Raw genomic sequence first — 72,089 nt, forward strand, 5'->3', positions numbered from 1 at the left:
GACAGAGCCTCACTTACTGTTCCATACCCAATATTTCCTGAAACAGAATATAACTAAGTATCTGATTTTATTATCAGACTAACAGAAACGAAAAACTTAAATTTTCAACGAAACTTAATCCAATACCGATCATATAGTCACATGCTTCCATCACATCTGGTGTGTATACATCTCTTTTGAGCTTTATAAAATTTGGAGGAAGTTCTTGATTGTCAGATGCACCACATACCTGATTTAGATTAGATTATTATTCTGCTATAATTCAAGTCCGGAAAAATATTTGCCTGCCTAAAACAGATCAAGGGGATAGTTCTGCAAACAAAAGTACCAGACAGAGCCAACCAGGCGGTAAATACTCCTCCTTTAGCGTCCAAAAAACAGAATCAGAAGAAGTTTCAACCAGTACAACATATATGTACTCCTGGATCAAACCAAAAAAATAAGAGAAAACCTATAGATTCATAGTAAACAAAAAAAGAAAACAGTACGTCAGATATGTATTGATGGTTAATACAAAAAAGAAAACTGAAAATCAAACCAAAAACCATAAAAATATCAGATCTACTAATGAAATAAACATAAACATGATTTTTTATTTAGATCTGAACTTGTTTCATTAAAATCCACCAATATATCATATACGTACCGATGATTAATACACAAAAGCAACTCAAAAGCATATAAAAAAAAACCAAAATGGAACTAAAATCAGCTGCATGTGAAAACCAAGTAATGAATCTATAAAAAGCTGAATCGAAACACTTTTTTTTCCAGTATTCCATATATACTTCTAGATCGAAGAAGAAGAATATCCAAAACTACAAAAATAACAAAATTAAAGCATAATTTTTTAGTATACCATATATGTACTGCTGATTCATAATCTAAAATTTAGCTGCATGTGAAAAACAAGTAGCGAATCTATGAAAAAATAGAATCGAAACACTTTAATTTGAGTATTCCGTATATGTACTTCTGGATCAAACAAGAAAAATCTCCAAAACTATAAAAAACAAAAACAAAATTAGAGCAGTATATTTCAGTACAACAAATATGTACTGTTGATTCATAGTCTAAAAATCAGCAGCACGTGAAAAACTAGAGAACATCATGAAATCGCACTACCAAAACTGGAAAAAGAAAGTGAAAACATCATGAAATCAATCAGATCTTCATGATTCAGTTGAGAATTAATCAAAAACAAAGAACTGGAGAAAAGATTACATAACATACCTGTAAAACCACGAAACATCTTCACAAACCCTAGGTCTAAACTTCATAAGCGGCTGCAGCAGAGAAGAGGAGAGCGAGCGAGAGAGAGAAAACGGATCTGAGAAGAAAATTGAGAAAATGTGGTATTTATAGTGAAGGCCATTTTGGACATTATTAAAATGCACGTAATAGGTTACACACGTGTGTATGACCTGGGCTTAAAAAATTTGGTTCATTTTTATGTTTTCTTTTAATTATGGACCTCCGGTTACTGGGCTTTAATGGGTGGACCTGCCACTAACTAAGAACACTGTAATAGTACCTATTGGTAATTCCTACGTAGCAGAACCTAAGAATTTACACACGTACCAAAAATTTAATCTTGGGCCTCTGCTTAGAATTTTTACTGGATGGACACCAGGCAGGCACAGCTCATGAAAAAAAACCTTGTGTTCGAGATTTATTTTAGGGTAAGTTTTTTCTATAAAGCACGACTTAGAGTTACCATAACTATAGCTTCTAGGCTGGTGATCATGAATGGCAAGAACGATTGTTCAGAAAGATCCAAAAATTATAATGGCGGCCATAACGTTCATCTTTCCCATGAAATCATAATTTACAATATACTCACCAGGATTTCCGATAAGGATTTGCATCGATTTAAGTGTGTGTGCAAACTGTGGAACACATCAATCAATGATCCTTTATTCACATCTTTAATTTCCAAATACAGAAATCTAAGAGGTTTCATCTCTCTTGAACGTGAATATCATGTTTGGCTGAGTGATTACAACACAACCACGTATAACTTTGTTTTCTTTGATTTTGATAAGAAGGAAGAGAAACTAATTCCTTTTCAACTACCAGAAGGTGATTCAGGTGGTTCTTTAGACGGTTCGGACATTCATATTCAACACTCTTTCAACGGTATGTTGCTTATATCTTTTGGATGTCAATATTTTGTTTATAACCTAGTTACTGCTAGCTGGTTATATATGGGCACAGTTGATAGAGGGGTGTGCATCTCTGTTGAGGCTTTTTTGGCTTATGACCCGATTACACCAAAATACAAAGTGGTTGCATATTCCGAAAGAAAGTTTCATATTCTTAGTGACACGGTTTGGAGTTATGTTTCAATGCCTAATTATTTAGAGGATTTCGAGATGGACACTTTTTGTAGACCTGTTTCTGTAAATCATTATTTGCACTGGATGTGCAGAAAAGCTAGTCCAAATAAATTAGAAGATGATTGTGGGAAACTAATTAGGCTTGATACCAGTAAGGAAAGATTATATACTATCAGACTCCCCGTAAAGGCTGTATTTTACTCACCTGATTACCGTGGTCTTGTCGAGATGGGTGGATTGTTATGGTTTTTCCAGTCCGCTTCGGATTATCATAGAGTGAGGTTATGGTACTTGAGGAAAGAAAATGGTAATTGTGGTTATAAGAATGACGAATGGATTGTGATGTGCAATATTAACTTAATGAAAGCGATTAGCTGGCAGCAGCTGAAAAGAAATGCTAGTATTAGTGCTAGATCACAAATACCAGTTTTATTGGAGCGTCAACACTGGATCAACTGTCCAATTTTATTTGTCATGGATCCAAAATGCGAAATCATGTTTACATATTTTCACTATGTAGGTAAACATATGTATGTCTGCTCATATGATATTAAGTCAAGCGAAGGGAATTTGGTTTATGCAAGGCAGACAAATAAAAATATTCACTATTGGCATGGTCACAACATTGCGTTATCACAATGATGTGGAAGAAAGCATTGGTGGTGCAAATGATATGTGGCAGCACCAGCTTAAGCTAGCGTTTCTTGTGGTTATAGAATTCCCTGTTCTCGTTCTTCTTGCGTTTAGGATTTTGTTTTTATTTTTTATTTTGATAGATTGGTTCATTTTGTTCGATGAGAAAAAAATAACAAAAGAAAGATTTTGCTAATTTTGACTAGTCAATGTTAAGATAATTAATTTACTGAATTTGATTTCAGTAGTCACCAGCTAGCATTATAAAATATTGGCTTATTTCACTGTTCTGCTTCTGTAGCTTTTGCTATCGAATATAAAACAACCGTGATCCGGTCTTTTCGATCATAAGTCATAAACCATGGTATCCCTGTGAGTTTCATTCATCTAATTAGTAATTAATTAGGTAGCTACGGTGCAGATTAGTTGCAACTTCCACGCCGCTCGGTAGCTGATCGGAACATGACATTTGCTCATGACTATCGTTTAAAAAAACTGTTCCAAAATAAGCGTTGCTCTCTAGTACAGTATAAGCAATGTTGGTTCCAGTTTCAACGTTGTCTCATCCAAAATAAGATTGCTTTATTTACCACTCCCTTTTCATTACTTCTTTTGTCAGTAAAAACTCGTGGATTCCTTTTCTTCCAAATACTCCAAAAAACAGCTACAGGAATCATGTCCCGAATAGCAGTTCTAGTTTTGTTGTGATGTAAGAAATTTATAGCGTGAAGAACAGCAACTACATTATCAGGCACGAATAAAAACCAATTTAATTTCTCAAAGACTTCCTCCCAGACTTTTCAAGCAAAAGAGCAGTAAGGTATAACATGAGAACAAGAGTCATTATCATTGCAGAATAAACAGTTTGCTGTCACATCCATACCTCTTCTAAGCAGAAAGTCTCTAGTAGGAAGCTTTTTGTGCGCAATGAGCCAGAGGAAGAAGCTAATTTTGGGAGGACATTCAAGTTTCCAGATTTTATCAAAGATGGTATCAACCACTTGAGAACTATCTTCCAAAATAAGCTCATCATATAAAGAGTTAACTCAGAACATACCAGATTTAGATAATCTTTACTACAACTCATCTCTAGTACCATTATGAAACTTGAAAGAGTTAAGGTCAGCACTAAGAAGAGAGAGCTCAAACCTGGCAACAGAATTCATTCTTGTAGGAGTATGTAAATTCCAACTAATTGTACCACCAGCCACCAAACTTAAATCAGCAACAATTGCAGATTAAACTCTAGAGATAGCATAAAGATTTGGATAGCAGATTTTTATAGGAGAGTCATAAAGCCAATTCCCATCCCAAAATCTGACATCTAAACCATTACTGACTTTGAACTTAACATTTTTTAAGAAACTGGAATTGAATTTCATGATTGCTCTCAAAACTGAGTAACCATAAGAGCATTTAGGATTTTTAGAAACCCACACAACATCACCAGAGCCATACTTTTCCTCTTTCTAATGTAATTATTTGTTATCTTGATGGATTTCTTAAGTTGAGTACTATTTGTATGGATGGATCACAGTAGTACAGGATTAAAGATGCACAACGCGACTTCAATATTGGTGCTCTTTCTTGGTTGAGCTGTGAAATTTATGCCTTCACCTTTAGAAGCTTCTCCATAGTTGCATTAGTTCTGAAGTAGATGCACAAGAATTGAGGACTTCTCATCTTTAGCAAGTCAGCTCTACCAATTATTATAAGGTCTGCTGCATACAAGTCGGTAAAGAAGAAAAAAAATCTCCTTAATTCTTGGACCGGGTTCGGCTTTCAGCAGACTATTCTTACATGGACCAGCCTTGGACCAGGTTCGGCTTTCGGCAGATTATTCTTACATGGGCCAGCAAACGTGTGGTTAGCTTTTATATTAGGTCATGCTAGGTTTGCAACCGGCCACTCCGGTGATTCTTGGGAACCAAGTTTCACTGGGCACGTAGTTTTTTTATTATAAGAAACTAGTTTTTCACCCGTGCGATGCACGGGCCTGTTTATTGCTTATAGAATATTTAATGATCTTTTTATTTAGAGAATATATTACAAAACCAAAATGTGAAAGAAATAAAATAAACAAAATTTCATAAGCTCTTATCACAATAATCTATATTATAAGCTATTGTTAAACAAAAACAAATTATTTGGTAGGGATTAAACTTCCTTTGGTTGCTTGAGTAAAACCGTAATGTTCGTATCAAGTCGAAGGTTCACACCTTTTTTGCCTATGATTTTTTTGTTGTTTTTGTATGTCTGTGTGTGCCTATGGTTTCATGTTTTAATAGTTTTAGTCTTGTACTGGTTAATCCGATAGGCTTGTCTGGCTATATTGAAGGAGTTTTCTCCTTTTCATATGGGTTTGTCAGTGGTGTTAGTAATGTTGATTTAGTTCTAGATTTACTTGTATTAGGTTTAGTAATGAAAACAAAAATAGGAGGAACTCGTTCAAGATCATCATCTTCAAGTTCATACACTGAAACAATTTTTATCACATCTCCAAAGCCGAGTCAGCCCGTCGATTCGCTTCCCTACAGACACGTAAAGACTGATTCAGATTACTGCTGCTACTTTAGACACCCTGGTCACTATTTGAGACACTTGAGACATTATGGTTACTTCTTGGTTACTGTTACAACTAAATGGGTCATTGGTTCCTTGATTGCATCAGGAAATCTAAAATTGAAAAGTTACAATTCATGTTTACATGTTCTGGTGATCATTGGGTTGGATTTTATCCAGTTATTGCCTTGTGCATTGATTCATATCCTAGATGTTTGGTCCTCTCCTATGCGAGAGAGAAGGTTTTCCGAAACAGTTTATAGCTCTGAAGAGATTGATTGGATAGGCAAGAATTGGTAGAGATATTATTACTTTTATGGTAAGAATTGGTGGAGATATTACTCCTAAATTGGATTTCATATTATATGTACTGAGGTTAGCCTCTTTTTCGACAAAAAAAAAATGTCTCTTTTTCTTTTTTCTTTGTGAAGTTCTTCAAAGTAGAGATACATATACTTTTCCTTTTGATATTGTTCTGCAAGTCTTCTCTGTTTTTCTTTTTGTGAATTTGTTGTTTTCTGTCATTTATTGTTGTTCTTTTTAATTACCGTGTTTAGGTAGTGATATTCATACCTGTATATATTACGAAGCTCTTCTAGCTTCATCGTGTTACTTTTTTGGGACTAAAGATCGCTTATATTTGGTTTCTATACACTTCTTGACACAAAAAATGGATCCAAGAAGTGCGCTTTAGGACTAAAAATATAATTTCATGACCGTCGGTGACCCCTTGTGGCACTCCCTTGGTTTCGTCCCTGTGCACCGATCTGCTTGCCGGTTATAAAATACAAAAAAATGTTAAATTATTATAATAAAAATTCAGTAAACTTCATGTCATGGTTCTGAGTGCAACATCTTCGAATCAAAACATATACTTAGAAGTACTTATTCCATCTTCATTTTAGAATCCCCTGTTTCTTAAAGTTTCAATATTCTTTAAATTTTAAGAGCTCAAACTTCTGTTTTCTTATATATTTGTATCTTTTTTGGTCCAGCTAATTATTGTCTGCCTTTTATTCATCAGAAATGTCATCAATATCACATCAAAATAATTAAATAAAATCTCGTTCAGTCTCTTGTGGTCCGCAGATATTAATTGTCCTCCGCTCCCTTCTCAATGAGCTTGTGTGCATGCAGAATTGCAGATGATCTAAAAAAAAAAGCAAGAGAGCTTGTGTACATGTAGCTAGATGGTTTAATTTCGATGCATGTCAGGTATCATACATTGAATTGGATCCTAACATTTAGTGCATAAAAAGATAAGTAATAACTCGATTTCGAGTTGCTTGAGAAGCAGTGACTTTGTCTCTAATGATGTAATTTTATGAACCGTATCAGTTATTATACATCGTTTTGTCTGTCCATCGGTGATCTGTATCTACTTCTCTTAAATTGAGTTAGCACCATGTTTCCTTTATTATTTCCATGTTATCGTTTACATATGAAGTAATTAAGAAATAAGATCTCTTTTGGTTTCATAATAATGGAGTTGTGCAAAAATCATAATTGTTAGAAAATGTTGATCAGCTGAAAAAGAAACTAAATGGAAAGGCTCCTACTGGAATAGGCTGACCAATCTCGAATTGTGCAGCCATATGGTGTGCACCGTGCATTACCATAAAGAAAAAGAAAGAGAAGAAGTTAATGATTTACCAAAACACCCAGCTAGGATCATATACTCAACTCCATATGATTTCTACCTTCATTATATCTATTCTCCACCAATTCTAATCTAAAGCAGTAAAATTGAGACCAAATAGCACACCAATTACATAAAACAGTAAAGTTTTGACCATCGATTATTCAACAACGGAGATTTTATATAAGTTAATAGTACATCAATGGAGCTACAGAGATGTTGATATAGATTTCGCAACGCCATTCTTACACTTTAATACTCAATGTTTTTGTTTGTGAAACTAATTAGAATATAATGCATCCCATGATTACCTTTTGGCATGCGCACTTTCTTTTGCAGAGATATCTTTCGCATGGATGGCACCACTCATTAGAAACCGTTAAAAGTGCGAAGGATACGCGGGATAATTCTGAGACACGAATAGCAAGTATTATGCACGTTGCGTCGCTCAAAGTATGTTTTTAATCGGATTTGAAGATTTTGTCGCTTAAATTATGATATCTTATTTAGATTCAAGACTGTTTGGTCAAAGGAACCTGGACAAACCAAAAATTATGGCTGTTGAGAGCACTTAACAGTAGCTTATGGGGCAACGTACAAAGTGATACTTTTATAGTTGTCACTGCCTACTGCATTTCGTAATTATAAAGCAATATTTTTTGCCTCTGCATTTATGACATGAGGAAACAGTATGTGGCTGGATCTTATCAGCATAATGAAATTACCTTTTCCTATGTTTCCATTGTAGGCCGTAACAGTTCCTATTGAACATAATTAATTCACTCGTTTTAAACTTATAAATTACCAAAATGCTCATTGTATGCATACCCATGAATTTAGTGAAATATAGAGTATATGAAGAACCATAATTGAAGGAGCGCTTGTTTCATTTGGATTTGGGGCCCAGCAAATTTATTTTAGAATTGCATTAAAAATCCTTACGTTTTTAGGGGCCTAACAAAAAGAATTAGGGGCCAACAATAAAACAAAATATGGTCCCAAACCTAAATTCAGTCATCCCTTATCTTTTTTTTCGTAATGGTAAAATTCCCCTTCAATAATCGGAAGTTAAACATGAATTCGGTAGTTAGCGTACATTTAGTTATTGCTAGCAGAATTATTTTAAGTTTTTATTTTATTTTTTTATTTAGGTTCACTTTTTCTAAAGAAATGATGAACATCAACCAGAATTCTAGGATTTGCAGTAGCAGGAACATAATCGGTAGATAAAAATCTATTTTACCTACCGATTATAGATGTTGTTCTTAAAAAATGATGAACATCAACCAGAATTGATGATAAAATGATTGTTATCTATCGATTATTCTTGATTCAAAAAATTCAATTTTTTAAACACAATCGGTGGATAATGAACACAATTATTACCGATTATGGTAGTACCAAAATTCGAAAATTGAATTTTGTTTTTTCAAAAACTCATTTTGAGGCCAGTATATATTCGGAAGTTTAATTAACTTAAAATGCTACTGAATACGGCAATTTTCATTTCAACATGGCATTATATAGTCAGAAGTTAAGTTCACTTACCTTACTTTCGATTGTTATAATTCCAAAATTCGAAAAATTAAGGTTTTCTTTTCAAAAACTCATTTTGGGGCCAGTATATAATCGGAAGTTTAATTAACTTAAAATACTACCGAATATGACAATTCTCATTTCGAAATGCCACTATTTAATCGAAAGAGAAGTTCACTTACCTTACTTCCGATTGTTATAATTCCAAAATTTGAAAAATTAAGCTTTTTTTCAAAAACTCATTTTGGGGTCAGTATATATTCGGAAATTAAATTTACTACTGATTATGTTAGTACCAAAATTCGAAAATTAAATATATTCGGATATTAAAGTAACATAATTTACTACCGATAGTGGTAGTACCAAAGTTTAAAATTTAAAGGATTTTGACAAAATTTCATTTTGGGGCCAATATTCATTCGGAAGTTAAATTTACTACCGATTATGGTAGTACCAAAATTCGAAAATTGAAGGATTTTGGAAAAATCTCATTTTTGGGACATTATATATTCGGAAGTTAAATCAACATATTTACTACCGACTATGGTCGAACCAAAATTCGAAAAAAAAAAAAAAAAAAAAACTTAAAATAATTCAGCTAAAATAACTAAATATACATTAACTACTGAATCCATGTTTAATTCCTGATTATTAAAAGGCAATTTTGCCATTACGATAAAAAAAGATAATGGGTGACTCAATTTAGGTTTGGATGACCGGATTTTATTTTATTGTTGGTCGCTAATTCTTTTTGATTAGCATTAGCATCAAGTAACATTAGCATCAAATAATTTAATCCATGGAAATAAGTGAACAGTCATTGCAAGCATATCCATTAATTACATCTCTGGTGCATATTACCTCTCTAGTGCATAACTTTTCCATAGCCTCCGTCAGTGGGTCATAATTGTACAACTTTCTTATCAGCTTTGGTTGGTGAAATTGTATTTCTCCGTCATTGTTTCCTGACATTTATTAGTCTTTCATGATTCTCCTCCCACAATTTATAATATAGAACCTCATCAACAGGTCAAACAATGCACTTTTAACTCCAATTTACACCTGCATAAATTGAGGCGTTCACGAAGAACTCCTCTCTCCACCTGCATAGTTTTTTTTAGTTCTAGAGTTAATGTCCTAAAGCCTAATCTTTACAATGTATCCTCCACATTAGTTGTTTTTAGAGCTATCTTTTTTAGATTGTAAGTAACTTACAATTGAATGACGCACCTTGAGTGATGACTGATTTCTCTTTAGAGTTAATTAACTACGAACCATAGTATAACTAAATTACCTCGAAGCTTAAATAGTCTGTAATTTTCGTTGTATTTAACTTCTCTTGTATATTCTGCAACATTTGCATTTTGGTGCAGAGCTTCAAAGCCACCCGTTTTCGTGCCAGTTAGAGCTTTCGTTTAGATTGTTAGAATCTTACAGTTGTATCACGCAAATTGGGTGATGATTGTTTTCTCCCAAGAATTAACTACAAACAACAATATAACAAAATTACATTGGCGCATGAGCATGGATTGTCTGAATACCAATCAATGAGAAAAATCTGACAGTGAATCTTTCATTACCAGAACCAATTGATCAAGTGCACGACTGCGAACTTCAAAAGTGCATCCTCTTGTATTCATCATTTACTTGCATTTCGTTTAATGAAATGAAATCAATTAAGGTGACTGACAAAATTATCTAATCTTGGATGGCGTATAAATATAAAACACACATCAGTCATCCATCCTGTCTATAGGACAAAACTAACAACCTTGCTATTTGGCTAGCCATTTTGGATATTCCATCTAAACTTGGTATAAGAAAACGATAAACACTCGCCACTCTCGAAAAATAAGCCATGCAAAAAAAGTTTTGGTGGCGCCCATAATTCTTAATATGTACAGATAGACTCAGTCCCTCAGAGCATACCTGGAAGGGACTCAAACCAACAATGAGAATAATAAATAATAAATTTGCTGCTAATTGCTGCTAATTAAGAAATAAGGATAGGCTATCGATACTCCATGAGAAAAAAAAAACTTTATAAATTTGACTGATAATCTAACCTGTGATCATTAAACGTTATAAACAGAGACTTACGAATATAACACAAAATCTTAAAAGCCTGTAGGGATACGATTAAGTCAAACAAAAAACCAGAAAATTAATGTAAGCACCGGTACAATAAGAGATGCAAAACTGGCATATTCATCTTTCAATTCATCGAAAACAAACAAAACAATCACGGGTAATAAAAAATAATGAGGAATTAATTCAAAGAGAGAAAAGTTTTTTACATGAGATGTTGTATTCAAAGCAAAGAAGTAGTGCCACTCAACCACAGTTTTCATAATACCTGCAAAATAGAAGACAATCACACATCAGACGAATCATCCACAAAACCGAAATCCTAAAAAAAAAAACGAATAGAAAAACAATCAACCACTCTCGGAAGAAAAAATTCGAATCGGTTAGGTTTTGCTTGCGCTCTTATATACATGGAGATAACGATAATTTTGGAATTAACATTATATTTACCAATAAAAGCTAAAATGGTTATTATGCCTCCCTATTATTAAAAAAATATTCTTGATTGGAAGTATTAATTCCATTTTTAATCTTTGGAATTTATTGTTTTTGAAATAATATAATTCAATTATATTTTATATATATTTGGATAGCCACGTAATAATCTGTTAAAAATATTAGGCATTCAGTATCTTGCACGTCTTGATATAGATCTTATTCTATTTTGCTATTTTTCTTTAATGGAAGGAATAATTTTTTTTAATGGAGGGAGTAATATTGAAATTCATTCATTATGTTTATTGCACTTTTCATCTAATGTTCTTTATTTTCTCGTTCTCGTAATTTGTTTAACGTCATGTATTATTCAATCTATATTAACAATTTTATCTTTGGACTATCATGCAGGATTAACAATCTATTTTTGTTTATCGGGAACTCTACGCCTTAAATCTCATTAGTTCTTAGTTAGAAGTTGTATAAGCGAGTTCTATTGTTATAAAAAGTGTAAATGGACATTGGATTTTTTTTATATGTAATCTTATGATTGATTTAATTTTATGATGAAATCACAATGAATATTGCATATATAATTTATTATGTTTTTGTAATTTTTTTTTTTTTTTTGGTAATGTTACGTTTTCTATATTAGTTTTGGTGATGTTTTTAAGATTTTATAAGATTTAATAATTTTAGGTAACTATATTCTGGAATGTGATTGGCGGGATGATATATTGCGGGTCAAAAGATTGTCTTCAATTTCTATTGGCCGAAATAATAAATGGTGGGACCAGAATCAACCAGAAGATCCGATCAATCTTTTCTGGTTTCGACTTGCACCATATTGATTTTGCCATGGGTAGGAATAACAAGAACGTTTCTTCTAAACGATCCAAGAATGGCGTTGAGGACCGTCCTGCTGATCTCCCTCAGGAAATCATGCTCTATAATATACTCCCAAGAGTTCCTCATAAGAGTTTGAATCGGGTTAGGTGCGTATGCAAAAAATGGTCAAACTTATTGGATGATGTTTTATTTAAATCTTCGTATTCGCATATAGAAGTACTTATATTAAAATAGTATTGATGGTAGTGCTTATAAAGAACGAGGTTTCATCTGTTGCAAAGAAGGAGGTTTATCCTTCCTTGATATTGATAAGAAGGAATGTAAGCAAATTCCTGTTCGACTACCAAAAGGAAAAATAGGTGCCGCCGGTATGAGTATTATAGACTCTTTAAATGGTGTGTTGCTTTTAGATTTTGGTTCGCCTTTGAATTTGAATGATAATCTATATGTCTACAACCCCGCTAATGGCTGCTGTGAAATTATCACACCGGTTGATAAATATTGGAGTATAAAAACAGTTTCTTATTCTCTGGCTTATGACCCGATCATATCGAAATATAAAGTGGTTGGCATTTTCACAAATATATTTGTATCCTCACTGTTGATGTAGATGGAGGAAATTCATGGGAAACTGTTCCAAAGCCTGCCCATTGCACTTTTTTATTTGGTAAATCGGTTTTCCTAAACTATGCTTTACATTGGATATGTAGTAAACATGAAAGAACTCATTATGAAGCCATGCTTAGACTTGATGCTAGTAAAGAAAAACTTTTGATAATTAAACTTCCGGTAGAGGGTTCACGTGCATCGATTCGCCTGCTCGAGATGGGAGGATTGCTATGGTTTATTCATTCTGTTCGGGGCGATAGTTTCCGACTGAAGCTATGGTTTCTGAGGGAAAACAACTGCAATGAGTACACGTGGTTTGCAAAGTGCCATATTAACTTGGCAACAAATATTAGCTCACAACAGCTTTTAAGCTTATACTGTTGGAAAGCAGAGCCAGTTGTAATTGTCACCGATCCTAAATGCAAGCTTATACGTACTTACCTTTATCGACAGTAAAAATATTGATAACAGATATGTCTACTCTTATGACATGGAGTTAAAACACTGGGATTTAATTCTTACAGGGACGGTATGTTCTGATAATATAAGAACATACGAAGGTGTTTTTAGCAAGCAAGTGTTCCACTATTGGCATGACAACAAGAACGCTTTATCGACTTCATAATCGAAACAACAAGGAAATTTCTGTGATGGTACTTGCAAATGGTAGAGAAGTGTAGTTGAAGTAGTTGATTTTATTGCTTATTGCACATTTAAGATAATTTTTTATGTTACACTCTACTGTCGAGTTATAATGGAATGACAATACTACTTAAGCATACAATATACATAAAAACTTACCCCATAATAATCTGTTTTTATATGCGTTAAGTTCCTTAAATTGTTATGGTACATAATCTGATATGAACATTATCGATCATAGTTTAAATGTTTATTATCTTTTCGCCGGGTCTCATCTGTCTCGAGCAAGTTTTCTAGTACATTAGAATGAATGTACCCTTTTTCTGTCTCTAATGTAGGTCAAGTCGCTTTAGCATCATTAGCTCTACTCAAACTATCCGAAACAACCAGTGTGTGGCCTCCTTTAAGCTTTCTAGTAACATTTATAAGATAATTTTCGCCTACAACATTGCAAAGTAGCTCACAGGGTTTGGGCCTAGTAGTATCAAGGTGTTTTTGGTAAGCAAGTGTTCCACCATTGTGCCATGGTGCTTGATTTTATTGGTAATTGCACACTTATAAGATAATTTTTTATGTTCACTCGGCTGTCGAGTTCAAATGGAATGACTATTCTACTTCCTCTTTACTCTTTATACTATAAATTTTCGTTATTTAGATGGATTTCCTAATATGGAGTCTATGGATGACTGTAATGCCGAACATGTACAGGAAGAGGAAATCTAAAAAGCGACTTAGAATCTTTAGTTTTGCAGATCAGCGCGTTATGCATTGTGCCATGAAGTCTCACATCTGCTGTAATAAACTGTCCAGTATTGCAATGTTCTTGCTCGAACCGTGATATATATGCCCTCGCTTGGACCGGGATACTACAAAATCCATCCTCTCACGAATTTGCAATGTTCTGGATCGGGATACTACAAAATCCATCCTCTCACGAACGCATAGAATGGAAACTTTGCCAACTAAAGATTAACAGAAGGCCGAAGATCACTCGAGATTTTTATTGAAGTATTTCAAAATTTATTTTCAAAGGAAGGCAGAATCTATCCTCTCTTGTACATGTATGGTTGAACACTTGCTTTGCTAATGAAAGAGTTATTTAATTATTCGTCAACTTGTAGAATCTTAATACCTAGATAGCAGAACGAATAGAAAACCAATGAAACAAGATCAGATTTTTTTTGTTGCAAATTCGACCAACTTATTAGAAGGTGGAAAATAGCTAGGTACCCTATGGGAACAAGGGACTTCTTTGTAGCTGCTCTACCTCACCAGCATTGGTATCAATTTCAGATTCTTCAAGTTGACGCAACACCTTGTCTTTTTACCATATGCTTCCCAGAACTTTGTGCAACCTTGAGTCGCTAGGTTTGTGGTTTTTTGTCTCAATTCCTTTGTAGTTTATTTCCAAAAGAATTTACGCAAAATTGGTTAAAAAGACCAAAATCAACAATTCCTGGGTGAAATGGACAGTTAGATTTTGATATTGTTTAAATGGACAAAAATGTAAAAATAGGCAGGATGTAACCAGTTTCATCGTACCCATTTTCAAATATTTTTTCTTATTTTTAATTTACACAGGATGTATCCAGTTTCATCCTTGCTATTTTCTAAATTTAAGCAAATCCTTACTAATTTTTTTTTGGCCATTTCGCCCAAACTATTTTTTACTTGTCCATTTAAACCGTGATTTAAAAATATTTGGACAAATGACCAATTTTCCGAAGAATTTAACCGTTACAGTTAGATTTGCACCCTGTTGCATTTGTCTGAAAAGCCGAAGACCAGCTATGTGATATCCAACAGTGATATTAAGCGCAACTGTGACTCTATAGCTTTGACAGCTGTGTTTTTAAATTCAAAAAAAAAAAAAAATGTAAATGTCGCAAAAAGAAAAAGGTATAAAAATTAAAATTGCGTCTGCCCGGAGTCGAACCCGGGTCTATTGCTTGGAAGGCAATTATCCTAACCGTTGGACTACAAACGCTTGTTGGCTATTTTTTCCCGAATTAAGATTTTAAATGCTTGATATCTAAAAAGCATCATACCAGCCCGTTCTGCACTTGGCAAAAGGATAGTACTGAGTTCCATTGTATTGCTGATTTCAAACAAGAGATTGATTAAAGTATTCTGCTAATCCAGATAAAATCTCCAAAAAAAGTTCTACAACCATAAACACGATTACATTCTTGTTTAAGTTGCACAACAGTTCTCAAATAGACAGTGTATGATGTTAAAACTGCTTTCTTGTTCCTCCGGGTAGTCGCTGAGCAGATGCCAAGATACTCGAGCAACTCCAAAACCTGGAAAGGGTGACAAGAGTGACAGCTTTCCTCACGCCAAAGAATCATCCACAGTCATCAATATCGTGGAGCTGTTTAAAAGAGAGAATACTCAGCGTAAGTAAATTAGTAGCTTGAGAAAGAGAGAAATATTGCACATATTAATGGAGTCCGAAGTCAGTGGCAATAAAAAAACAAGCTGAGCCAGAGAAAAGAGGAGACTCTTTGGATCGGATCACTGAGCCTAAAAAGAATAAATAACTTCATTTTTATCATCTATGAAGCTGAACCAAAACTATTTACTGTTATTATGGTAATTGGATGATATAAACATGAATGAGTTTGAAGTAAAGAGATCGAAAACATAGATTATGACAGCCTCCTAGCATTACCTCCACCAAGGGTTGCTTCAGGTAGTCGCTCGATCGAGTACTTATGGTTCGTGATGTACATGATTGGAACTCCAGGAACCTGCTCCCAAAAATCAAGCAAATTTATGCATCAGAATCAAAAGAAGAAAAATGATACTTGAAATCTAATCTTAAAGCTTTCAGTTATCTCAAATAAAATGAAGAAACAAGAAGGGAAGCATAATTTCCGGGAACTAAAAAATGTGTCCCTATACCTTGCGGATTCTTCGCTTCAAATCTCTATCACATGTTGCAACGATATAGCACTTGTGCTGCATCCAGAAAAAGCAAGGTTCGTACAAACAGAAATGAAATACGAAGAGGAAAACATAACTAAACGGTTGAAAGACAAAACTGATTTATATTGAATCATACATATTGACCCAAGAGTAAAACTGTAATACCACCATGAATCAGCAAGCTTATGAATTACCAGGTCCTGGTGTGGGTTCTTACCTGGGTAATTCTATCAACGAGACAATCATCAGCATAAGTTCCTTTGTGAGTACATGGGAGTCTCTCAAACCGAGGATCCTTCGCAATCCTATCACAAAATAAATTCCATTTCACACACAGCTAACTTAAGAACAATCTCCACTTAACATCCTAGCTCACTTGAAAGCAATGGAACTTCTCAAATAAACATCCAACCTCAAGGCTACTCGGTATTTCTGACCCAATTTCTCAAGCTCTGCCATGACGCAATCCGTAATGCAAGGAGTACCTTGTTACCAAATGGAAATGGAAACAAACAAATGAGTCGATATAAAATAAACGAGCATATCAAACAATTCAGACACAATAAATATGGCAGAGTACCATTAAACTGAGAATGAGACTTTGAAGTAACACAATCGAAATATGCTTAAAGAAAACTTTCTGCTTTTACGATACAGATATTATTGGTGAGAATTATTATCAACTATGCACAGTTTTGTTAATTAAATTTTCGTTCTTGGATGATAACCTTGATCAGCTTTAAAACATTGGCCATTGCATACAGTAAACGTGATAGACAAGAGTGCCTATGATAACTGTGGGTCAGCTGCAAAAGTGCATACAGTGGTGGAAGTAGGACAGATCCTTTAGTAGCCGAACCATGTGCCTTCTTATGCCCAGAAGGCAATTATTGTGCTGGTGGAATGAAATTATCGGTCAAAGTCGGCGCCGCAGATACCCCAACAAATCCTACCACTCCTGCAACACCTCCAGCTCCTACTACTCCTACCACTCACACCACTCCTACAACACCACTACTACTCCTATTACTCCTGCAACACCCACTGCCGAAACTCCAACCTCGAAACCTAGCGCCCCAAGCAGAACTAGGGCAGCAATATCCGCAACAACATGAATTTCATTGAGATCGGAGGTTCCCTTTTGTTGACTCCTTTGTTTGCATTTTTGGGCTAGCTAGGAAACAGGCAGTGCTGTGATTATGAATATGAATTACAGTCATGTTTGTTTTGTGGATCCTTATTAATTATTATGTAGGTAATTTATGCTATTTGTGATCGATTGTAGTAGCTACATATTCGGTGGAGAATTTTATTATTTGTAGGATCTTTTGGGTTCCTCCATCTGTGTTCTATAAACAATCCCCTGCTGGAACTAATTAAAATTGAAACTAAAAGAAAGCAAGACAATAAGATGCATCAGATATGTGCAAAAAGACTTAAGAGGGAGAAAAATAAAATGTAAGCAACCAAGAAACTTCTTTGTTTTAACAAGCAAAAAAACATTTGGCTGGAAACTGTAATGCTAAAGAAGTTTCGAGCAAATTGCTGGCCTTGGAATTGCATACCAAACATATCAGACACAATAAACATGACAGAGTACCATTCAAATATATGGAGCAAAAGAAGAACACTCACATTTTGCATACAAGCAATCCATCATCGCCTTTTCCAAATCCAACTACACAAAATGCAAGTGATACAAAGAACATTAGTTGAGGTTATCTCTATAAACGACAACACGCAAAAAAGTTAATAGCTCAATCCAATCAATTAAACCCGGGGTTTTCAAAACAAAATTACCTTGTTCTGAATAGAGAAATTGATAAAATTGGTATCAACCAAAACTCTATAAGGAGGACCCAGAGCACTATTATGTTTAAAGAACAAAGCTGATGATACTTGAGGCCTGCATATTAAAATTTACCAAATTTAAACTAAACCCATCACAGAAAAACAAAAAATTGATTAATTGATTGAATCGAGTAAAAGAAACAAGAAGAACTTACACGTTTCTGGGTAATTTTTCCTTCTCAAGATCTTTCTTTCTAGGGTTTAGAATGTCCTCTTTTGTCCTGTATTAGAACAACAAAAATCAGATTTTTTTTATTTTTGTTTTACTTTTTTGTGATAATCAAACTGAAAGGGAACAAATAAAAGGAGAAGATGTTTTATGAAGCTTACTTTTTGATCATTTTAGAGCTGATTAATCTCTTCATGACTGCAAATTTAGGTGATTTCTTCGCCTTCCCCATACTGCTGAACCTTAATCCCTAAAACAAATTGGGAGAATTTAGTTGGTTTTCTTAGATTACTGAAATTCGTTCTGTATCATTCGAAGAAACAGCTCTAAAACCCTAATTATTAAACAGAGCGAGTGAAGAAGAAGAAAGAAGTGGCTACAATAGAGAGAAACAAAAAGAGGAAGTCTATTTTAGACCTAAACCGACTCAAACCGCTCTCCTTTGTGAAAAGATTTCAAAAGATAGCAGCACGTGTACATCGTATCTAACTCGGGATATGTATATCTGAGTCGGCCCATGACTCAGGTCGAGTCATGTCAAATACATTTGTTTTTAGTTTTAGTCTGATCTGACAAGCTATCTAACGTAGACGTACATTTTGTTTGTTTTTTCCTGATTCATCTGAGTCGTTCGAGTGCGACCCATCTAGATCTGATTGATATCATATGACTTATCTGAATCTGATTCGATGTGTATGCTTTCTTTGAGTCATACTCATGTGTTTCAAAAATATGAGAGGCAGTGGCTTGGTTCTTTGAGTCAGGAGCATTTATCTGGGAGTTACGTCTGAATCAGATCCGACTCAGAATCAAAAACACACATGTGATATCTGACTCGAGCCGATTTACGGACCGAGTCATATTCAGACTCCGAGTCAACAAATAACAAACACACTCTTAGTATATAATTGGGATTCGTTTGAGTCATTGAATAAAATGTCCTTGACTCATGCACGGCACCAAGCGACTGAGCTAAATATTTAGAGACATCCCAATGACATAGGATCATCGAATGAAGGGTCAAGGGTTGGACATGGTTCGGTTTTCAACCCAGACCAAGCCTAATCCAAACCGACTAAAAACCCAGAAGATCAGATACTCAAAAATCCAGAAACCGAGACTTTAATGGATGACTAAATAAACAAGCCATGAACAAACAAAGAGTAACTTATACTAAACATGCATTAGCTTAATCTAAACATAATTCGTTGAGCAAACTATAAAAAGTCAGACATAATGTAGTGTATTTTCCTCACTATTGTCTCAAAATTTACTTTCCCCATTCACATCGAGTTTTAATAGTTTGTCCTTGAAACGAACAAAATTAGAAATATTGATCAACACTGTTTAGCAATTAATCTTTGAGACGAACACAATTCAAAACCACAGCTAACTACGGGCACCACAAACAACAGGTCCGTTGTATTTAAATTGACATACATTTTGAGGAAGACATCAATCTATTTTACTGAGAAAGCCATCATTTTAGTACTCCCTAGTGCCCAACTCGTTATCAATTGATTGGACATGATTGAGTAGGTGACATTTTATTCATTTAGTACGAACCATCAACATATCTAGCCAGACATTACCAAAACAACAAAAAGAAATAGGAAGAGCTAGCCAGGAAAACAGTCTAACACATCAATGAAACACATGCTATGTTGAAAAAGCTTCTGTGAATTCAGCATCATTTTCCATGGCTTGAAGAACCTCAGTTGGAAGGAGAATTTCAATGTCAATACTTCCTTCATCTGGTCCTGGACTCACACTAGTTATTCCACTAGATTTGCCATTTCTACCAGTTCTTATGGCAATGGGGCGTCCCCACCCGAAATCATTTCCATACATATCGAATCTCTGGGAATTCCTTGCTACTAAATTTTTGTTCGCGACACCACCAAAAGTTAGGATAAAAGGTTTTTGTATCCACGATTTGATAGAACTCTTAATTTTTTCATCACAATGGGATTTAACGACTTCATTCAATAACGAAGCTAGGAACCCAGATCCCCTTGTAAGCACCTCATCGTCCTTTGCCATTACCATTCCAAAGGTTATTGAATTGCCAAAGTACGTTTCTGACAAGGGTGGAATGAACTTAGTTCTGTTACTCATCATTAATCCAAACAAAGTTTCTTCATTTTCATTATAGTCGACATTTAAGCTTCTTCTAGCGCGTGTTACTGCTATCCAAACATGGGCTAATACAGCTTGTAGTGAAGAGATTAGCATGCCTGCTTTTGTTTCCGATACCATCTCCGAGTTGACAGTCGCCTTCAGCTTTGCAATACTTGTTTTAGTGAAATGAAAGCATCTCTCTGCACAATTATGTAAGGGTAAATTTATAGGGTCACTTGTTGTGGGGTTCTTTATTGCCAAAAGTTTTTCCGCGAAAGAAGATGGAAGCCGGAGAGGGCAATCTCTGTCACTCATAAACCAACGTTCAAAAACTGGAGGACGATCTGGAGTATGAATACCGGATAATCTACAGATTTCAGACCATGAATTAAGGAATTGCCAAAATGAAGTACCATCACAGACCGAATGGTTTGCGCTGCACCCTATAAATATGCCATCGAGTAATTCGGTAACTTGAATAGAAAGCAAAGGTTGTGAGTGACCCTCGTGGTTCAATACACCATTGAGGGGAAACAATAGATCGATGATGCTTTGAGGAACATAAGCTGGAGAAAGGATGTCATCCACGGATATCTCTGCGGTGGCATGGATAAACTCTGCACCCTCAGAGTTGCAGTTGATATAGACGGAGATCGTTCCATCATCTTCATGTTTTTGGAAATCAAGACGACCAGCTAAAGGAAAGAAATGATCAAGGTTATGCGACAGAGAGGTTTTAAGATGAGCTATCATGTTGTCGAATTTCTTCAGTAGTGGTTGTTTTGTGAAAACAAAACCACTTTGTATATATTCATATCCTAGAGGTTTCAGATCCCATGGACTTAAATCAATCCTTTTATGAATTATGTAACTTGCTGGTCGGACCTTGGTTACGGAGACACGGCGAACTTCTTTGACAGCACTCATTTTTTTTTTATCTCTAAATTCTCAAGTATTCTGTGGTAGCTAACTATATATGATTGCTTTCATACTAGAAAACCTCTATCATATGAATCTTATATAACGTCTAAATTCTGAAATGTATGGCCATGTCTTGTGTTGCCATTAATTCATTTAATTACAAACCCATCTAACTTTTTTGGTAGCCACAAAATTGGAAGATGTTATTAATCCTCACCTCTGCTCTGTACCAAGCGGTCCAAGCCTGCCTACCACCCTTTCATTTCAAAATTGTTGCCATGACTTGTCAGTCCACGTATCCTTGCAGGTAAGTAAGTAAGATAGGGGATCAACGTGGGAGGGAGAACATATTTAATGCACGTATTAGGGAACGCCTCTAAAATTATAAAATTCTTTGTTCTGTATATCTGTACGTATCATCATACATTGATACTATAAGGGTGTAAGATAGAACGCCTGCACACACTTGTGCAGCTGGCTAGTTAGAGTACATAGTCATGCAAATTTCAATCAGCTATTCTTTTGTAAGTGAAAAAATCTTTATAATATTTTAGAATTTCGCACATACCAAGTTAGTAGTGCACATTTTTTTTTCCCTTGGATCCATAGAGAATTTCGCACATACCAACTTAGATTCATTCTTAATAAACTTGCAATTTTATATGACTTGCAGCAATTTGTTCACATCAAATAGAACGAAACAGAAAGTGGAGGAGGCTTAAGACCTGACCACCAAAGCAAAAGAAGAAAAAGCTAGGAAAAGCAAACAAAACAAAAGAAAAAAACTCGAAACGAAATCTGAATGTAGAGGTTACATCTTGTTAGCGCATGAATACTACTAGGTGGATGTTTTTTATTGTTTTGATCAGACAGTTGGGGTTAAAGGGACCCCAACTAGGTGGATGTTAGTGAAAAGGAAATGGTACCTAGTAGGCTAGTACACCACCAATTTATCTGTTTTGAAACCCATACACAAAACCTTGAACAATCTTTAATCAACATCAAACTCAACATGGATAAACTGAAGACAATCTTAACATACAATCCAATTCAACAAGAACAAGTTGATCTTGGAACATCTTTCAATCAAGATAGTAATAGCTTGCTTATATCCCTATTATATATATAAGCAAAAAAAACATATACATCACGAAAACCCAAAACTGAACGAAATCTTACCCTGTTGGATCAAAAAAATAAACAACTAACTGTATGGTAAACTAATCACCCATGATGAAGTAAGGAGTTGCTATTGAATGCGCAGGTTCGATAATCTTGTATCCTGGAGATGATTTCTATCTATGTCGTCTATATTTACTGGACAGTAAAAAAAAATCCTATAAATGGATAAAGAATTTGGTGCTCGATATGTACCTGCATTCTAGCCACCTTTTCCAGTGTTATTGGCCGACCGAGAATAAATCTCTAAGCCGTCGGTCAGATTTTACTGCCACTTTTTGTGCATAGTAAATCTAACGACTTAGAATTGCGTGCTCGTGGGAATGTGATAGCACTGCGTTCTCACGTGAATGTGATTGCACTGGTCGAATCATTTTTCATCTGGACCAATTTGTTCACGGATCCAAACAATTTTTCATTCAATGAAGATTAGGGTTTCCACGTACGTGTGAGTGAGTGTATGTATGCGAGCATCAAAAAGGTGTTCATTATCGATTTCTTGTCGGCTAAGTAGTTGGATTTAGGGTTAGACCCATTTCTTGTTTACAGAAGAAGAACACCGATCAATCAATCCATTTATGGAGGAGCAGAAGAAGAAACAGAGAAACACCCTTATAACCAGGGGGGAAGAGGAAGATGAAGATGAATGATGTTCCAACTGATCCACATCAGAATCTTCCTCATGAGGTAATAGTTGATAATATACTAACAAGGCTACCAGTTAAGAATCTTGCAAAAGAATGCGCTTTAGTCTGTAAGTTGTGGTACAAATCAATAACACATCCTCACTTTATATCCTTACACATTTTATTTCAATCTTATAGCCGCAACAATGGATATCCAAATGTTCTCATATTTGATATCCTTAATACACCTGTTAATCTTAAATGTCTACGACAATACACTTTAAGGTTAGATATAGATGATGATGATATTAATGATGTACTTGTTTATTCTTTTCGGTAGCTCATTGTAATGGATTACAGTGCCTTAGATCATGTTGTGTCCGTGGACAATGTTTCTTTCATGTGGATGACTAACTCCCAAATCACCAAGTAATTGTTTCAACCACTTCAACTCACATGTTGCTGCTGCCATGGAGCGATACTCTGCTTCAGCGGAGCTTCGCGAAACAGTTGGTTGCTTCTTTGTTTTCCAAGACACCGGAGAATGCCCAAGACGAACAAACCACCCTGTCAATGAACGTCTAGTCAAAGGGCAACTTGCCCAATCTGAGTCACACCACCCTTGCAAACTCAGGTTACTATCAGAGCGCAACAAAATGCCTTGCCCAGGATTCTTTTTTAAGTATCTAACCACTCGAAGAGCAGCCTCCCAATGTTCGATTCTCGGTTGTTGCATAAACTGAGAGAGTGTATGCACCGAGTATGTAAGATCAGGTCTGGTCACGGCCAAATAAATCAGTCTACCAATCAGTCTTCTATATTTTTCAACATCAACAAACAAATCTCCATGCGCCAAGGCTAGACGATGATTAGTCTCCATTGGAAACTCAGCAGGTCTAGCTCCTAATAAACCCGTTTCCATGATAATATCCAATGCATATTTCCTCTGGCATATATAAATACCCTTTTTACTACGAGCTATCTCCAAGCCAAGAAAATACTTCAATTTTCCCAAATCTTTCATCTTGAAACATTGTCCCAAGTATGATTTAAATGTATGAATCTCCACTAGATTATTCCCCGCAATAATCAAATCATCTACATAGACCAAGACATTAAGCTGTATGTCTCCCTTGGTCATAGTAAAAAGAGAATAGTCCGAGTATGCTTGCCGAAAGCCGTATTTCTTCAAGGTTGTTGATAGTTTGGCAAACCAACAACGAGGAGCCTGTCGTAAACCATATAATGATTTCTTCATTTTACACACCATATTTGTCTGACCCTTAGCAAATCCAGGTGGTATCTTCATATACACCTCATCCTCCAAGTCTCCATGAAGAAATGCATTATGTACATCCATCTGATGTACTTCCCAGTGTTTAACTGCTGCGACAGCTAAAAAGGTACGTACCGTTGTCATTTTTGCAACCGGTGCAAAAGTCTCTTTATAATCCAATCCTTCAACCTGATGATTCCCAAAGATTACTAAGCGTGCTTTTAATCGGACCAACTGCCCATTTTCATCGTACTTCTCCGTGTAAATCCATTTACTTCCTAGTGCTCTCTTGCCCGGCGGTAATTCTTGCAATTCCCAGGTACCTTGTTCTTCCAAAGCTCGGATTTCTGCTTCCATGGCTTTCTTCCATCCTGGATGTTGCATGGCTTCCTTAAAGTTGCGTGGTGCAGATCCAGCTGTTATAGCTGCAAGATATTTCTTATGCACAGCAGAAAATTTATCACAACTAACATAATATGTCAAAGGATAAGGCGTACCTGAGGATGATGATTGTGTAGAATGAGGATGAGATAGACTGTTTTCTCGAATGGTGTGCGTCACAAATCCTTTTAGTCTGCTAGAAGGGAGCTTCTGACGCTTCCCTTTACCCATCTCACCATCAGTAACAACAGTATTGCGAGAAGCAACATTTTCTGCATGCTGCGTATTCTCGGACTCAGCTGAAACATCAACACCTTCAGTTTCAGTAGAAGGAGCAGCTTCCGCGGTCTCAGCTGATCCATCAGTGCTGTCAGTCTCGGTAGAACCTCCAGCATTGTCCGTCTCAGTTGTATCCCCACCTTGAGGAGCCAATACAGCTTCTTCTTTGCTTTCATCATCACTCCAGTACTCCTCAGGACTGTACTGAAGCGTCTCAGCTAATACACCATGTGGATCAGTCACAGTTGAAGTCTTAAATCTCGACTGCATCACCTCAGTCTTAAATGGAAATTGATGCTCAAAAAAAACGACATCTCTTGACACCTGAAATTGTTTCGTGTCTAAATCATATACTTGCCACGCCTTTTTACCAAACGGATATCCAAGGAAGACACACCTTCTTCCTCTACTCGCAAACTTATCCCCTCTACCACTTTGATCATGCACATAACACAAGCATCCAAATACCTTCAACTGATGATATGGGGGATGTTTTCCAAACAAAAGCTCATATGGAGTTTTATGATCTAAAATAGGTGTAGGTGTGCGATTGATTAAATACGCAGCTGTCAATGCACATTCCCCCCAAAACCTTATTGGCAAATTGGCTTGAAATCTCAAAGCCCTTGCCACATTCATTATATGTTGATGTTTTCTCTCAACTCTTCCATTCTGTTGTGGTGTACCGACACAGGATGTCTCAAACACTATCCCATTGGTTCGAAAGTATCCACGCAATGCATTGAACTCAGTTCCGTTATCACTTCTGACAATTTTGATTTCTTTATTAAACTGACGCTTCACAAGAGCAATGAAGTTAAGGAATGTCTGTTCAACTTCAGTTTTGGTTCGAAGTAAATAAATCCACACACCTCTTGAAAAATCATCCACTATTGTCAAAAAATAATGTGCTCCACATGATGACTGAGTCTTATACGGACCCCACAAATCTATATGAACCAACTCAAAAATACAACTTGATTTACTGAAACTTCTAGCAAAACTACTCCTATGATGTTTTGCTCGTGAACAGATATCACAAGCATCATTATTCTTCTTTATTAACCTACTCATCCCTTGTAACTTTTGCAGCACTCTCTCTGATGGATGTCCCATACGCCGATGCCATAGCTCATACGTATCTCCAGTAACAGCCTTAACTTCAACTTGAGGCACACCACAGAAAATATACAGTCCACCTTGTCTCTCAGCCACTCCAATCATCCTCCTCGTCAACCGGTCCTGTATAAGACATAAACTGTTAGTACATTGGATAATACATCTTTTCTCATCAATAAGTTGTGTAGCCGATATTAAGTTACAAGTTATCTGAGGCACATAAAGCACATTCTCTAGTCTCAATCCTCCAGGTAGAATAACAGTTCCTATCTTCTTAGACAATGCAGACTTCCCATCTGGAAGTCCAATATTGCATGCCTTTATATCTTTTATCTCTATCATGTCATCCTTTTTATATGTAACATGATTTGTTGCCCCCGTATCTACAATCCACACAGTTTTATTCTTCTTACCTTGGAGTTGAGGCGAGGATTTCTTGGAGTTTAAAAACTCAAGCACCTGTTGAAGTTGTGTTGCTGTGACTCCAGTTAGACCTGACACTTCTGAGGAGGATGCTCCACCTGACTGCCTTGCGTCTGAGATGTTGAGGTTGTGTGCTCGAACCTGGTTGCCTGCACCTTGTTTACCTCCTCTACCACTGGTAAAGTTAGTGCCACCACGTCCTCTGCCATTTGTTCTGCCTCCTCTACCAGATCCTCTTCCACCTCTAGGTCTGTCTCCCCACCATTCTGGATATCCAATACGTTGAAAGCATCCATCCTCTGAGTGTCCATCTCTGTTACAGTGCTTGCAATGCTTGTTAGGATCATATGTATTGTTAAACTGACGTTGATCAGATTGCACTCTGAATGCCATCACATTGTCATGTACCTCCGTAGATATAGCTACTTCTCTCTATACGCAGACGTTCCGAGTTGACTATTGTCTGGTATGCTACATCTGTTGACGGCAATGGGTCTCTAGCCAACAGCTGTTCTCGCACGGAACTATACACAGAGTCTAATCCAATCAAAAAATAGTGTAAAAAGTCTTCTTCTCTCAACATACTTACTTGTGATGCGATATTACAAGTGCAATTACCACACTTGCACTGAGGTACCTTCATGTATGTCATCATCTCATCCCATATCTTGTTGAGTCTCCCAAAGTACTCAGCTACACCTTCCGCTTTCTTTTGTTTGCACTCACTCAACGCAGTTTTCAACTGACAGAGTCTTGTTCCGCTCACAACACAGTACCTTCTCTTCAACTGTGTCCACATCAAGTTTGCATCATCATAGTCTCCCAAGCTCGATCTAATTGATGAGTCTAACGTGTTGCTAATCCATGAAACAAGCATCGACTGGACAGCAATCCACTCTTCCAACTGGTCACTATCTTCAGGTTTCGTGATTGTTCCATCAACAAAACCAAACTTTCTTTTAGCTATCAATGATCTTCTTATGGCTCTAGCCCATTCTTCATAGTTACTTCCCTTTAGAACAATCGGAGTGATGATGATACCTGGACCATCACTTGATCCTAGATGGTAAACTGGGTTCTTCTTCTGCATATCACACGCCATGTTTTTCCCTTTGGATGATTCTGGTTCGTCCTCCATTGTTGTCTGTTAGGGTTCTTAACCGGCTCGTGATGCCATGTTAAGTTTGGTAATTGCTTGGTTTCATTCATTCATCACGTATCAATTTATACAAGACTCAACTTGGGTTCCAAGACACAAACCCTAAACCTACCGACTTGAGACCGATTACTTGGGTCTCAAGATTGCTACGTACGGAAACGGACTCTTTACATAAACTGTTCAAGTCAGTCCATCTAGATGGACTGTCCAGGTTGGTCTCAAAGCATGGTCTGTCCAAGTTGGTCTCAAAACATGGTCTCAAGACATAGTCTTGAGCCCACCACTACGTATCTCTACGTATCTCTTAATATATAACAAACCTTAGTTGCAGGCCAAAAGATCTTATGGCCGTAATGTATCCAGTCCCTGATAAAGCTTTCGTTTTGTGTTGTGGTTTCGGGTAGTGAATACAAAATTGTCCTTATTTATTCCAACACATCGCTGTTATCAACTGTAATTGATCTTCATGATAAATTCAAGTAAATCATGGAGAGAGTCGTCTACTCCTAATACCCTCCCTGTTATGACTATATAGGTTTGGAGGAAGAATTGGTGATGGGAAGGAGGATCAGGGGACCGAAATGTTGCTATGTTTTGACATTCACCGTGAACAGCTTCAACTCATTTCCCTTCTAGTTGAATGTGAATTAAGGATAACGACGGGGACAACATCGATGACTACTGAGCAGGAGCAACAGTTAATTGATCATTGTTTTTTGGAATTCAAAGGATCTCCTTGTATTGCACGTCTACATGCCGGTGAGCAGAAACAAAGGAATAACAATTGTTGTAATTGTAAGGTTCATTTGTATGTATTGAGGGACAGACTCAAGTCAGCATGGAGCACAGAGAGTCTTTATGTTTGCAGTGATACTAGCATGACTCAGAATATGTCTAATCCTCCTCCCTGCATCATAGAAACAGCTACCTCTGCTACAACTACGACCACCACAACCACAACTTCTATTACAATTGCTGCTGGAGATGCTACTACAACTTCTACTACAACTACTAGTACTACTACTCATGCGCCTGCGCATCAGCCAATAACACGGATACTGTGTGTATCTGATAGAGTTATTCTGTACTGGTTCGATGACGTTTGTGTTCAGTTCTACGATTTGAGGAGTAAACGTCTCAAGATGGCGAATTATACGCCTGCCGATCCGGTGAGTTGTTTAACCGTGAGGTGCGGAGACTACTCTGTCCTTTTGTTGTTGATGACAATGATACTATTAATAAACTCATTTATTGTAGACGGGATCATATCGATTATAAACTCAATATTTATGTAGAGAACTTTCTTCCTCTGAAGACCTTCCTGCCAAAAAGATGTACTATATCACGGGATTACGGGAAGTGGTTATCTGAAAATATGGATATAGAGGATGGTCCAGATAATGTGTATACGGACGGAAAAAATAGAACGCCAAAATATCATTGTTTTTGCAAAAGATCATCTACGGAAGGGTCTAGATAAAAACTCATCACCATTCATCTCCAATCAAAGAAAAATGCTTCCGTTCCTTTCTTCAGGTTCAGCCACTGGGGGAAGAAATGAAATCTTCCTCTTGATGATGCATCGATACTCTAAACAAGTAATCTATAAAAAGCATGATTCGAGATTTGCAAGGCCCTATATAGTAGTAGGGCGGTTATGTCATTGGGTGGATACCCTGTGACCGAGTTTCTTGTTTTTCAACTGTTATTGGCAGAGGGACGTTTTGCAAAAAAAAAAAAATGATTATTGTTTCTTACATGAAATTCCTGCTTTCATACTCCATAGAGAATTCGGATGAGATTTTGCACCAGCTTGTGGCATTTTTTTCCGAGAAAACCCTGAGATGTCAAATGTACGTACGAGTATTTTTGCAGTTCTTGTAGTAATTAATTTTTGCAAAGATTAAGATGGGAAAGATTTCAACAGTGCCTGCCAGCGTTTCGTGTCTACATGAGTCAAAATCATGACTCTCTTGTTCTCCGAGGAATTATTGATCAAAACAGTCATAGGATAGGAGACCACCAAATCTGAGTCTGACTCATGAGTCGCATGGTAAGATTGTTGTTGTTGCCAAAGGTACGTAGGCATCCAGTTATGAAGTACTTTCCGGTCAAAAACACGAACCCAATCCTTTCCTATTTCTATCTGTCTGGTATCTGGAAAACTCTGTTATACCAAATTGAGTGAAGAATCATATGAAAAACGTCATATCTTAAAGGACTCGTATGCCAGAGAAAATGCTGTTGTACTTTCTTCACGTTCATCTGCATGGCTAGATATTTGTCTTCAGTTATTGAAAGAAGAATATTCTTCAAATTTGGTACATCTTTCTCTGGTATAAACACAGCAAAAGCTTCCCAATTCAACACCTCAAAAAATGGAGGGACAAAATTGTCGGAGATAATCACCGGAACGCATTCGAAGAAGATGGACTCCACGACCCTTGGACTATTGACTTCATAACCCCTGGCACAAATACAGTATTTACTGCTCTTCATAAAATATATGTAGTTCTTTTGGTTCATATTTCCACCACCATAAATGTGCATATCTGGGTCTTTGTTTTCCCAGTGCTTTACTAGTATACGATGGAGATATCCATGCATACGACCAGCGAAGAAAGCCAGAATTCTTCTGTTCAATGGAGGCTCACCTCCTATGTATCTGAGAGGATATTTCGAACTATGTGTTAAGATATGGTCAAGATAAGATATATCTTGACATTATTGTGTTTGTTATTTGGTTGTAACTGCATATATATTCTTTCTGTATATATCCTAGATATTGTTGGCTGTATCTTTTATTTGTCTTATCTAGTTGTTAGGTGTATCTTCTATTTGCCTTATCTAGTTGTGTAAACATGTATAAATCAGGCTTTTGCCTATCAATGAAGATACAAAGAATTATTCTCACAACTACATTAGAATCTCTATGCTCATGTTTATCATGGCATCAGAGCTAGGAAAGATCTGAGAACCAGTTTCAGCTGCAATACAACCCAAAGAAAATACAACCCAGAGAAAACATAGTAATCATGTCAAGAGAAGATTCTCAACCTATCACTGTCCGTTTTGATGGAACCAATTACAATCACTGGTCATTCCTCATGAGGAGTTTTCTTAAAGGAAAGAGTATGTGGAAGTATGTCGATGGTATAGAAAAGAAACCTACAGCAAGCAGTTCTGTTGAAAAGGGAAAAGAAAATGAAACACAGAAAAAGGATCCAAAAGAAGAATGGGAGATTAACAATCACATGATTCTCACTTGGATTGGAAACACAGTCATTCCTTCCATAAGCATGCAACTCACAAGTTTTGAGGTAGCCAAAGATGCATGGGATTTTCTTTCGAATAGGTACACCCAAATTAACTTTGCTCAGAGGTATAAACTCGAACAAGATATTAGATTTATGAAACAATCGCATGATCAGTCTATTTCTGTTTTTCATTCTGAGATGTCTTTAATCTGGAATCAATTAGCACTCATGGAACCAATATGGACCGTAGATTTGGAATTGTGGCAGAAGTATAGAGAGGAAACACGTTTAGTTCAGTTTCTAATGGCTTTGCGTGATGAGTTTGAGTCTGTTATGGCATCAGTCCTTCATCGTTCACCTCTTCCCACGGTGGAAGTTGCTTTGTCTGAACTTATTATAGAAGAAACAAGGAAAAAGAATCACACCGGAGATATCAGGAGTATTTGTTGTGCCCTCACGATCCAGCCCTAACAATTTTCCAAGAAACTCAAATGCTCAAGTGCAACGTGATATGTCTCAAGTACAGTGTCATAACTGCAAGACCTTTGGACACTTGGCAAGGAACTGCAATCTCCCATCGGCCAATACATCACCTGCTGCCTACCTGACACACACCCAACACAGTGTGGGTATTGTAAGGAATTTGGTCACTCATCTAGATTCTGCACCTCACCAACCTCAAGAAACATGAGAAGGATCAATGCTAATGGAGGAAACAAATTCAATACACCTACCAGATTTACGGCAGCTCCAGTTTCATCTGCAACAGATCCATATGCAACATCGACAACCTCATCTGCATTAGTTGTACCTGGTGGTGGTTCAGCACCAAACCTTGCTGATATTCAAGAGATGATTAAACAAGCACTCTCAATTGGTAACAACCCTACAGCTGCATCTGCCTTCTCTATCTCCTCAGGTATTTATTCAACAGAATGGTTTCTCGACTCAGGAGCATCAAACCATATGACTTTTAATCAAAAGTTTTTTGAAAGTCTTCATCCTGTCATCACCCCTAAGATTCATACTGTGATGGATCAACAGTAACTGCAAGTCATATAGGCTTGGTCAACAATTCAAATAACTTCTATGTACCAGATGTGCTTCTTGTTCCAAATATTACAATGAATCTTATTTCAGTTGGTCAACTGTGTGATCAAGGTTATAACACATATTGTTTTCCTTTTGGTTGTGCTATACAGGATCTCAAAACCGGGAAGCTAGTTGGGATAGGCCGTAGAGTTGGTCGGTTGTATCTCCTTCAATCTCTTGCTCTCTCAGCGGAATCTAAAAGTCATGTCGTAGCTGCTACTCCCACTGCACCTGTGTCAATATCTCCCTTCATGTCTTGGCATTCTAGGTTAGGTCATGTTTCCTTTTCTCGTCTTTCATATATGATCAATAAGGGTTTACTAGGAGATACTCGGTTAGATAAAGAACCAAATTGCATCTCTTGTAGACTGGCAAAACAACCAGTTGTTTCTTTTAATCTTAGCACTTCTGTCTCAACTGAACCTTTTCCTCTTATACATTCTGATGTCTGGGGTAAATCTCCAATTATGTCAAAGGGAGGTGCTTTGTATTATGTCAGTTTTATTGATGATTATTCGCGTTATACATGGGTATATCTATTTAGCTCTAGAGCAGATTTTCTTAAGTTATATGTTGATTTCTCAACCATGCTAAAAACTCAGTTTGGTAAAGTGATCAAAGTTTTTCGTGCTGATCAAGGAGGGGAATATATTTCCAATCCATTCAAAGAATTTCTTAAAATCCAAGGAACCATTCTTCAACTATCATGTACTGAAACTCCAGAACAAAATGGAGTTGCAGAACGTAAACACTTTCATATTATAGAGACAGCTAGAACTCAGTTAATTTCTGTCTCAGTTCCTTCAAATTTCTGGGGAGAATCATTCCTTACTGCAGTCTACACCATCAATAGAGTCCCAACAACTGTCATAAGAGGAATGTCACCTTATGAGCGTCTCTATAGTAAGAAACCAAACTATTCTGAGCTTCGAGTCTTTGGTTCAACTTGTTTTGTACTCCTTCCAGAACGTGAACGTCATAAACTTGGTCAAAAGAATGTCTTGTGTGTCTTCCTTGGTTATGGTATTGAACAAAAAGGGTATCGTTGTTATGATCCAGTTAATAGAAAGCTTCGTGTCTCTCGTCATGTCACATTCTGGGAGAAAGTTCCATTCTGGTCACTTCCAAGCAGCAAATCATCATATTTTGAGTCTTTCACTTATTCTGATCCATTTACTAGTGAATCCAATCCTAGCACTTTTCTTATATCTACTCCTGAAAGTACATCTCCTCTAGTTGTTGATCCACCAAATACGGATGACCAAGACCACTCTACGACTCAACCTAACAGTGCAACTCAGGAACAAGATCCTGATTCTGAAGAAAATTCTTTGCCACCTCGCAATCGAAGACCACCAGCTAAGTATGCAGACTATCACTGTTCCTTGTCTTCTATTTTGTCATTTTATGAACCAAAAACATACAGAGAAGTTGCAGGCATTCCATAATGGCAAGATTCAATGGATGATGAATTGGAAGCACATGTAGAGGCAGGCACATGGGAAATGGTGGACCTTCCTCCTGGAAAATCAGTTGTTGGAAGCAGATGGGTCTATAAAGTTAATACCAAGTCAGATGGTGAGTTTGAACGATGTAAATCACGAGTTGTTGCAAAAGGTTATACACAAGAGTATGGTGTTGACTATGAAGAAACATTTGCACCAGTGGACAGAATGGTTACAGTTCGTACATTACTTGTTGTTGCTGCAGCACGACAATGGGGGCTTCATCAAATGAACGTGAAAAACGTGTTTCTTCATGGTGAGTTACAAGAAGAGGTTTACATGCAACCTTCTCCTGGTTTGCCTCATGAACCTAAACAAGTATGTAAGCTTCGACGGGCATTATATGGACTCAAACAAGGACCTCGTGCTTGGTTTGAGAAGTTTAGCAATGCAATTCTCCAGTATGGATTTACACAAATCTTTTGTGATTCAGCTATGTTTGTCAAATCGTCAGAAAAAGGAATTGTCATTCTTCTCTTGTATGTTGACGACATGGTTATTACTGGCAGTGATCTACAAGGTATTACTGAACTCAAATCATATCTCAGTGATTGTTTTAAGATGAAAGATCTTGGATCTTTAAGTTACTTTCTTGGCATTGAAGTTGGCATGTCACCCACTGGTTATTTCATATCACAAGTCAAATATGCATCTGAGATTCTACAGCGTGCAGGGCTATCTGACAATAAGGTAACTGACACACTTCTTGAATGTAAAATACAGTCCTGCAGATGGGACTCTATTGTCTAATCCAACACTGTATCGTCAACTAGTAGGGAGTCTAAATTACTTGACCATTACGAGACCAGACATAAGTCATGCAGTTCACATAGTCAGTCAGTTTATGTCTGCTCCAAGGTCTACTCATTATGCAGCTGTTCTCATAATTCTAAGATATATCAAGGGGTCTCTTCATCAAGGTGTGTGTTTCTCATCAAAGTATGATCTCACTCTTCAAGCTTACTCAGATTCCGATTGGGCTGGGGATATTACGGATAGAAAATCTATTACAGGCTATTGTGTGTTCTTGGGAGACTCTTTGATTTCATGGAGAAGTAAGAAACAAAGTGTGGTTTCTCGTTCAAGTGCTGAAGCAGAGTATAGAGCACTTTCTCACACCACATCTGAACTCATTTGGTTACGGTGTCTACTTCGTGATATGGGAGTTCTAATTTCTGCTCCTACACCACTGTATTGTGATAACAAGGCTGCTATTCAAATTACACACAATGATGTCTTTCACGAGCGTACAAAACATATAGAGATAGATTGTCATTTTACTCGTCATCATTTCAAGAAAGGTACAATCACTCTTCCGCATGTTAAATCAGAATTTCAAGTGGTTGATCTTTTCACCAAGACTCACTCTGCAGCTCGTCTTCGATTCTTAATTTCCCGACTCAAGATGTGTACTCCAGCACCTTGAGTCTGAGGAGGGGGTGTTAAGATATGGTCAAGATAAGATATATCTTGACATTATTGTGTTTGTTATTTGGTTGTAACTGCATATATATTCTTTCTGTATATATCCTAGATATTGTTAGGTGTATCTTTTATTTGCCTTATCTAGTTGTTAGGTGTATCTTCTATTTGCCTTATCTAGTTGTGTAAACATGTATAAATCAGGCTTTTCCCTATCAATGAAGATACAAAAAATTATTCTCACAACTACATTAGAATCTCTATGCTCATGTTTATCACTATGAATGTTCGTTTCTGGAAGAGAAGCATCTTTCCCTATCTTGAAGCCTACATTTACATCGGCATTGCAGAGAGCTCTGATACAAGTGCTCATATAGTCATTTGTTTCAGCAGGGGCCTGTGAAAGATTAGTGCAGTAAACATTCTAATTATCCAGGTAATCAATATTCGGAAACAAGGTATACAGAAAGCCGTGGTTAACACTTAATCAGCTATATACCTCATTCTATTTCTGGACTTTCAGTTATTAAAACTGAGAGATTAAAAATTGAGGAAGAGATGAAGCATATATACCCAATCATGGCAAGCAGCAAGAAAATGATCTGCTCCACCGGTCTATTCCAGAAAGGATATTTTGCTGCTATTGTTTCTAAATAATTCTTTAGATATTCACTCAGGTCCTTAAGGTCGTTTGAGATAGGCACATGCATTATTTCCTGTAGAGCTCTGTTACTAAAAGGTAAGTAAAATAAGTGAGCTTCTGTAGGTTCGTTAACAACAAATTTTTTGTTTCCCTCCAGCTGTCTCATGAACCACCCTTCAGAAGCATAAATTCCCTTGAGGCGTGGTGAATGAAAGATGGGTTTAGTTCCTTCCTTGTAAACGTAAACTTTGAGCATTTGTTCCATTAGTTCATAACTTCTGTCAATGGAAACAATAGAAAGTCATATGCTATACTTTCTCAACTACTCCTAATAACAACACAAGTCAGGTAGATTTGCATTGTTTACTGGAAGAACGACGTACTGATTTTTCTTCGATCCTAAATTGCGTTATATTTGTTGAGATTATTAGTCTCACATTGTATGGGCAATAAAGATCTCGGAGTTTATAATTTTTTAGGGCCTCTCCACTCATTGCCAATTGGTTTTGAGTTGGATGCCCGTATTTAACATGGTATCAGAGCAGGCTATTTGTGTCGAGTCAGTTGACCGCACCTTTACTCCGCGTCACCCGATTTATTGTGTTCACGTGTTAGACCCTACGAGGCTACACGTGAGGGGGCATGTTGAGATTATTAGTCCCACATTGTATGGGCAATTAAGATCCTGCGGTTTATAATCTCTGAGGGCCTCTCCACTCATTGCCAATTGGTTTTGAGTTGGATGCCCGTATTCTAACAATATTCACGTAGTAACATACATGTGCATAACATTCGAATCAAGTTGAAGATACTGCGACTCTTCAATGGTGTCAAGAACACTCTACGGGACAGTGAAATATGGATCAATTACCTTTTGAATGTGGAAATATTCCGAAAAAGAGGAGCATAAAGAACTGTATCACTATCTACTATTGGAGCATTCTCGATTTCTGACCTTGCGGATGATAATTCTCTGTCGCGAGGAGAACTCCATCGTGGTTTCTGTTAAGGCATATAGTACGTGTGTTAAATAACACACGTTTATCTTGTTAAACAAGTCTTTTGTATTTTAGGAAATTGGTTTATGTTAGGAAAGTGTCTATGTTTAGAGTTTGATCTTAATTAGGAAAGTGCCTTGAGTGGCAGTCAAGTTTGTGAACAATATAAATAGGCTGTTGAGCCATGAATGTAAATACACCCAATTATTATCAATGTAGTCTTTTATGCTTCCGCGTTTGTGCTCTCCTCTCTCTTGTTCGTTCTTTAACTGTTTCGGCAATTCAATAGACAAAAATTGAACTTAGAGCAAATGAAGGTTGGATATAAATCAGTCGACATGGCCAGATTAAAAGACAAAAGTTACAGTGAATACCATCGACCGAGAAGTAGAATGGCTTCGTACTAGTAAATTGCTCATTTCATATATCGATGTTACTGAACTTGCAGGTGTAACATCGCGTTGAATTTGATTTTCAGTATTCTTATCCGTGGTTACATCATTAGACCGAGTAGCTGGACCATCCTGCAATCCTGAGAACTCAGACACTTCCTTTGAACGCGAATCACTGTCTTTTTTAGATAATTCTGCAGATTCAACTTGTTCTTCTTTATTAGTCGCCTCCCACTCATCAAGCTGTACACCTTGTGATGGGGAAGGAGAAGGCGAAGGTGGAAACCTTCCATCTATCCAGTCTCTTATATCTGAATGAAAATCAAAATCAGAATCCCCTCCAGTTGCTTTCTCCTTTGGCAACTCATTCTTGACTTCTTCATCTCCATGCATAATTTCTTTTACCACAGATGAAGAATCTGTATTTGTTACAAATGATTCAACCGAGACACTGGGATGGAAACCAACCAAATCTGTCCGGCAAGAGACATCCTCCTCAACTGAGAGGCTGGTCATTCCTGGTTTAAGAACTTTACCACAAGTACTATAAAGGGACGATAAATTATATCCAAAAGGAAGTGTTAAAGAAGATGACTGAATCACTAAGTAATTATCATTCCTATCACCAAAACCAATAATTTCATGGCTTTAACTTTCTGAAACTTTTTTCTCGATCGATAGAAAAGTTTCTGAGATTTAAGTTCGTAATTCATAACTCCAGAATTTGAGATCGCAGTAACCAAATATAGCTTGGAATCTGGCAATCAGCCGGTTAGAATCCCGTTGGTGGTAACTGACAGATTGAAGTGAACAGATTAAACAAGTTCATTCATTCTATCAAAAAATAAATAAGCTAACCCAAAAGAAGGTTGAGTTGACTCTTATGAATCAAATCACATAATTCAAAAGTTAAAAGCAATCTATCAATGGATCATTTGTAGGAAAAAAAATTGATTATACTAAATGTACTTGCTTACTTGACCGTACAAGTCTGAGTAATTACTTAGATGTAAATTCCTTCAAAAGCACTGCACTAAAGTATACAGCGACCTGAAAGAGAAAAGAGAAGAGAGGAAGAGAGTACCATCCTCATTAAGCAAACCATTTCTGTCGTCAAAGGAGGAGAAGGATTTTAGCAAGCCGTCTCTGTCGTCAAAGGAGGATGAGGATCTAGAAATTGCAAGTACAAAAGTATTGTATTAATATACAATAAAAATAATCGTAATCAGCGGGTGTACATTTCAGTCTACGACTTGCATTATTATTCCCAAGAAATTGCAATAACTAAGAGACGGTGTTTGTTAGCTTGCCATATTTTAAAACATTTGTTGTGCCGACTGTCGAGGAAACGTACAAGTTTAAGTTAAGTATCATACTTTAATAATCGAGTCATTATCAACAGGGCCGGCTTATACACAAGGCAGTATAGGCAGCTGCCTAGGGCCCAATTTGCTAGGGGGCCCAAAAAGGTTGGGTCATACTACCTATACATATGTCAAAGGAAAAAAAAAAAAATTTTAATTCCACGAGGAGTCGAGGACAACAGGCACAACTTCCTTCCTCTTCTTTATCTTTCAGAAACACTAAATCAGATCTTATCATCTCGATCAAAAAATTCACAACCAACATCATCCATCATCTATGATCTATTTGTGTCTCATAAGGTAATATTAACTTACTCTTGCAAATTTAGAATTTTGAATGATTAATGATTGAGTAATTTTGTTAGGGTTTGAGAGTTGTGAACCAAAATTTGGGGTATTTATAAATTTTGATTGTAAAAAGGAGGTTAAGGAACAACCAACAGTTAACAATCGTGGGTTTAGGCGTTAATTAGAATTTTGACATGAATTTATCTTGAATTGTGTTGTTAATTAGAAATTTAGAATTTTGATATGAATTTATCTTGCATTTAGGAAATTGCTAAGCCTGTTAGGATTCTCTGCAGTGTACTTTTTTTACATGAAGTGGGATTTTGCCTTTTGCCAATTTTAATACTTCTATCATGTATTCATGTGTACTGACACCTTGGTAAACAATTCATTTGTTTATCTGTGTACAAGGTAATATAAGCAATCCAAGCCGACAAGGCGAAAACCATGACTGGAAAGCAGAAAAGTGGTCATGCCAAAGCGGTAATACGACAAAGAAAAGATGTCGTAGAAAGGTCTCAAACCGGAGATATGAATAAATATTTGGTACCAAGAATCGTCCAACAGGACCAACATATAGTAAGCGACAATGAAAGCGGCGAAGACAAAACCGAAAATATTAACAGTGATGAGGAGTATGAAAACTTGGTAAATAGTATGTTAGAAGAGGATGTTTTGCTGAATGGTAGGGTAAACGATGAAAATGTGCAAGAAAAACTAAGTGACCAAGAATTAAGTGCAGGTGAAGATGACAATATGCAAGATGACTTGGATGAGGTTCAAAATAGAGATTTTGGACCGATAAATATTCATGATCCAGGGAACTGGAAAGAGATTAACCAGAACTTGAGAGACCTTTTGGTAGAGCATGGTCCTGTCAGAAGAAATAACCTTGATTTTATTTTTCCCAAAGGTGCAGAAGCTAGATGTTTTGAGCATCACCACTTCATAAGGCGTTTGAGTAATGGGGAAACCGAAGATAGAAGATGGTTAGTATATTCAAATGTTTTGGATCGAGTTTTTTGTTTTTGTTGCAAATTATTCAAGCAAGGTGGACGCAATTATCAGCTGGATACAAACGGCAGTAGAGATTGGCATAATATGGGTGCTAAGCTTTCACGTCATGAGTTATCTACTAGGCACTATACTTCCATGCATAAATGGAAAGAATTGGAAATTAGACTTCACAAGAATGAAACTATTGATAAGGAGATTCATGAACAAATCAAGAGGGAGAAAGAATATTGGAAACAAGTATTGATAAGAATTTGTTGTTATTAGAACCCTTGCTAAAAATAATTTGGTGTTCCGTGGAACAAACGACAAGGTTGGTGTAGCGAATAACGGTAATTTCTTAAGCTTTATTGAAATGATTGCCGAGTTCGATTTGGTAATGCAAGAACATCTTCGACGTATTAAAAACCATGAAGTTTATCATCATTATCTTGGTCCTTCAATCCAAAATGAATTAATCGCATTGTTGGCACGTCATGTGAAAGATAAAATTGTTCAGAAAATTCAAGAAGCAAAGTATTTTTCTGTAATACTTGATTGTACTCCGGACATAAGTAATGAAGAGCAAATGTCTCTGTCATAAGATGTGTAGATGTGTCCACGTCTTCGACCAAAGTTGAGGAGTACTTTTGGGATTTGTAAAGGTGGACGACTCGACGGGAAGGACTTTTTAATAAACTGGAAGAGCTCTTGCAGAACCTGAACCTTGATATTCGTAATGTTAGAGGGCAAGGGTACGATAATGGAGCTAATATGACCGGAAAGAATAAAGGGGTGCAAAAGAGACTACTAAAGGTAAATCCTCGAGCTTTTTATATGCCTTGTGCTTGTCATAGTCTTAACCTTGCACTTTGTGATATGGCCAGTTCATGTCCTAGAGCAGTCTCCTTTTTCCAAGTGGTGCAACATATATATAACTTCTTCTCAGGATCTACAAAACGTTGGACGGTGTTTAAGAAACATGTAAAAGGTCTTACGGTTAAACCATTATCAGATACTCGGTGGGAGAGTCATATAGAAGCTATCAAAGCAATCCGATTTCAAGCTCCCGAAATACGAGATGCCTTAATAGAGCTGTCGACTTCGGCTGATTTTGATGCGAAGACAAGGGGTACTGCTTATTCCATATTGACACGAGAGATTGATAATTTTGAGATTATACTTGGTATGGTTGTTTGGCATAGAGCACTACTTGCGGTTAACTCAGTGAGCATTAAACTTCAAACCGAAGATATGAATCTTGATGATGCCGTTACTAAACTAAAAGATCTTGTTTCTTTCTTTAAGGATTACAGAAGGAATGGATTTGAGGGGGCATTGGAAGAAGCTAAAATACTTGCAACATCCATGAATATAGAGCCTATTTTTTATGAGGTACGAGTACGAAAAAGAAAAAAGCACTTTGATGAAATCGATGAGATAGAGGAAGTACAACCACCACTGCAAGGTATGGAATCCTTCCGAATTGAATACTTCATTTTTATAATGGACCAGGCTATTTCTTCTCTCAAACGTAGGTTTAAACAATTTCAAGCATACGAGGAAACTTATGGATTTTTGTTTAATATAGAAAAATTAAGGTCTCTTGATGATAGTACCTTACGGAATTCTTGTGTGAAACTTGAAAAGTACCTAAGCTATGAAATGGAATTCGATATCAATGGGGATGAGTTTATACGGAGTTGAAGGTTTTGCGAAGTTTTTTGCCTAACGAAACAAAAAAGGCTATTGACGTGTTGAGTTTCTTAACAAATATGGGTGGCTGCTATTCAAATGCGTCTATTTCATATAGAATTTTATTGACAATCCCTGTTACAGTTGCATCTGCAGAAAGAAGTTTTTTGAAGTTAAAGTTGATCAAATCCTACCTTCGATCAACGATGTCTCAAGAAAGATTAAACGGACTAGCGATGTTATCCATTGAAGCAGATATGCTAAGTAGTATTGACTATGATAGTATTATAAATGAGTTCGCATCCGTAAATGCGAAAAGGTCGATCTTTACGTCCATTACTAGTATTGTATCTTCTTGAACAAAATGATAAATGTTTGGTAATATTATACTCATATCATCATGTGTTATCAGGTACGTCTTTTGTGCTATCAGGTAAATATTTTTGTGTAATGCATCGGTTATTCGGTAGTCCAAAAAAGGCCCAATTTTTATTTGTCGCCTAAGGTACCCAAATACTGTAAGACGGCCCTGATTATCAACTCCATTTTCAATATTTTCGTTTATCGAAGGAAAAGAATCAATGACAGCTTCGATGATCATCTCCGTATCAAAATCCAACTAACAATTAATAATGGAAAATTAGTCCAAAGAATATCAGTTGCACGTGTTATTAATTGTCCACGTATTCTTCTGTATATGAAAATAGAGTTTTTTTCGAGCGACGTGGTTAAATTTCTGGCTGATTTTAGCCTCGCAATAAAAAAAATTATAAATTTTTGGACAAAATAATCTAAAAAATATCTTTTACCCCATAATATTAGAAAAAAAAAATCTTATAAATTACCAAATATATATTGAAAATATTAGAAAATCATAATTAAATTCCAACAATAAAACACACAAACATATAATTAAAAAGAAATAATGTTTATGCTATTCATCACGATTGATTAAAACGTGCACCATGACATTAATCTAAGAATTAAATCGTTCATTCAAAAAAAAATGCCCAACATCCAATTACACTTTCTTAAAATTAAACCAGCCCTCATTACATATTCAAGTTGCTAATAACTAAACTAATTTCAATTACAATTAAGATTGAGTTAAAAATAAAAAACAAATATTTATCAGACTTAGATGATTAGTACCTGTTGAAAATCGAATTGTATTTGTTCCTTCCTCCGGAAAAACTGACAAATCCTATCAAATAATCAAAATACAAAATTATTAAAAGAAAAAAAAATCAATTCTAAGAAGAAGAAAAAAAAAATCATGATGAAAATCAAAATAAAAAACTCAATTTTGTTTCAATGCAGTTTTTCATAGTAAGATTATTCATTACAATAAAAATAAAAAATAAATAAAATAAATTCTATTCTTAGACGGAATAAATGCTCAATATTTTTTGGGCAAAAATGCTCCTACAAATAAATGAAATTAATAAAAATGGGGTAAATAAAAAACTTTCCGTGAGTAGTAAAAGTTTAATTTGAACAAAAAAAAACAATTTCCGAAAATGAATCAATAGATAATATATATTTTGAGATTTTTTTGGTAAATATATAACTCAATTTCAAAAGATTTAATATGCGAACAAAAATTAAGGAAGGAAAAATCTTCACAATTTTTTTCTTAGAGAATATATAAGACATAAATTCCAAAAGTAGTAATCTCTTCCTGTATAAAAACGCTTGAGCAAAAGCCAAGCCTCATTCTTTTGGTGTGGTTTTTTTTTTCGTTTTTTGGTTAATGGATGTTTACGATCGATTATTAGTCTGATATGTGGTTGCCATTTATTTTGCAGGATATAACAGAAGTGTGTGCAGACGACTGGCTATGCTTCTCCCCTTTGAAAACTGGTCGGGTGATTTTTATTTTCTTGCTTGTACTGTAAAACTTCAATAAATTAATAGTCTTGGGACTGCTAAATTCTATCAACTTAGCGAAGCATTAATTTATCGATAAATTAATAAGTTATTATTATATCGGAACGTACCAAATTTAGCTTTAAATTTCTAAAATAAGTGTGTAGTATCAAATATCTAGAGATTTTATTTTCAACTCAAATTATTTTTTAATTATTGCATAGCATATTATGTGTATGAATGTATATACTTTAATGCTAAAATTAAAATACGAAAAAGAAAACACAATAAAATCATTTTGGAACTTCTCAAGGCAGTACACAAAATGAAAGATGAAGTCCAATGTATCATAAATGTGAACAAACACAAATAACCGAAGATGTCTATTTTAGTAAGCACCATAATATATTGTTATCACACTAATTATTAATTTATACATTAGTTGAGCCCTACTGAAAACTTAAATTTTTTATTATCTTATAAATTTAGCGGGGTTATTAATTTAACATACTGCCCCAAATCGGGACTGGCAAAAAATATTATCTTAGCGAAGTTATTAATTTATCGCGGATTAATTTAACGAAGTTCTATTGTAATTGTTTATTCAAGTAGTATAATTATGAGTTTATTCTATGAAAAAAAACGCCAATAGTTTTTTTGTTTTATAATCTTTTCTTTTGTTTCTGTTGGGTTGATTGATGAATATAAGAGATTGTGTCTCTTTTATCGGTGGTTTTTCCCATTGAATCGGGCAAGTGATTTAGTTTATCTTTTTGTTATTTGAGAATTTTCGAATAAAAATTAGTGGTTATTTACTTTTTGAGCTGAATTTTTCGATTAGGATGGTAGAGAAGCTTCGTTTGTGGCAGAGATAGTTCTGTGGAAGAGATAGTAGAAGTAGAAGAGAATTCATCTCAACAAGTGTAAAATGTGACAATTCCCCTCTTGTGACAGTAAGAAAACTGTTTCTTTTACCATGTATGTTTACCTGAGGAGTTTTTTCTAAATCGCGTAAATATGATTGTTGGCGTTTGTGAAAGATGCGATATAATTTATAGATTTGTTTTATGATTTTTTGTTTATTTGATATTAACCCCAGCAAGTAGGACCCATGATACCGTGGGGCTTTTTTCAAACTATAAAGTCTTAACATACGGAGTAAATGAACTTCTTTCAATCTGGTGTGAACTCTAACGAAATAGATTACAACATATATAGTACTAACATGTAGATCGAAATCGAATGGTGTTTCTCTTTTGCAAAGAAACTGTCAAATAATCAAAAAATATATACAAAATCATTAGCAAAAAGGCGAATATTATTTGAAACAAAATATAGTAGTATTTAATGGAACAAGCTAACAGAAAAAAGAATAAACTCTTTTCTTATTTTTTTCCAAGCAAAAAACAATATATTAGATGGATTTTCATAGTCTTTTCATAAAAAAACAAATAAGAAAATAAAATTGTTGCATACAAAACTGTTGCGGCAACTATCATGACTATCCAAATATAACGTACTCATACAAAATTATAAAAATCACATACCTTTATTTTTGGGCCAAGACCTCATTTTTTTACGCTGCTTTTTCTTCTACAATGTTCTCTGTTTTGCAGTGGTTGTTGTTGATGATACCTCTCCTCGGTGTTGTTTGTGTTGCAGTTGTGGATGGTATCCCTACTTGATAAATGGGTGAATTAATAGCTGGTTTTCTTTGTTTTTACCCTTAAATCCACTTTTTCAGGTGGTGTAGGAACCCTTAAATCAAAATACATTGCGCGGTATATTGTCTGTTTTGCTTGCAGTTGTTGTTGTTGATGGTGCCTCTCCTCGGTGTTGTTTGTGTTGCAGTTGTTGATGGTACCCTCCTTGATATATGGGTGAGTTAATAGATGATTTTCTTTGTTTTTACCCTTAAATCCACTTTTACAGGTGGTGTAGGAACTGTCAAATCAAAATTCAAGGGCGCGGTATGTTGTTTGTTTTGCAGTTGATTTTGTTGATGGTACCTCTCCTCGGTGTTGTTTGTGTTGCAGTCGTTGATGATACCTCTCCTTGATATATGGGTGAGTTAATATATGGTTTTCTTTGTTTTTACCATTAAATCCACTTTTACAGGTGGTGTAGGAACTGTTAAATCGAAATATAAGGGCGCTGTATGGTTAACCTTTTGTTTTGTAGAATTTTTTACCCTCTCATTCTACTTTTATTGTGGTATATATAAGTCAGAAAATGTAAGATCCCAGATTCCGGATTTATGGATGAGTTTATTAATTTTATCTTTCTTTTTTCTATATTGTTTTTTTTTTTTTTATGGCCTTCATTGAGTTTATCCATTTTCTAGGTTTCGTTTTTTGGAGTGTGACTTGCATAGTTGGAAGCTATAGGGATTTTTATCATAGCGTCACATGGAATCTGATAAATACATTCTGAAAAATCCAGGATGGTGTTATCTCACTCAAGAGATGACCAGGTAAATACTACAACTTAAGCTTGAAGTTATAGATTAGTGTGCTTTTTTTGTTTTATGATGCAGAGAGTCAGATGATTGATTGTTTCCGTATTTTCCACCTGCAAGCATATGTGCAATATCAATATCATCTTTCTTTTTCTTTTATTACGAGATGCAAGTTTAGGTTATGTATACAAATATCGGCCTACATCGAACCAAGTTAAAAGTCTTACGTGTAACCAAATTGTACACTTTAGTTTGGATTTTCTAATTAATATGAACACTTTGATAGTTCTGTGTTTACTACGTTTCCTTGACTATGTAGGATGAAGATGAACTTATTACAAGACTATGTGGAGTCAAAATTCATAATAATCCATATTAGTGTTTTGTGTTTCCTGAAAAGGAAAATAGCAGGATGTTGGATCGGAATCGGGTAACAAAGACATTTGACAAACTTGGAACCCACCGGGTTGACCACTGAAGTTCAGTCTGTGGTGATGCACCACGAAGCCCTTCAAGAAGCTCTTCCAAGAGACAATTTTGGGTTCAATGTTAATAATGTTGCAGTGGGTTATCATGGACCTGGTGATCATGGACCGAGGTAAGTGATTGGATTTCCTTAGTTTCTGCGAGTTTTTGGTTCTTTTCAATTAGACCAAGGTGTAAGCCGCTAAATTATGAATGGAAGTCGCACACTGCATTATTTAATGCATAGAGCAGTCTGTGCATCACTTTTGATTTATGTCATTATGTTTTAAGTTTGCAGCGGAGCGTTAATTTTCCTGAAATGGATAAAGTTAGTAACTGCAAATCATGACTTATACTATTAAGTTCTTTCATATTCTTATTGCAGATTGATTCATTACATTTTTGTATTTCCTATAATGTAGTTAATTTTTTCCCCATTATGTTTAGATTGGACTTCATGGTCTATACTTCGGTTTGTATTTGTTAACTGGTTGATGGTAAGGATGTTTTTGCCGCGAAGCAGACATGAAAATTTGTAAAAGAACATGTTTTGTAGACAGGACCATGGTGAGTATATTTATTATATTTGGTTTTCCCAATATTTTCAGTTTGAACTATGATGTATGTTCCCTTCTATTAATCTTAGTACAGCTTGTAGTGGCTCTCTGCAATGCTCTCTTTAGTGATGTTGCGGTTGGGTAAGGGCTCCCTGAAGCATTAATTTGTAGGCCGTATAGTTTTAGGACATATAGTTTCCTTTGTAATAGTTTTTCGTAACATTTCAATTAGAGAAGTAGCTCCGGTGATTTATTAAAATTCACTTCATTGTTTTGTTCAGGGACTGTTGAATAGATGTCATGGCTTGCTGGTGGTGTCATAAACCATCATGATGTATGCTAAATTAGTTGGTTTCTTCTTTCAAAAATTCCAACAGATAACATAAGTATAAGTAGAGTTCATAGAATGTCACACAAGCCTCAAAATTGATTACAAAAAATAGCCAACTCTGCAATTTTCATGTTTTTACAAGTGGATAGTTGGTCTATTTGTTTTCTATTTTATTTCCTTCATAGATTTTGATATACAAACTTTTTTGGCATAGGAATATTTTTTGGGAAACTACATAGTTTTTTGGTTAGTACAGATGCCCTTTTGAGTAAAGACAGTGCACTGAAGTTGCTTGACACATATAAACGCTTGGTGATATTACTTCTCTATTCTGATTTATAAATTAGTGTAAGATATGGTGTGTGGATGTGAACAATGATAGTAGTTCGCGTATATCTAGCTATATTTCATTTGTAATTTTTGATTTTTTTTTGGGGTCGGAATCGGGTAACAAAGACATTTGACAAACTTTTCAGTCCACAAGATCATATGTATCCAATGACTAATATTATTAATAAGGTGGCAGTTATAACAGACATAATCTTTTATGAAGCTCCGAATCAAGCCAAGCCAAAAAATTATTAAAGGAAATATAAATAAATGATGGTACTAATTACTCATTTAACTGTATATATTTATGGGGATATTGGAAAAAAATTTCATCTTCTCCATTATTCTAACAATCAGTGACCTTATTCTCAAACTAAACAACAATTTGAAATCTCTGTAGATTTCCGTTGCTCTTATAATAAGGATTATGTGTTAAGGACTATTATATGATGTGGGTGGAAAATATCACTCACTAATTGTAATGTTAAGACACAACATATATAATCAACAATGAATGTTCTACTATCGAAGATTGACTTTTGACAAGCGTCTGAAACTACTGAGCATTAGATGGACTTTGGTATAGAATACATCAAATGACCATTTTGTTTGAATCAATCAACATCATGATATTATCATGAATCAACTAACGTTTGTTAAAATTAGTAAGGTTCATCTCATCAAAAATAGGGAAAAAATTACATTAAAAACAAATAAAATTATATCAAAGTACTATGATGTGAGGAATCTTCAGTCAAAAATGGTTTGCACAATTGATGATTAGTGTACCGAAAATCAAAATTTTATCACTGTTTGATATGTCGATTGATTCTATCATCTTGACCATATTATGGTGTTTTCTAAGACAAATACTTGAAGAAGATATTTATCGTTTCTTAATATATGGGCATGAAAAATATTTTGTCAAATGTCATCCTGACTTTTTTTTTCTCTCCTGGCTGATAGTTTTAATGTGTGAATGATTGGCTTTTTTCTTTTTGTGGTGGGTTATTATATATTGTTCTGCATGAAAAATTACTTTTCATTTTTTTGGATCTCGGGCGATTCCAAGATTTATTAATTCATTTTGCAGCCAAGCTAAAAATTTAAGTGTTCCGTTACTATTGTGAAAGGCAAACATGAAATGAAATCGCAATAAAAATTGAACCAAGTTTTTCGTTGAAATTTACATATCCGGTAAGATATTTTTTTATACGATAACAAAGTATTATGACCACTTGGTAAACAATATGCGTAATTATTCCCCATTCTTAGTTATATATTTTCTGAGTGAAAATTAAAAATGCACGGTATCAAGTATGTGATAGGACATCAAACCCGTTGTTTATTTATTTTGAAAATAGCACAATTGCATAAAGAACTATTGAACTACCGCAGTTGGACAAAAAATTATAAAACAACCGAGTAATTGCTAGCTAGATATCCATTTGCGGTAGGAGTTTATAATACATCAAAAAAAGAAAAGTCACATGATAGACCATATGTAAGAATTTATACTAAAAGGTCAAGGCTGTTTTGAGAATTTCTGAAAAACAGGAACATGAGATCAAGAAACTCTAAGAATATCGAATTTAGGAGAATTTTAGCTAATTTATGGAGCTGGAATAATAGTATAGACTCATAAGACGTCGCATTGCTCTTTTCTTCCATTGCATGAATTTATATTAGTTTATTATGTATTTTCTATCTTATAAATTTTATTCTATTTTAGTTTTTTTAATCACATTTTTCAATTTTTAATTAAATTAATTTTCAAACAAGGATACAAAATTTCATAAACGAGAAAAAATAACCCGCGCATCGCACTGGTGAAAAACTAGTATTTCTAATAGTCGAGGGTTCTGAAGGGTTCTCAACGTCAATAGACTAGACGTCTAGATCTTTAAAGCATATTAGATCGATGACACTGCACTGCATTAGATCATGCTTATAGAAAAAGAGTTCAAATTCTTGGAAAGGCGAATCAAGATGGAAGGCGAATCAAGAGAAATCCTAATTTCACATATGTAAAATTCTTGGAAGTGCAAGATATCTTGCTGGTCGACCTTGAGTACGGAGACACGACGAACTTTTGACAGCACAAATTTTTGTGATCTGTCTACTACTCTGGGTTTGGTTGTTTGTTCAAAGCCTTGTAGCCTGAATCGTGTGTTCCAAATTTGTATGCTGCCATACAATATAATCTATATGCAAGCATATATTTACAAATTGTTGTCCATATGCACATTAATACCGGCTATTCTATTATTTTTACAGAGCAATGGTTGCGATGTACACAAACAAATTATCACTACTACAACCAGGCAAAACCTCTCCGATTTGGGTCCATTTAACATTATTGCATGAAGCTTTAACTGTTTTTCCACGATCAACTCTCACTAAATTTATATCTTGCAAAACAATATCTCGACATGGATGATTTTTGCTGCAACGAAAACGTACAGAAACTTCTGAAGCGCTAGTTCCTGTTATGTTCTTGTATAATATGCCGCTAATTTGAACAGCTGATCGCGATTCCTGCTCAACAAAATTAAAACGATTAATGCTTACGATTATAATGAAACTAATCTAGGCTTAGATGGTATCGAAGGGATTATTTTCAGTTACCTGTTCATCGCAAGGGTCATCTTGATCACAATAGTTTTGGTCAATGATTATTGGGTTCTTGACATCGTACATAACAATATTTTTGAAAGATATGTTGTTGGCTTTTCCTGACCCTCCCTGAAGAAAAAAAAGCTTAAAGTTACTGCAGCCAAAAATGATATTTGCAGCTCTATTCACACGACAAGTGATTTTGCAAATATCCTTGCAGTCCCTAGATTTTGAGTTAACGACACTGAATATAAACAAGGGTATATAATTAGAAGTAAAAGCAAATCTAAGGATGTTCTGATTGATAATTAAACCAAAAGCACGTCGATTGTCACCTGCCAAGTCTTGATCCTAACACCATTTGTGGTTTTATTAAGTGTTGCGGTATCTATCATCACATGCGAAACATAGTCTTCAGAATTTCTCCGACCCAAGCTCCCAATACTAGTTTTACACGAAATAATAATGTTTTATATGAATAAAAAAGTCAAATGATAATATAAAAACATAAGATTTTAATAAGTTATTAGTTATTTAGCAGAGTCTAATAAGAGATCGTTACCTGATTCCATGGCCTGGTCCACAGGTTGTGTTAATTGCGTGTACCTTTTTGGACCGGCTAACTATGGAGATGCAGTCATCGCCTAATCAATTATAAATTAAACTGGTATATTAAAGTTACTTATAACTGTAATCATGATCGTCATCGTTCATGATGTAGACGAGCAAGTAATAGCCTCTTTGAAGGCTAAAGACTTGAATATCGTATAATAATTTCACGGGAGCTTATTTTGATGGGAAACCTTTGGGGATAAAGACCAACATTTCGTATAATAATTGAATATGACGGCTTATTTGTTTTAATCGTCATTATACTGTATCCGAGTGCATTAGTTCGTAAATTGTAATCATCGTGTACGTAAATGCATATACCTGTACTGATAACAGAGTTGATAATCTTGATATTTTGAGTTCTTGTGACATGAATTCCATCTGTATTCGGGCTTTCTTTTGGGGCAGTTATCAGTAGATTGCGAGCTTCAACATTCATACATTTCTGAAAAGTTAGATGCATTTGTTGTGCATCTTTTACTGTTATGTTTTCAACTCTAAGATTCTTGCACTCTATGAAGCTCAAAGCCTGCAGTTTGTATATAAATTAACAATAATATGATAATCATAGTACAAAGTAAAAATATACTGTACCGTTGTTTAAGATAACGGTGGGTAATCTTTAATCATATTATTTTGTGAAGCTGATCGGATAAAGATGAATTATCTTGTGAAGGAATAACATATGTACCGTTGGCGCATGTGTACAGGGCTGCACGAAGGATAAGTAGAGTTATTAGATTGTATGTAATTCATTTACAAGAAAAAAAGTAAATATACGTCTGTCTGAAAGAATAGGCGTTTCATTTTTCAAACGAATCAAACCAATTATTTATCCCCAAATAGTAAGTACTTACAAGAGAACTATTAATTTTACATGAATTCTTCCACCAAATATTTCCATTTCCATTAATCGTCCCATCACCTTCAACAATAAGATTTTTAATCTTCTTGGAGATAATCCAATGTCCTTTATAGTCGGATCGATTTACAGAAGCTTCGATGGCTCCATCTATCTGAAAATACAAAAACGATTAATTATAGGGATTTTAACAAACTGCCACACTTGCAAATCCCGATTCAAGAAAATGCCACCGTTTTTTTCAGAGTTTATTAAATGCCACAACCGTTAGATATTCCGTCAGGGCCCACTAACTCGGTCTATAATCATTGAAAAAGTCAATACAACGTGTCAACATTACCTAACTACCCTTGAATTCGTGTTGGTCCAAACTCGACAATGACTCACACTATTAGGTCGATTTGAATCAGAGATGAAATCTCTGTTGAAATCTCTTTCTCTTTCCTTTCTTCTCTTCCTTCTTCTCCGGCGTTCCAGAGATGAAATCTCTGTTGAGAAAACCTTGCAGAAAATTAGTGAAACCAATCAACCGAGTGTGGTGCTGATGAGTTCATAGTTGGGTTTGGTTAGAATCCACGATTGAGTTGAAGCGAAGTGTTTCTGTGAAGGTTAGAGTTTGATGTTGAGTTTATTTGGAATTGATAAGCTAAGCGGGATGTTAACAGATGAAGATCAAAGGGTTATTGCTAAATTGAAGTTGTAGTATTGTCTTGAAGAAGAATTGAGATGTTAATGAAATTGTGAAGAAATTAGGGTTCCTGAAATGAATTTCGAGATTCAATTAAGGGTGAATAAGAAGGAATTAAAGGATGGGTTGAATAGATTGGAAGATTTTGATGGATGAATTGAGTTTATTTGAGAGAATAGAATATTTGGGAATTGAATTAGGGTTGGCTAAGAACTGATGTTGATGGATGAACTGAATTGAGGGTTTAAATGATTCATTGGAGGTGGGTTTGATCTGAATTGAGAGTTACGGTTGGAGACTAGCTTATGTTCAATAGTTAGAGTTTGTATTTGGAACTCAGATGAATTATGAAGTTATCTGGGATGAACTGGCTGGTGCTTGAGTAAATGAGTTTGAGGTAATTGTTCTTCTCTATGAATTTTGTTTAAGTTATGCAGTTTTGTTGTTGAATTTATGGACGTATCTATAGACAATGAATTGAGATGGATAAGATGAGTATGGTAGTTATGACATGAAGCCATGATTACAGTTTAGAATTTAGGGTTTGAATGTATGTTGTCGGTGTTGTCTATGCAGATGGAAGCACTGGTGGAATTGAGATTTAACAGAAGGAAAGACAAATTTGAAGCTCCTGTTGTTGTTGACTGATCGAATGGACATTAAGCTCACTGCCATGGAATGAATGGGTCTGTGATAAAGAGGGTTTTTGAGTTGAGGTAGTGATTCATAGGCATGGTCCTAGTAGTGTTGTGAGATGATTGTGCTGTGAATGTGTTTGAGTTATGGGTTGCAGAGAAGAATTTAGGGCTCAAGATATAAATTGAATGTGTTTGTGTTAGATTGAATCATTGCAGGGACACGATAAGTTTATTGGATGTTAGAGAACTGAAAAGAATGAAGCAGCGATGAAAGTATAGATGAATGTTAGGAATTTGCAGGGAAAATGGCTGAAATTTGCCTGAGAAAAGCGCAGAAAACAGTTGAAACTCGATCTAATCTTTGTTATGTTGAATCAACTCGGTACCGGCGATGGCTTATTCTGGTTAGCACGATGACCGATCCAACCAGCCAACTCAGACCGGCAATGACTTACACTGTTCAGAATAAGGAATGGGTTTGGTGAGTTGGTGACATATTTGAGGGTGTATATGTCTTTTAGTAAGCTGGATAAATGCCACCTATGCACTAACTGATGGCAACAATTTTTTTGGATGGAAAAGGTCAAACGTGTGGCATTAAATAAACTCTGAAAAAAACGGTGGCATTTTCTTAAACTGCAAATTGGAAGTGTGGCACTTTATTAAAATCCCCTTAATTATATGGACAATATACAATTTAACAAATTATGTAGTGTTTATCTATACAGAATTAACATAAAAAGACTTGATTTACTGTAAATTAATTAAAAGGAATCATACTCATCATGGCCATGCATGTATCATTTATTCAAACCTTAATTGTAATATTAGACTTGCAAGGACCTAAAAATGTAACTGGTTTAAGGCGATATAATTTCTTCTTAGGGATTACGAGACTAATATCGTTTTTAGAGGAGCAAGCTTCCATCCATGCCTTCAGAAAAGCCTGTCATTGATAAACAAATTATCAACGAAACCGATGATCAAAGTAATATTACACACTGCTAAATATTGAAACCAATCAATTTCAGTTTGTTACATAAAACGTAATATTAAACTGATTCCATTTTATGTACGAGGCTCTTAGCCATCAAAATTTCTTGTAAGCTATAGTTACTTATAATTTTAAAGTTGCAATATTAACTTTCAAAACGCAACTTTTCCATGCAGAGACATCCATGTCTGCAGGGTGGTACCTTAGAGTCATCTGTCTTACTATCACCTTTAGCTCCAAAGTCAGCGACAGTCATCATCCCTTTAGATGAAATCTTTGCATGGCCATCATTGATGCCATGAAGCCTTAGGATTTCTCCTAGTTCATTACTGTTACTAGGCTTTTCATCAGGGGGATGTAAGTCGAATGAAGTAGTAGTACCACCAGAACAACAGTAGGAGTTGTAATAATGAAAGAAGAATATTGTCGAAAACAATATATTTGAGAGTACAAATATTTGTAGATCCATTTAGTATAATTTATGTCTCACTTTTCAAAAGATCAAGAATAACTCAAAGACTCAAGTTTGGCTTCATAACTACTTGAATGATCTTGATATTTATAGGAAGAATGACTTCAAATTTGCTTTAAAAGAGTTGCTTCAAGAATTGCTTCAAAAATGACCTCTCTTCTTGTACCTTTGGAGGGTGCTATCTTATCCCTTTTTCTTATTTATTTCAATCTTGCCTTTTTCAAAAAAAAAAGAAAAAAAGAATTGCTTCAAAAATGCTTTAGATGCTTTGGAAGAGAAAGGTAGACAAGAATTGCTCGTCTCCCAAAAAAAAAAAAAGACAAGAATTGCTCCACTAGTATCTTGAAAGACAACTTTAGCCTTAGAAAATTTAGAGTTTTTAAATTGTCCCCTTTGGTTTTAAGGACTATTAATGAAATGGTTACAGATATATTACCCAATTTTAACTAAGTTGGAAGGACAAATATAAAAAGTACGATACTTTCAAGATGTAACGGTGTCATTTTATGCTGAAAATCAGGCCAACACGTCCAAAAATTTGAAATGTCCACCAGCTGCCTAAAAAACTGGTATTTTAACTTCAACTGTGCTACTTCAGAAAAAAACTTTTTGAACATTGAAATTTATATCTACTTAGATAAATCTCTGGCTCTATCCGCCCACAGGAAATATTTTCACTTTTAAATCATCGTAAAATGCTTGTAAAATAAGCAAAAGTCAAGATATTTCACTGCTCATAACAATAGGGAAATCACTCGACAAGCAAGTTCGTAATACAGGACATAACGTGACATCCAAATACAATAAGAAGTACACGATTACTGTCGTTGATGGATAACCAGATACAATATTCGTGAAAATGGAGATAAGAATTTCTTTGTAGTATTAATTAATTCGTGCAACTGAGATAAATATATATCGACTATAATTTTTACTTACCTTACATTAATAATATTTTTAACATATTTATTAGCAGTATACTGTTGTTGTTTGAAGAGATCAGACGAAATTAAACCAAAAGTCATCGCCCACTTGTGTCTTATTAATCATAAAAATTATAAACTCACTTGCCATGCATACTGCGAGAAAAGACACATCGAGGGTATTACTTAATATTTTAATACAATTGATGCTTAATAGCATAATATTTATAATGAGGGTATTACTTAATATATATTTACAGACTCACAGGTAACGTTCTATCATCATGATAACACCATAATATTGTAAGTTAATGGAAAATTATTATCGTTAACTAAACCGGCTTGAACTTAATCAACGTTAATATTTATAAGTGTACCATCATTATTTGAAAAGAGAGATCAAAGAATATCTCAGTGTGACAACACACAGAACAACCTTGCGTCTTAGTTAACAAATATTGATGTAAATTAAACACGCGAAGCATAACCAACATATCAATAATACAAAGTGTCCATCAAAAAAAAAAAAAAATCAAACAAGGTGCACTATCATGGTAGCACCATAAAATTTTAAGTTAATTTATTGTAAATTTTTTCTAATTATCATCCACGCAAGTCAAAATTATTTGAAAATAAACTTACCTCATTTAAAGTAACAATGGTGAAGGAGGCCCACCTCTTGATTGGCAAAAATCAACTTACGGCCATAGATATTTACGGTTGAATTCTCAAAAAAAAATTAAAATACCAGAGTACAATTGAAATACCAGGTTAAAGAAAAGAAATAATTACAGCTTGGTATTTATGCAATGCAATTACGGTATGACAAGCTAATTATCGACAATTTTTTTCAGGAGAACTCAAAGCAACCGCCCGGTGCTGAGCTATGTATATAATTCTTCTTGTTCAAAGTTAATTAGATTTGTGTCCGTATACGTACTGGGGATATTAAATTTTTCCTTTCTTAGCACCAGCAGAGAAGTTCAGTTCTCCTTGACTACTCATACCCGCAGAGGAGTCCAATTACTCAGAACAGGAGCCTGGAACAGATTAATTTATTTGATAGATAGAAACAGTACCACTACCAAGAATTAAGAATCATGAAATTTCCAAATTCATATTGGATAATACTAAAAAGTTTGTTTCAAAGGGCTTAAACGTCTGTTTGGCGACTCTTAACGAGTTTGATAGCGACAGATGTCAGTTTTCCTTGCTAACCATGCATTGCACCTATACAGGGGTGGCTTAAAAGATACTCCACTAAATTAAGAAGACCCAGCTTCTAACTAATAAGGCACACCCATAATGAGCATGTTAGGTGTGCACATATATTCTATTTGGTTCCTGTTGGTATCTTTTAGCTATCTGAATATTTTCTATATCTTCTTCTAGTTAAAATAGCAGACAAGTTCGGACGGAGCCTCTGAAGAGACAACTTTAGCCTTAGAAAAATATAAATGTCCAAATTGTTCTCCTTTGGTTCTACTAAGTTGAAATGGACTTAGACGTTTAGCCAATTTAACTAAGTTGCAAGGACAACAAACACTAAATAGTTCACCACTTTAAGGTGCAATGGTGTCATTTTATCCTGAAAAATAGGCCAGGACGTCCATTGAAATTTTTCTCCAGTATAATAAATCTCTGACTCGATCCCACTATAATAAATTTTCCTCTGTTCAATCATCATAATATCCCAGGAGGCTATACACCAATAGTCAAGTCGATAACAAGCAAAAGGCAAAATATTTCATTTATAATGAACGGGAAATCTCTTGGCAAGCAATTACGCCAAATAACAGGACATGTAACATCCAAATACATTAAGAAGTGTATTATTTGGACTGTCAGTGACGGAAGTTTGTCAGGAATAGTGGCGCTGAGTTTCTCGACACTTTTCCTTAGAATTAGTCGGTTCTATTTTCGTCTAAGCGGTCGGGCTCTTTAGTTCTGCCACTGTCGAATATCCAATAATATTTTTGTGTAGATGGAGCCATGGAGGAGATAAGAATTTCTTTGTAGTATTCGTGCAAACGGAGAGTTTCTTTGTAGTTTCCAAGTTTCGTGTGTGTATAAATAATTCTAATTATATGTTACTTCCGTTATGTGAAGAGATCAAACAAAAATAAATTGAAAGTCACTGTGTACTTATTGTGCTAAAAATTATGTACCCACTTGATTGAGACAGTTATTAGTTAGTGTTAGAGGTATAATCCAATTTATTTTTAATTAAATGAATCATTTAATTAATGGCCATGCATACTGCGAGAAAAGACCCATCAAACTGATTACTTAATATTTTGAGAGAATTGATGCTTAAGACCATAACTAACATATATTTTGTCAAATGTAACGTTCCATCATATTCTCTGTTAATTATTATTGTAAACTAAATCGGCTTGAACTTAGTTATCTGAATTTTCAAACATAATTTATTTTTTTCTAGTTCCACGTTTTAACAGGTTGTAGGAACCTATAGCTATGTACTGATTGAAATGTTATGCCATCAGATGCGAAAAGACACAGAAGAAGAACCTTGCGTCTTTAACATATTGATGCAAGTGAAACACGCGGTCGCGGAGCATAACCAGCATATGATCAATATTCAAACTAAAGTACTATGATGATAGCACCATACTATTTTAAGTTATTTTGATAAAGTTTTTTCTAATCATCATCAACCGCATTCATAGTAACAATGGCGGCGGAGACCCACCTCTTGATTGGTAAAAATCAACTTACGTCCATAGATATTCACATTCGAAATCACAAAAATTATTAAAATATCAAAGTTCAAATGCCCAAGCAAAGAAAAGTAATTACAGCTGAATTGATATTTAAGCAATGTCCAAATTAACATAATTACTTTATATGACAAGTTAACTATTGAGTGTCTTTTTTCCAGGAGACCTCAAAGCAACCGGAGCTAAGCTATATATGTAATTCTTCATGTTAATAGTTAACTAGATTTGTGCCCACACCGAGCATACTAATCTTTTCCTTCCTGCGCACCAGCAGAGGAGTTAAGTTCCGTATTGACCACTCAGCAATGTGAGGATAAACACAGTCGGATTACTGAAATACGAGCTATAATTCATTTACTAGATGGACAGAAACAGTACTACTAGCAAGAATAATTAGGAATCAGAGAATTTCCAAATTCATATATTGGAAAATACTTAAAAAAAATTGTTACCAAGGGCTTAAAGGTCTGTTTGACGACTCTTAACGAGTTTCTTTCTCTTTTTTTTTTTTGATCAGAAACTCATAACGAGTTTGATGGCCACAAATATCAGTTTTCCTGGCCGAGCTATGCATGGCCCCTATACAATTACAAGGTGCGGCTTAAAAGATACTCCACTAAATTAAGAAGACCATATTAATATGGGTATATTTAATAGCGCAGACACATAAATGCATGTTAGGTGTGCACATATATTCTATTTGGTTCTTGTTGCCTGTTGGTATCTTTTAGCTATCTGAATATTTTCGATATCTTCTTCTAGTTTAAAATAGCAGACAAATTTGAACGAATTTTAAAGTCCAGTCTATGGATGGATAGTCTCTATTTCTTAGATGAAGACACATATTGATTGAAACTTACGACATGATAAACAAAGCAATACAACCCAATAACATACAAGACACATGGGAAGCGCTGACATTGATAGATGCGACGCAGACGTATATTTTCGTAAAACTAGAACTCCCGCGGATTGGAACTGCAACTGGTTTTACCATATCATAATAGTAAGATTAATTTACTAGATGGATAGAAACAGTACCACCAGAAAAATACACATATTTACAAAGGACTAAGCACCATCATCCTTAACGACATGACAAACAGAGTGGCAAAGATAGACGTTCTTGCCAAAGTCAATGAAGAATCTTCACATGGTGATGTTATGTTTATGTTGGCTTCCGTTATTTGGCAAAAAACAAGGGGTAATATAGATCAGATTTTAACTTGATTTGAAGGCTTGAAGCTCCAGCCCTATAAATAGGTTCGCAATATCTCTCATTTCAATTCATTATTCTCTGAACCAAACCAAAGATCTCATTCAAAGTGTACGAGTACCAAAGATCTCATGGAGAGAAGTCGTAGTTGCAGGATTCCGCTGGTTCTAATAGGCTTCTTCTTTGCTTCCAACATTTTCACCTGCAATGGAAGTAAGTAAATATACATTTGTAAAGATAGAGATAGATACTGGCAGTTGGACAACTTTTTGATTTTTCTTGTCGAGCTGATATCTTTAGTCTTAAATTCAATCAAAACTCTGTACCCTTTGAAATTCTTTGCAAGTTGCTAATTCATTTTTCATGCTGGTATATCATTGTTGACGCAGAAGTTCAATTTACTTGCTCATATAGGAACACCTATGTATTAAACCGCGTCGAACTGGATTACGACCTTGTGCAATACAGAAGTCGACAGTTGATAGCTGCTGGATATAAACTAGTATCAATACCGAACGCTTTGGAGTACAAATTTGTACGCGATTATGCAACCTCTGCTCCGATTCTGGGAAAATGTTATGATTTAATAAACTGTGATCGGATATGCTCTCTACTGCCTAACACATACGCTGACCAAAATACAGGGAAAATTGGTAATTGTGTCCATGATGATGTGACTAAAGAATCTTTCTGTACCTGTTGCGCACTCTTTGATCGATCAACAAAACAAAGCTACTGATTGCAAATGAGTTGCACGTCCAATTAGCTAATTGTTTGATTGTTGCTGTAGTTGTTAATTTTGTGTACCTTGTTCTGTGTCTGCGTGGACTGGGATCTGGGGCGGAGGCAACATTTGCCTCCCCATTTCTCCACGAACCCTGATTTTGGGCATACTAAAATCTTACTAGGCATATTGTATAAAGACAAAAAAAAGGTTGTGAAATAGCAAAATCAGATTACCCCTTCACCCAAAATTTTTTATTTACAAATTTTCCCTTTACGTATTAGTGTTAGTAATATTGATTAGTGATTAAATATTTTATTTAGTGATTAAGATAATTTTCAGAATTATAAAGGCTGTTTAGATGATTTTTTGGATCATGGTTCGGCGAAACAAGTTGAAGTTCGGTTCACATCTATGAGCCGAATCTACCAATTGATGAACGGTTCGGCTTACTGAATCTGTTTACTGCATACATCGAACCTATAATTTTCAATTCCAACCCTTTTGCTAGACACTAGTTCGGCTTATATGAAAGTTTGATAGTAAGCCGAACAACATCCTGAATAGCCCGGAAAAAAAAAATAATTACTGGTTCGGCTTATATTTCGAAAATCGTATGAGCTGAACATCAATTTGTTATTCTTTGGGTTAAAATATTGTTATTGGTTTGGCACATATTGAGAATATCTTAATAGCCGAACCTCGTAAATGTGCTAGGTTCGGCACATATTATAATTATCGAATACGCCGAATTCCTATGCATCTCTATCTGTGACTAGGTTCGGCTTGAAATTTCATGCCGAACTGTTCATACACACTTACAGGAAGCTTTTGTGAAGAACAGATCGGCTAAAAACACAACTCAATTTTGAGCCGAACCCAACATTGTAACCGTCATTTAATCGATGAAAAACAACAAATAGGAGATTGGGTTTGTAAAACCTACTTTCTTATCCTCATTTCCGGAGTTGGAGATGCAGTTGGTTCAATTTCTGGTTCAATTGGTGGTTGATTTTCAGTTTCTACACCTTCATCTTCAATTGGTTCTTCTTCTTCAATTGATGGATTAGAAGACGATTTGGTTTGCCTAGTCTCTTCTTTTCTTTGTACGAGTCATTATGTGGTTGAGTTTAATCGACGATCAAATATTTACGAATCGACAATTAATCACGATGATGAATCATTTTTTTCGCAGGAGGGGGAAGAGTTCGGCTAGAGGAGGAGGAAGAAGAAGAGATGTTAAGGGAAACTGATTTTGATTTTTTAGAAAACTGATTTTAGATTTTTGTATTAAGGGTATATAGGTAATTGAAGTACCCATACGGTACCCCTTATAAGGCCACCCAAAATGGAACTATTGTTTTGTATGCCTAGAAAGATTTAGGTATGCCCAGAATCAGGGTTCTTCTCCACTAGCAGTGTATATTTTGAGCCCAAATCAGAAACATACAAGTCTTTGCCTACCCTAAAAAAAAGCCCAAGTCCATTACTACCCTACACAAAGTACTGCAAGTGCAAAACAGAAACAGAGAAAAGGCAGAAAAGGCAAAAACTTAAAACGTATTCATGTAAAATTTTATCGATTAATCAAGTCATTCATTTGCAAGGTCCATTAATGTCTCTCAGATAGAAGTGAAGATCCTTGGTATAAGAAAAATACATACTAAGGTATTTGTTTAAGCCAAGTGTTGTATCATAGTGGTCTTTGTAGGCGCTGGTTCAAAGGTGGAGTCTGATAAAGCCGTGAGTATGAAACCATTTGTAACTTTGTTTCTTTTGTGATACCTTGGACACTTTTGTTGCTCGTTAAAACACAGGAAATTTACAACTTCTTTCATTTCCCTTTTTTGTTTTGTTGTTTGCTATAGGGATAATTTGCCTTTGGTATTTAGGTTATGAACAATATTAGCATTTAGTCTAACATTTTGTCGAACGTTAGGTTTTGGTACCTGAACCAGATGTTGACCTGTTTATGACTGGACTTTACTAAAATAAAAATATTAGTATAAAATTTATTAGTTTACAAATGTGCCACTGAATTGGATCTAGGATCCGACGGTTACAATCTAGCTAAACACTTTAGCCTACGGTCTTGATTTGCACCATCAAGTAATCCTGTATTTTTCTTCCTCCGTTCCAGCACATCAGCAGCTTATTCAGCACCAAGATTTCCTATCTTTGATTCAACCTCCACTGAATTGGAAGGAGCTGTTGTCGAGAATTTAGAAGAATAAAATCAAGCCGAGATTACAGTCGGAAGAACTCATATCTTTTGTCATTAGCACAAGCTGCAACCATCGATTCTCATGGCTGAATGATGAAGATTCAGGTATGTTGAATGCTTCAGACAGATTAAAAATGTGGGTCGTTGTTAGAATTGAAATTAATTGCAGGGACGAGTTGAAGGACAACAAGTAAAACGGTATGGCGCCTTTCAGCAACAAAAGGTTACGTGAGATTTATACATGTCGATTCTCGATCTTAAAGAAGAGTTAGATGGATGAGTTAATTGGAGGCAGTGGTGATTCTCGAGATTTTACAGTAATACCGAGGAATTTTTGGGTGTGAATGAAATTGGTGGTCAATTTGAATCTACAACAACAATTGGGAAGGTGATTTTCAATGAATGAAGAGATTCCAAGTGGGCTCAAATTTGATTGAGATGGTATTAGCTCCATGAGATTTGCAATTGGAGTACTCAATGAATTGGTTAACCTGGTTTGCAATCGATTAGTGGATGGTGTTTACATTGAACGGAGAGAAGATTGAGTTCATTTTTTGTGGCCGGAGTTGGGAGATGGACACTGTGGAATGGGTTGATTTGAATCGGTTTATCATAGGGTAGCTATGCAGCCGGTGGATCGAGTTTTCGAAGGAGATGCTTGTTCTTAATAGTAATGATTGATCCACCGGGGCTAAAATCTTGTGGAATCAACCGCACCTAGTTAGCAATTCGGGATTCGGCAAACGTACGGAACGGCAAACATACGAGTATTATACGGTTTTGTAAAATCCAAATTCGGTCAACGGAACGTGATTCGTTAGTAATTCGGAACGGCATACGTACATGTATAATTCGATTTATAAATGTGAGTTCGGATCTGAAAATTCGGTATCTATATATAATAAATAATTAGTATTTATAAGGTCATAGACTAATTTTTATGCATATATGTGAGTTATTTAAAGAAAAAATAAACTTAATATGATGATATTAATAATATATACAACATTAGTCATCAAAGAGGACGTGGTATAGTGGTTTAGATCTCTCTCACCTTCACCTTCAAATCTCTTCTGTCATTTTTGTTTCATAAAAATTACAACAACGTCTAATATTGGGCCGTGTATGCTTGGGAGGCAGTAAAGCCCAAAAAAATAGGGCCTTTGAAAACATAAAAGCTAAAGAATTTCTGGCGAATTAAGCGGACGTGTCATTAGTTCAAAGAGGAATAGAAGACCGTGAGCTTGAAGATGTAGTTCAAAGAGAAAAACCCATGAAGAATATTCATCCTGTTTGATATCAAGGAGAATAGGGATTAGGGTTTTTATGTTTGTCACAGCAAAGGCTGGATGCAGGGATTTTTTATCACCTGCCATAGATTTTCTAGGGTTCTAAGGTAGAAGAAGAAGAAGGAGAAGAAGGATCGGTTTTAGGATCGTGATACCATCTTGGATTATGGTAAAACTCTCGCCCCCTTCCTTGAATGAAAAGGGGCAATATATATTATTATTATTATTATTCAATGAGAATATTCTGGTTCCTATAAATATGGCAAAATATAATCTATTACTTATATAACATCTAAATTCTGAAAATTAAAGGCTTAAACCTAGAATAGTACGTACTTGATAAATGCCAGTAACTTTGTGTGGTCATATCTCGTTTTGTAATTAATTCATTGAAAAACGTACGTAGCCACAAAATTGGAAGATGTTAATCCACCACCGGGTCCAAGCCTCCCTACCACCAGTCATTTAGGAATCACTTCAACAGCACTAGAAATGAAATTGCTGCCAGACTTGTCAGCAGTCCACTCCACGTACCCTTGCTGGTAAGTAATTATGTTGGATAGAGGGGTCAACATAGGAGGGACCACGAGATAACATATTTAATGCCCGTATCTGGAAACCAAATTATATACTATTTTTATATCATCATACATAGAACTTGATGCCAGATGCCTGCACTCTGGCCACCTTTACCTGTGCTATTGGCCGACCCGGAACGAGTCTCTAAGCCGAGTACATAAATGACTGGTGGTAGGGAGGCTTGGACCGGGTGGTAGTCAATCTAACGACTTAGAAATTTAGAAATGCGCGTTCACGTTTGATAGCACTCTAGTTAACAATTCGGGATACAGAGGAAAGTTTGGGACGGAAACATACGTGTATTATATGAATTTGGGTAATTTAGATTCGGTCAAAAACTCGATTAACGGTTCGTTATTCGATAATTCAGAATGACACGTGTACGTTATATTCTTTTCAGGAAGGTGAGTTCCTACGTTATCGAATCTCTCCAACGATAAAATAAATTTAAGGAAATGGCTTTTTATGTACGTGTATAAAAAGGGCCCATCAACCATTTAATGACCGAAGTGCATCGGCGAATTTTCAGTCGGGGAGGATAATCCTCGTAAAATCTGGGAACCCCATATAATACGCGTCTTAGAGTCGGAGCATTACTCAAATTATTTTTCTATGGCATCAACTTTTCACCGGATATAATAAGTCAACTATGGGTTGAATTCGGTGATTTGTCCCTCTTCTCACATAGAAGCGAAGACCACACCATAAAACCCCATGTTAATCTGCCGTTGGGGGAGGGTGGGTGAGGATTTTATGAGGATCTGAATTATCCACGGAGCTCACCTCGGTAACTCAGTCATTTCTGATTTTTCACACCCAACCAGTTCTATCGAGATTCGAGATTAGGGTATTCACGTGTGACTGAGTGCTTGTATGCTTTCACCGTGAAACAAAAGGGTTGTGCACCGAAGTACGTTCCTACCTTTTTTCATTATCAATTTCTTGCATCTAAGCAGTTGATTCTAGGTTGGAACCATCTCGTTTCCAGAAGAACATTAACCAATCAATGGAGGAGCACAAGAAGAAGGAAAACGGCTTTATAACCAGGGGAGAGGAAACATAAGATTTTTTGTACATCAGCTAATTCTCCTCATCAGAATCTTCCTCATGAGGTAATAGTTGATAACATACTGACAAGGAAACCAGTGAAGAATCTTGCAAAAGAATGTGATTTATTTTATAAGTTGTGGCACAAATCAATAATACATTCTCATTTTATATCCTTACGTACCTTACTCCAATCTTATTTTTGCAACAACAAATATCCAAATAATCTCATATTTGACATCCTTAATACAACTGTTAGACTTGGATATCTACGGCAATGTACTTTAAAGTTATATAGACGATGATGATGATGTACTTGTTTGTTCTTTCGTAAGCTGACTGATTTTAGCATTGGTAAAAAAAAAAAATTATGCGAAGTAGTGTTACTTCCTTGGTTTCCGAAGATGATCTCTTGCGAGAATCCTTCTTTTTCGGGAATATCTTCCGATTTGTGTGCTGAAAACGTAAAGAAAGTAGTGAAGTTAGATTAACAATGAATTCAAACAGAAAAATAAAGTTGCGAAGATAAGAAAAGTAAAACACCACAAAAGGCATTTTAGGCCGGTAAAAGGACTAGGGTTGGTAGACAGAAAATTGATGATGATATTCATTAGGACCCAAGCAATTGGATCCATCAGCATGAGTTCCCCCGATAAACATACCTTCAAGGAGTAAAGGGAACTTAATCCAAGCTTCATCACTTGAGAAGAAAAGATTGGAGTTAGTGTTGCTACGAAATTCTACATCAGTCATGAGTCTTTTATCTTTTGCGAGCTTTGTTGATCGGTTATAGAAAATACTTTATAGAAGGTCATCACGCTTGAGAAAATGTATAGTGTATTTATCAAATAAATACTTGACAGCGTAGTCTTTGGGATTGTACGAGGTATCTGACAGAATTTGTAATGAAAGGTAAAACAGTTCCAATTGATTATTTTTGGAAACAAAACATGTTGTTCTACTTATAAGAACAACTCAAGTAAGAGATAAGACCTAACCCTAGTGACTCAAAGATAAATATAAAGCAACACTCTGAATACATCTTTTACTAAGGTAAAAGCTAAAAGACATAGTTACTGAAGTGAATAAAGACTTATACTTCTAAAAATACCACTCAAACTGAAGTAGGGAGTAACTACAGCAGTTTTCCTAAAGTAATAATAACATAGCAAATAAAACTTCTTCTTATGTAGACAACACCATCTATGAAACGATAGAAGCAAGCGCCTAACAGCATCATTTGCAACCTCAGCAGAAGCAATATTTGACCCATCATTTGAGTTATGAATTATCACCATATATGCACCAGAAGTAGATGTAGTACTTGAGGAATTTGCAGTTTAGAAATTATCAGAGATTTGTATTTGTTGTAGGTGACTCATAATATCCTCATTTACAGCCTTAGTACCAGATGAAACTTGGTCACCTTCAAGCAACAAACTCTAGTGAAAAAGTGGGGGTCTAACAACCACACTCAATATTTTGCTTAGCAATCTCTGTGGACTAACTCCAATATACTTTTAAGAGAATCAACTAGACAGTCAGACTCAATCTTAATAAAAGTATATTAAAGAGTTATATCTCTCTTTCTCGATTCAATACTTACTCAAGAAAATATAAATCTGCGAGCCTAATTGAATACAATAGAAATCACTTGAACGGTACCAAAGACCAATGTTCAAGTATCAATCAATTTCAATCAACAACCAAAGGTTGGATTTCCCAATTGATTGATTTAACGCACAACCTGTGATATTTAAATTATATAACAAAATATTATGCAGAAAAGAAATAACACAGACACCAGAAGTTTTGTTAACGAGGAAACCGCAAATGCAGAAAAACCCCGGGACCTAGTCCAGATTGAACACACACTGTATTAATCCGCTACAGACACTAGCCTACTACAAACTAACTTCGGTCTGGACTGTAGTTGAACCCCAATCAATCTCACACTGAACCAAGGTACAGTTGCGCTCCTTACGTCTCTGATCCCATCAGGATGCTATGCACTTGATTCCCTTAGTTGATCTCACCCACAACTAAGAGTTGCTACGACCCAAAGTCGAAGACTTTAATAAACAAATCTGTATCACACAGAAAAGTCTACGGTAATAGATAAATCCGTCTCTCACAGAAATAGTTCCGTATTTTGATATATCAAGGTGAACAGGAACCAATTGATAAACCAGACTTATATTCCCGAAGAACAGCTCAGTATTATCAATCACCTCACAATAATCTTAATCGACTAGCGAAAGAAATTTGTGACTACTTTTATATCTTTCCTATCGGAGAAATCAATCTCAAGCCAATCTTACGGTTGTACTTAGTACGATAGAAACAACAAGATCAAATCACACAACTACAAGAAAAGTAGTATCGGTCTGTCTTCACAATACCAATGAAGTCTTCAAGTCATTAACCTATAGGGTCTCGGTAGAAACCTAAGGTTAAAGGAGAATCGACTCTAGATAATACAACTAGTATCACACAGGAGGTGTGGGGATTAGGTTTTCCAGTTGCTATAGTTCTCCCTTATATAGTCTTTCAAATCAGAGTTTGCAATCAATGTTAGCTTAGTAACAAAGCATTCAATATTCACCATTAGATGAAAACCTGATTAGATTCAAGCTAATATCTTTCAACCGTTAGATCGAAACGTAGCTTGTTGCACACAAATGAAATGCACGTTTATTTAGGTTTGTGTAACCGTATCCAAACATGTACATCTAGTTGGTTCAACAGTAGTTAACCAAATGGTTACCCATATGAGCACTTTCATATCAACCATATTCTTCTTTACCATAACTAGTTCAAATGACTCAAATGAACTAGTTAGAGAGTTGTTCAATTGCTTAGATCTTATAGAAGTATACAAGACACAATCGAAGCAAAAACGATTTGATTCACCCGAATCGATTCATGAACTTTATAGCCACGGTTTGCAAACTTGCATTCCTTAGTTAATATAAGTTTAAGTTCATGAATAATTGTTTTTAGAAAATAACCAACTCAAGTACGCGGACTAGTACGCGGACTTAAGTACCCGGAATAAGTTTGTTTTCAGTTCACAAAATCGAGCAGAAATTCTAGGGATGAGAACCTCCGACAGTACGCGGACTTGGTACGCGGGCTCTAGTTCCAGTTTTCCTGAGCAGCAAAGTACGCATACTTTGGTTCAAGCAATAAGGACTTATACATGTATGAGTTACCACATAATGCTTATATCCAACCATGGTTATATAATCTAAACTCTCATTTCAATCATTGAAACATTCTTAGAGGACGTTATATAGTTGTTGTTCACACACTATTTTTCGTCAAAGCAATTTTCAATTAATTGAAACTTAACATGACTTTCGTCACTAGTATAGATGAACTTGGCCAAATAGAAAGCTTACCAACACATATTTCAAGAAATAGATAAGTGTATGGGTTGTCGTACGCACAACAAATTAATAAATATATTTCCCACTAATTAACTAGTAATATAGCGGTAGTAAGAGATCGTTCCCACATAAAGTTGTGTAATTGATAGGTTATTTGATCAGCAAGACAAAGTAAATAACAAAGGGGGGGTTTTGGTTTATAGGATATATAAAAGATAATAATAAAATAAAGATGATTAAGGAATCCTTCACCGTTACCAAGCGTTAACAAGATTAGAATACTTATCTATTGTTCGTAAGAACCATTCATCACCAACCGTAGAATAACAGCTAGAGCAGTGTTATCCCCAAAGCTCCTTGTGTAACTTGATACCGAAGCGCTAGCATATCAAGTTCTATCCAACTGAACCACAAAGTAGTAGCGCACTCAAGGTGTAACCCAATCGGAAGCCTTAAGTTATGTGAACTTAGGTTGATCCTAGCAGTTAGACTCTTAGCGCAAGGTCCACTTACTAGTGTTGTCTTCACACATGATTTCTCCATATAATCTCTCTACGAGGTCTCACGTTCTCTACTTGTGTAAGGGTTATTCAACAATTACACGGATATCCTAACCCATTACTAGCAATAGAGTGATCAATAGATTAATCTAGCGTGCACCCCAAACAATCTAATTAATCAAACATAAACCCTAGAAATAGTGAAAACAAATGATGATGATTAAAACCTCAAATATACTTGTATTATTAATAAATCTTCACGCTTAGAACATTGAATTCATCCTTAATCAACAAAGGATTTAGTTACTCATATTACAAAGAAGATGAATAACGCTGGTTTCCTCCTTAAGGGGTAAATCCTAGGTTTTGATGTATAACTTGTGATATGAGATCGATTGATATCCTATTTACATAACCTAATACCTTTTTTTATAGGTTTACATTGCTTGGTCTCCAAGCATTTAGTTCGGTTCAAGAACCCGACCCGAAAATACGACATAATGAAACCAAACGTGCCCTTAGGCTACCAAGGTTTTAATACACGTTTTCCACTTGCTAAGTTCGCGAACCCAATACGCGACCTTCAAATTCCAGCAGATATTTTCGGAATTAAAGTATGAAACCCGTCCGCGAACTTTACTGTCTTTGGTATTCAATAAAAGCTTGTTTTGGCCACAACTTCTTCATCCGAACTCGGAATGACCTCATTCTTTTTGAATTCATTTTATCTTTCAGTTATCTCCAAGATGATGATGAGAAATCCTTAATTTGAATGAGTTAAGATTGGTCTTTGGCCAGTCTCTTGATTATGTATGTTTTACTCCTTTTCGTCACACTTCTTCCACTTCTCTTGGGACTTGGGCACTTGGATACTTGAAATACTTCTCTTCTTAGCTCTTTTCAGAACTTAGTAGATCCTTTTTGGATGATTCACCTAATTGAGACAAATAAGAGAAAACCAAAGTAATAATACGAAAATATGCAAGAATAATAGCTAAAGCAAGTATGAATGGACACTAAAATCGTCTTACAAGAGGTATACTCACAAAACCTACTCCAATTTCTCGCCTTGGAAGAACCACTAAGGATAGACACAAAGTAGAAAGCCAAATAATTAGCTTGCATAAGTTCTTTAGCTGAAAGCATCCCACATACATTTCAATCATCACACATTAGCAATTACTTACGTGTGACATTCAACTTGATAGCAAAACTTTACTAAGATAGTCATCGTACTTGTTACAACTTTTGCCACAACACTCGCATACTGAAATCAATGGATAGATAAGAAAATGGAAATAGAAAAATGAAGTGTGCAAATGTTGACTAAAGTGAAAGATGTTACCCACAATACTTGTATGAATGTCGTCAAAGGATCTTTATTTATATCACAAAAGTTGAGAGAAGCACCCATTTAACTCGACCACATGATTAGATACTCTAAGCGCATGTTCCTTTTCAGCAAGTATGTGATAGTTGTCCTGGATCATGCGTTTCATGCTTGCTTAGACGATGGAGACGGGGACAACGTTTCACACATACTGCTATCAAAGTGTCAAGAACCTCATCAATAGTCATTTTGACTTGCTATATAATGATGATATGGTTTTTATCGACTATGATTAGTCCGCAATTCCGGACCTATCATTTATTAGTGTCGATAAATGAAGAGGAGCCTTATATATTTTTCTTTCTTTTTGATTCTCTTTTATTTTTATTTTTTCTTTTTCACTTTTTTTATTTTTCCGGCTCACTCTTTATGAGTGTAAGACAATTGTCTTATGGGTCTTTCATAAACTCAACCAATTGTTAGCTTGATACAACATCCACAACAGTATTAGAATCCCACCAAATCAATTTAGAGAAACATATAACTGCAAAAATAAAAAGAAAGTGATTCAGTAATGATTAGTTGCGAGGATGAATCTTTCAAACGACTACCATAACTTAGTTTCGCATTCAATTATGAACGTATATATTTAAGGATTGAAATAAATGGAACTTAATCTGTAGCTGTAAAAACTGTTTCAACCTTAAAAAGGTTTAGAGTGTCATCCTAAATAGCTCAAAATTAACTCCAAAAGATGAAGTCTCAAGCATGCAAAGGACTAGACAAACCTCGTACGTGATCCTCATTAATTATCTCCAGTGAATTATTTACCTCAAATATATCGTGGTCCTCTATCAAACTATTGTTATCTAGCTCAATTGGGCCTTCCATGACATCGATCAATTTGGTTACCTTCTCAATTTCCATCTCTTCAACAATCTCGTCATCGGAATTGGAATCCTCTCCTAAAACGTCAAGTTCATTGATACAACTCCTGATTTCTTCATTTGAGTACGTTACACCATTTGTAACAATAGATATGTCATACCCAATCTCCTCCTTTTGAATAGGCGAATGATCGTTATTATGATCCGGAGTTGGAGTAATTGTATCATTGTTACAAGAATTTTCGAAAGGTTGCTCATCTTCATCGGAATCTTCGTCATCCATAGGAATTTCAGAATAGTTTTGGTTTTGTGGCCAAACTTCTTCCTCATTCCCACCTTCACTAAGTTGAGCAATTTGACTCCTTGAAGTTTCCCTATCCTGGTTGCGCTCATCCATCTTTTGAACATGTCGGTCTATTTTATAAATATGTTGCTGCATCATATCAATCAGACTATAAAACTTGTTAGAAGCATCACTATCCTCCCATCCTTGTGATTGTTCACTTACATGCCCGTCATAAGTTTGTTGACATGTATGAGAATATCCGTAAGGTTCCGTAGGATAATGATCATAACCAAAAGATAGGTTTTGATCATACCCATAGGATGGTTGGTAGTTGTCATATGAATAAGATTGAAAACCATATTGATTACCACTATAATATGGTGATTGGTCTTGTGCTCCGTACATGTTATTTCCGTAAGGAAACATGATGACTCGCAAGAGTAAAATATAAAATAAAACAAAAATATAAAAAAGAAATAAAAACAAGCTAAATTAATAACAAATCAATTAGCGACTGCTCCCCGGCAGCGGCGCCAAAATTTGTATAGGCTGTCTTACGCACAACAAATTAATAAATATATTTCCCACTAATTAACTAGTAATATATCGGTAGTAAAAGATCGTTCCCACAGAGAGCTGTGTA

The 72,089-nt window shown here is 35.5% G+C and overlaps 4 protein-coding genes, 1 non-coding gene and 1 pseudogene across 5 annotated transcripts; 1 reads left to right on the forward strand and 5 right to left on the reverse strand.

Moving 5' to 3' along the window:
- Nucleotides 1-15,247: 15,247 nt before the first annotated feature.
- TRNAG-UCC lies at nt 15,248-15,319 on the reverse strand. Its single transcript has one exon. It is a non-coding gene; the product is annotated as a tRNA-Gly (tRNA).
- Nucleotides 15,320-15,448: 129 nt separating this feature from the next.
- On the reverse strand, nt 15,449-18,700 carry LOC113339376 (rRNA-processing protein FCF1 homolog). The gene is made up of 9 exons (XM_026584663.1): nt 18,445-18,700; nt 18,270-18,335; nt 18,064-18,169; nt 17,899-17,941; nt 16,676-16,748; nt 16,481-16,568; nt 16,240-16,296; nt 16,007-16,085; nt 15,449-15,706 (listed from the first exon to the last, which is right to left on the reverse strand). Exons 1-9 carry the CDS (start codon nt 18,513-18,515, stop codon nt 15,693-15,695), a joined length of 597 nt encoding a protein of 198 aa, XP_026440448.1. The 5' UTR covers nt 18,516-18,700; the 3' UTR covers nt 15,449-15,692.
- Nucleotides 18,701-19,627: 927 nt separating this feature from the next.
- Nucleotides 19,628-21,349, reverse strand: LOC113340355 (protein ENHANCED PSEUDOMONAS SUSCEPTIBILTY 1-like). Its single transcript, XM_026585563.1, has one exon. It carries the CDS (start codon nt 21,329-21,331, stop codon nt 19,943-19,945), a length of 1,389 nt encoding a protein of 462 aa, XP_026441348.1. The 5' UTR covers nt 21,332-21,349; the 3' UTR covers nt 19,628-19,942.
- An 8,557-nt stretch (nt 21,350-29,906) lies between these two features.
- On the reverse strand, nt 29,907-37,620 carry LOC113339327 (annotated as a pseudogene).
- A 2,477-nt stretch (nt 37,621-40,097) lies between these two features.
- On the forward strand, nt 40,098-41,428 carry LOC113339434 (zinc finger MYM-type protein 1-like). Its single transcript, XM_026584709.1, has 3 exons — nt 40,098-40,258; nt 40,387-41,189; nt 41,313-41,428. The coding sequence occupies exons 1-3, from the start codon at nt 40,098-40,100 to the stop codon at nt 41,426-41,428; spliced, it is 1,080 nt and encodes a 359-aa protein (XP_026440494.1).
- Nucleotides 41,429-49,697: 8,269 nt separating this feature from the next.
- LOC113339435 (polygalacturonase QRT2-like) lies at nt 49,698-54,305 on the reverse strand. Its single transcript, XM_026584710.1, has 9 exons — nt 54,039-54,305; nt 53,657-53,788; nt 51,512-51,670; nt 51,346-51,366; nt 50,976-51,183; nt 50,605-50,686; nt 50,378-50,486; nt 50,055-50,171; nt 49,698-49,964 (listed from the first exon to the last, which is right to left on the reverse strand). Exons 1-9 carry the CDS (start codon nt 54,303-54,305, stop codon nt 49,698-49,700), a joined length of 1,362 nt encoding a protein of 453 aa, XP_026440495.1.
- Between the last annotated feature and the right edge of the window lie 17,784 nt (nt 54,306-72,089).

This window comes from Papaver somniferum, unplaced genomic scaffold (assembly GCF_003573695.1).
Source record: "Papaver somniferum cultivar HN1 unplaced genomic scaffold, ASM357369v1 unplaced-scaffold_21, whole genome shotgun sequence".
Classification (NCBI taxonomy): domain Eukaryota; kingdom Viridiplantae; phylum Streptophyta; class Magnoliopsida; order Ranunculales; family Papaveraceae; genus Papaver; species Papaver somniferum.

Bases quoted from the DNA above. Each gene is read 5' to 3' on its own strand.
- LOC113339376 (XM_026584663.1), bottom strand. From the start codon at position 18,515: ATGGGGAAGGCGAAGAAATCACCTAAATTTGCAGTCATGAAGAGATTA. The intron at 18,336-18,444 runs GTAAGCTTCATA...GTTCTAATACAG, and splicing joins AGCTCTAAAATGATCAAAAA to GACAAAAGAGGACATTCTAA. The intron at 18,170-18,269 runs GTAAGTTCTTCT...TTTAATATGCAG, and splicing joins GAAAAATTACCCAGAAACGT to GCCTCAAGTATCATCAGCTT.
- LOC113340355 (XM_026585563.1), bottom strand. From the start codon at position 21,331: ATGAGTGCTGTCAAAGAAGTTCGCCGTGTCTCCGTAACCAAGGTCCGA.
- LOC113339434 (XM_026584709.1), top strand. From the start codon at position 40,098: ATGATTGCCGAGTTCGATTTGGTAATGCAAGAACATCTTCGACGTATT. The intron at 40,259-40,386 runs GTATTTTTCTGT...GGATTTGTAAAG, and splicing joins CAGAAAATTCAAGAAGCAAA to GTGGACGACTCGACGGGAAG. The intron at 41,190-41,312 runs GTATGGAATCCT...TGTTTAATATAG, and splicing joins AGTACAACCACCACTGCAAG to AAAAATTAAGGTCTCTTGAT.
- LOC113339435 (XM_026584710.1), bottom strand. From the start codon at position 54,305: ATGGATCTACAAATATTTGTACTCTCAAATATATTGTTTTCGACAATA. The intron at 50,687-50,975 runs GTATATGCATTT...ATAATTGATTAG, and splicing joins CAACTCTGTTATCAGTACAG to GCGATGACTGCATCTCCATA. The intron at 50,487-50,604 runs GTAACGATCTCT...GTGTAAAACTAG, and splicing joins GGACCAGGCCATGGAATCAG to TATTGGGAGCTTGGGTCGGA.